Source organism: Cavia porcellus, unplaced genomic scaffold, assembly GCF_034190915.1.
Source record: "Cavia porcellus strain 051 isolate PalLab524CR breed Dunkin Hartley unplaced genomic scaffold, mCavPor4.1 scaffold_17, whole genome shotgun sequence".
Lineage (NCBI taxonomy): Eukaryota > Metazoa > Chordata > Mammalia > Rodentia > Caviidae > Cavia > Cavia porcellus.
In genome coordinates, this window is record NW_026947500.1 from 50,414,681 (window position 1) to 50,475,628 (window position 60,948).

Below are 60,948 nucleotides of genomic sequence, written 5' to 3' on the forward strand. Positions count from 1 at the left end.
TTTCTGCTGGAACACACGCCATTTTTATCACATCTCATACCAATGGAAGGCATAAATTTGAACCAGATACAGACCCTGCCTTTGAACCTTTTATAAACTGATACAGGAAATCCTTGGACTCATCTGTTTTAATCACTGGTCAGAAATTCTGATTAGAAACCAGGTTATTTCACATTGGGAAAGGACTGAACAGAGGAAAATCACAAGATTTGGAGCCAGTGTCTTCCTGAAATAAGACACTGTATCTTCTACAATTCTCTGATCCACAAAAGTAGCATTGACCTAGGGAGCCTTTTCCCCCACACCAGGTAGACAACAGCTGTTAACCCAGACAAGGGTTGACACTGCCAGGTAGGTTAAAGTAGGTTAAGCACTGAAATGAGTGTCTGCATAGCATCACTCCTTCCCCCACTCCAGACTCACAGCTTGGAGATCTCATTATGCTCTAATGTACAAGGAAGAATCTGTAAAGCCTCCCACCATGATGCTGGTAACACTACAGAAATCTCCCCTGTCATTGACTTCATTCATTCTACCTATGCACATCTCTTGAAAAATAGAAGTAATCAACCCAATAATGAACATCTCAACATTTGCAACTGAGAAACCTGGAATTAGCTGAAGAAACTGCTGACATTAGGCAAAATAGCTGGAGAGTAGTTGCCCACTCTGTCTGATTTTGTTGGTATCATACAGACACACGTATAGATGGACACATAATTTTAAATATTATAACCTACTTTAACCTACCTGAAAAGTTAACTTGCACCCCTACATGAATGGTACAGTGAAGGGTCTAATTCCCTTATGGCATGCTAAATATTTATATCTGTAAAACCATAAAAAGAGTTTTCAGAAATCCATTTGTACAAAATATCTTGAAGACCTGTGTGACTGTGTCTTCTCTTCTGCTTCCACTCCCAAGGTGAAGTCAAATTCAAAGATACATATCACCTTTCTTAAGAAAAGAAAAAGCAAACAGAGGCACAGCTTTCTCTCCTGGGATTTGGCAAAAGGAGAGATAATTAAGCTTCTTCTGGCTGATAAGATATGCAAATAATTAGGAAATTGTCAGATGTCAGGCACACCTCTGCAGGTTGCTTTAGCTCACACCTTGAGAAGAAAATAATCCTTGGATTTCTGCCTGTTAGAGAAGGAAATCAGCCTGAGAATGTAGTGAGAGTGCAGGAACAAAGGTCAAATTAAATATCAAAGCTACCTCCTCCAGGGAGCCAGAATGGAAGGCTTGCTTGGAGAAAGTCTTTTCCATTTCCTTAACTCTTAAATCAAATGCTGCCCATCTGGGTCTTGTGGTTAACAGTAAACAATGACCAAAGAAAATCCATGAATTTTTACAAAGCTGGATAACCAGAGGGGAAGTAAGGCTCAGTGCAACCTGATTCTGACACCTCCTCATCAATAAGGAACAGCTGATGTTGCCCAAGTCTGCTTGTGCACTCGCATGGGGCACAGTCACCCACGCATCAATAATCTATGTCTCAGGCCACAGGCATCCTTCCGGGTTCTTGGACTTAGCCATGACAAAGCAGTTAATGCCATTCTGGCATGGGGTCTGTGAAGAGAAAGACACAAAACGTCAAAACAATGAAAAAAGAGGGAAATTTCCCTAACAATCAAAGTTATGAAGCCAAAATAGAGACAGGTCAGAGATTAATGAGTGAAGAGGAATTCTACTGCACAGCCATCAGAGAAGGCTCCTCTGGGAGTAGGTTGTCTCAGGGCCCAGTGTGGAATAATCACATGCAGGAGGTCCCCAGAGCACCACTTTTAGGACAGCTTCACAGGGATGCAGACAGGGAGAGACCTGGCTGGCATTTGTGTGAATGACTGAAAGGAGGCTCCACAGCTGTCATTCCCCCATTTAATACATGGGAAAGTCAAAGCTCCGGAAGTTTAAGCAGCTTGCCCAAAGTTACTTTATACATGTGTGTCCCTTCTAGGAGTTAACTTTCTTTTTACTTTTGGAATAGGCAAATTGGGTATGCATTCATTAACCATGTGAACCAGGTGCTCTCTGGGAAGTTTCCTGGCTTCCTGTCCCTATCATTCCATGCTTTATTCCCATCCTCTTATTAATTAAATATAGTTTGCATTTGCTTTCTGGGCATTATTCAAGTGTTTATGGACATGCAAGTACAGTGGTTGCAACCAGAATGGGGAAAAGAATTAGTTCCTGAACCACTGCAAATACAATTTCATGTTCTTCTCTTCCTTCATTACCCAACTACAATATATTATGCAAATGATCCTGCATGTTCCTTGTTTCAGTACAAATATACATCAGAGAGCTCTCCACAGCAGCACCTGATTTCTCATTTTGCCACCTACTATCCTCAAGCAGAAGTGAACAACATGTTCTCAATCTTATATTGGTGGAAACAGGGGTTGTTTCTTGGCTGTTGCTAATATAAAATGAATACCTTTGTGCAGATTTCAGTTTGCATAAATGAGACCAAGAGCTCAGAGTCTTTGAAAAAGTTGCTTTGTTGCCTTGTGCTGGGATAGGAAATCCTTAGTCCTGTTAGTACTGCCTGGCATCTTCCCCAGAGCACACTGGGAAACTGAAAGGATTTTGGCCCAGATGGGACACTGTAGCTGTAGGGAGGCTGGCAGATGGAACCAAGGGGCTCTATCTTGAGGTCACCTTTCCTGCCCCTAGGCAATTTACCTGTGGCACGAAATGAATACCAATGGGCTACCTGTGCATCACTAATGCCCCTTAAACACCACCACAAACCTAAGCTACGCGTATGCCCCCACACCACGTGTCTGGCGGAAAGAATGCCAAACCCAGAGGGTCATGGAGTCTCTCTCCACATTCTTAAAATAAAGGCCACTTTTATTTCATACTTATCTTTTTAGTCGTGCCAAAAATTCTATCAGATGGTTCCCTTCCACGCAGAAAATTCTATCAAAAATGACTTCGCAGACTTTTGGATTGTTATCCATCTAAATGCTACCTCTGAATGGATCTTAATTTGTGCCATCTCCTATATGGCAAAACGAGCGTGTTTTTTTTTTTTTTTTTTTTTCCCTCAGATTGATTTTGTTAATGAGTTGGGTGTTTCCCTGAGTTTGATTTTGTTAATGATATGTGTAGGTTTTTAATTGTTTGGGGAAAGGGATGCACTTGTTTTTTTTCCATATGGAAGATCTAATTTGTGTTATTTATGCATTTGCTCTTAAAGGTTATCAGGTGTATCACACCTTCTTTTCTGGAATAGAGATGGTTGTGACACAGTGGCAAGGCTGTCTACCTTTCACCCAAGTATTCTTTGTAATATTTTGCTTTTGCTCTTCATTTTCTTCATTTCTGCAGTACTGGGGATTGAACCCAGGGCCTTTGCACTGAACCTCATGTAACTCTTTTTAATTTTTTAATTTTTTTTCTTTTTTTTTTTTTTTTTTTTTTTTAGACAGAGTCTGAGTAAATTTTCCAGGCTGGGATCAGGACTCCCAGAATATGAGTTTATTTTTAACAGAGACCATCCTGCCCTCTGGAGTTGATCCTTGTGGTTGATAATGAGACAGTGATATAACTTCCAACAAGTGGTGCCCAAATTCAGATCAGCTTATGCTTTATGATGCTACTCTAAAAGGAACCAGTAGCCACTAAATGAAATTACCCAAATTCTAACTTCCTGACTTATGCAAAATCATCTTGATGGTAGTGAGAGACACAAGCTCCTGTGGGGCTATTGGCAGGCTATTTTGTGACACCCCCATTCTTCCTCAGCTGATCCTAAGCAGTTGGAGCTACAGGCCTGGGTGTGTGTGAGCTGTCAGTAAAGGACAAATTCTCCAACTGGCTTCTTCCTTCCGTGTGATGATGGAATTTCTGCTGCAGACCTGGGCCTCAGTCTTATCTACACCCTTCTTACCTGTGAGATTTGGACAAGTGATTTCATTTTCTGGGCTTTCACTGCATCAATTTGAAGGGGAGGAGTTTAGACCTGGGATTTTTTGATATTGTTAGTGTTCATGAGTTACTTATGACACCCAGTGGTTTGAAATGGCAAGCAGAAACACTGAAACAACACCCAGGATTTGGGGTCAGATTTATTTCCATCAATGGGGACTAATTTGGATCATTCTCCAAATATCAGGCCCTCACCTCTGGTGGTCTAGGGCTTGCGTGGGCTAAGCAAGCAGCAGTAGAGAGGCAGAATAGCTTGGCAGTTGGGAATTGGTCCTAATAACATGAATCCATGAGTTTTTTTGGTATCTCAATGAAAGAGTTAAGGAATGAAAGCCAGGATAGGAATGGAATGGCTAGGAAGGCTCCTTCCTCTTCTGTTCCTGTGGCTCCATAATTTCCAGGGTCTCATTTATCTCTCACCTTAATCTCTTATGTAAACTTCCTCAATGTTCTCTGAGTTCTTCCCAGTCTTGCCCAAGTCATCATCTTTCAATAAACCTCCGGTTAAAATCTCTCCTTTTGACAGTCTAAGGCTCGTGCAATCAAAGCAAACAGCCTCTACCAATGTTAAGGTCCAGTTACGTAAGCTTACCATCAAAAGCCACTATTACAAATCTAATTTTGCTTTCAAAATCATGTTTCAGTTTCTGCTATGACCCAGAAAATGTGAGCATTCCTCATTCACACTCCATTATCTACATTTTCACACATAGAGGCCCGGATCACCTTCTCTCTTTACTGCCACTGTTGGAAATTCTTCTGTCTTTCAAGGTCAAATTCATCGTCATCTCCTTGGAAAGTCAGGCAAGTGAGAATTCTAACTCCAGCCCTCAATTTCAGATCAGTTATACAAACTCATGGCTGTTTCCAGGTGCTGCTTGAGTCACCATCTTCTGTGACATTCATTTTTCTCCTGTAGATTGTGAGCTGCCTGAGGACAAAGCTAACCTTTACATCTTTATATGTCTTAAAGGGCTGCATCCACTCTTGGGCACAGTGAGTGTTCAGTATCATATCTGATAATAGAAAGAGCTGAAAGACTCTTAGTGTTCAGTTCCTCTGGTTCAGAGCCAGCCCACTGAGAACTGGCCATAAGTTCTAGAGAGTCCATTAGCAAATAGCAGAAGACCCAGACAGAGAGGGAAGTAGAGGCTCATTTGGATACAGCTTGACAGTAACTACACACTCAAAAAAACTCATCCTAGCTGAACAGAGCTTAACTGAGACAGAAAAGGTTTCAACTGTGAAGCAAGCATCAAATATGTCAGCATCCCAGTCACTCTCCAGCAGTCCTAACTCTGAACTGGTTTCTGTCTATTCTGAATCACATGCATGGAATGAGCCTGCAGGCCCAAGGTCAGCTAGAAAGACTGCTTCAGTAATTGCCACAAACATTTTGGAACATTGCACTTGTACTATAAGTTTTAAATAGCTACAAGAATCAGAAAATTCATTCACCATAGAACTGAATATGTTATTACTGAAAAACAAAAGCATGTAACTGCCACTTAGAGTAAATGCTCCTTGGAAGATGAAGCTTGGGTATTTATCTTGTCACCGAAAGGATTCATTAGCCTTTCCTCTCTGGTTGGGAATTTGTTTTTCAGGCTCTGCAATTATCACCAGGTGTAAAGACGTTGATATAAATGACATGAGAGGGTAAATAGCACATCCAAACAAACTGCATGCACCTGGAATATAGAATAAAGACCTGAATACACTTCCAATAAGGAAGACAGAGTAAATCAAAGCTGATTCTGAAAGGAGGCATAATGCTTGATATTATAGAGATGCGAAGGGAACTTAGGTTAAATTTATCTTAAATTTGAATCTATCCAATCTGTCACCTCCATCTCAGCACATATATGATGGATGAGCAAATATCTTGGGTCTTAACCACTGATGCATTTATTCTATAATTGAGCACTGTAATCAGTCAGTGTCAAGTCTGAGAAATGCAGAATTAAAGGAGACTTGGCCTTTGCCAAGTGTTTATTGGGAGAGGAAAGATACAACAGCACAAAAGAACGTGACATATGTCCTGGGATAATCACACCATGGGCCCAGGCACAGCCAGAACGGAAAGAGCACTAGTCCTACCAAGAATGATGGTGTTTGATATCACTTCTAGGTGGGATCCAGAGAAGCTGAACTGAGAAATAGAATTTGAGGAAATAGGAATTGAGGGTAGGGTGGTGGGTACCAGAGGTGGAAAATAGAATGGGAAAAAAAGAGGAAAAGTAAATCTGTAAGTATAAGGACTGTGTTTTTATGGACCACTGTATACAGGGGTGGCTATAAACAACCAGGATGGACTCTATCCTTTATAAGGTGAGAGTAAAGGATTTATTATAAATAAATGGTAAATGTTGTAGGAAACACACATGTTTAGCTTGATTTAACCATTACATAATGTATATGTATATTAAAATACTAAGTGGTACATTTCATTCCCATGTATGATTTTATGATTTTAGAGATCAGTTTAAAATAAATTTAATTTAAAGTAAGAAATAAACAAAAAGGAAACTAAAACAAAATGAATAATGATCACAATAGAATAAAAATGTTTCCTAAATCAGTGTTATGGTTTGGGTCTGAATATCCCCCCAAAGCCTCATGTGGTCATAGGGGCAGACTTACAGAATTTGTGATTGATTCATGATTCAATGGTGGGTTTAGGAGTGTGAGGGCTAAACCCACCTTGGTTGTGGCCTACATACAATATAAGGGACAAAGGCTTTTGCTATCTTCCACCGTAATGAACTGGTGCCCCTCTGCCACATGCCTGCCTCAGAGCCAACCAATTATAGACTGAAATGTCTATTTCAATATACAAATTTTGAGTTAAATAAACTTTTCTTTTCTTAATTTTTGGTGTCAGGTATTTATTCTCAATCATGAAAGAAAAGTAACCAAAACATGTGTCTTCCAAGAATTCCTCATAGGATGTTTGTACCTAAATATTTTGAAAATGGGTGTTTGTTATTTAATATCATATTATGCATAAATGATATGTATACCTGGTAGGGTGGATCCAAAAGTAAATTTTCTCTAGAGCTAGGAGGAAAAGAATGAAGATGATCTAATGTCAGTCATGTAATTTCAGTACTCCAGTTTTGTGTTTGTGTTTGACACCAAATCACCAACTAAAGTGACAACTTTTAACAGCTAATTCAGTATTCTTCAAGGTTCCCAATTCCTCAGTTTGGAGCATCACTGTATCTGATGCAGTCTCTCAATGTGAAAGAAGGATGTGGAGATCCAGACAGAGGGAGTACTTAACTAATGTGTCCAGGTGCTCACTAACGGTGACTAGAACCCCAGGTGCCTGGATCAACATTTACAGAATGACAGTTTAGTAACCTCCCCTCTGAACAGGAAGTCACCAGCACCATGACTTTCTGTATCTCTAACCATAGACTTAAATTTCAAACTCGCCTTATACTTCACAATGGTATAATTTACTTTCCTGATAGTTTCACTTTCCAGTTTACCTTGGATGAGTTCTGTACCCCACCCCTAAGAGAAAGAGCCAGAGCAGGTCAGAATAAATGATTCCAACTTAGGGTAATAAAAATGACTTTTTAAAAAAGACCACATGCTTCTTATAGCATGGGATTTGTGACTTCACACATAATAAAGAGATTTTGGCTTACACTGTGTAGAGCCATGAAACTTCTTACTCTAAAGGAAGTACTGTTTTGTGGGGTGTTTGTTCATTGAAAGGAAGTAGTAACTGATTTCTTATTAGGAAATTTTAAAAGTAATGCAAGCAATTTGTGCCATGCCTTACATATATTTGATAGTAAGTATCCCCTGAAAAAACAACAAATTGATGCTACCTAAATATTCACTTAATGTGATAAATAATTGACAACCAGGAGACAGTGAGCCATGGGTGATGGAGTCTGTGGGGCTCTGAAAACCTGGCTGCTCAGCAGAGTCACCTGGAGAACATTCTCAGACATGCAGACTCTATAACTCCACTCAGACTAACTGCATCAGAATTTCCACAGGCTGGAGTCCAGAACTTGGCATCCATAGAAACCTCCCAGGAAACCCTAGTAATCACCTGGATATCCAAAGGAACTCCTGTCACAGTCTTTGGAGCAAATTTTCTGAGTGAAAATGAAATACAAAACTCTCCAGTTCAAGATAATCAGGACCACCTCTGCCTTCCCTTCATCTAGCTATTTTCTCTTCTTGAGTTCCTATTCACTCATTGAGTATAATGTTGACTGGGCTATAATAGAGATATTTTTCTCCTGGAGTCTTTGGTCTCAGTCGCTAGAGTACTAAGTTCTACCCAAGAAGTTTATTTGAATTTATAAACTTGACTTTTTCCCCCTAGTACCAACTCACTTTTCACACTTGCCACAAACAAGCTTCCTGGCTCATATGGTTCCAACATTCTTGGGCTGACACCTCTTCCATTCCTCATAGTAACCACTTCCAACTTGCATCTTAGGCTCAATTCGGGTTGGGAGCTTTCCTGGATCATGGTCAGTTGGAGGAAAGAGGTTACATTACATGAAGGTGTTGCTCCAGTGGAACCATTTCCTTGGAGAGGGGTTGAGGTAGCTCTATTAGAAAAATAAAGAAGTGGTTCAGTGCCTTGGAACTAGGATTCTCCATGGATCTATATCCACTTCAGAGCATGTTCCGTATATCATCTGCTCAGGCTTCTCTGACGTTTGTTCTGCTGACTCTGTTCAGATAACTGGAGTAGTTTTATTTATTCTTTCTTTATTCATTCACAAGACATTTCTATAGGCATTGATCTGGTTCAGATCCTAGGAATATGAAGCCTGGTGTTATCCTTCTTGGAGCTCAGGGGTTAGTGATCTAGGCAAACGTGTAAATGCACAATGAAATTTACTGTAATGGCAGCACACACTAGGGATCACCAGGGAAACTTAGGAGGACTCACAGATTTTCCAAATCAGTTCTTAACAATTCAAAGAAGCATTTAGGTTATACTCTCATGATATATTATGAAAAGTAATGTTAGGAGAAGTGGAGCAGACAGAAGGAACATGAAAAAAGCACAAGGTCACTACACAAGTCACCTACCAGCCCTATTACTTCCACACTACATCTGTTTGGGAACATTGCTAACACTCTGTGCTTAGTTCATGGGACTATTGTGAAGATTAACTTTCTAACACATATGAGGTATTCAGAATAGTGCTGACACATTTCGAGTGCTTGACAAATTTTTAGTATTGCTTTTATGGTCAACATCATCATCATCATCATCATCATCATCACTGCAGACAGATGTAGCACTCCTGAGTGTTTATCAAATTTTACTTGAGAGAGGAGAGCCCATGTTGCTTATCCTTACACTACAGGGAAGGTGATTTGGACTTAGCCCAGAGAACACAGTGGTGAGTTCAGATATTACAAGCTTTAGATTGCTGGCAAGGTCAGTGGATCTCATAGGCTTAGTAAAGGAAATTGTAGTATAAACTCACTTCCCACAAAAGCCCACAGAGCAGCAGGCCCAGATGAGAACACATAAGACACCAACCTCACTGTGTTTGGTTAAGGACTCTGAGTACCCTGGTCATTCTGTCTGGTCTGCCCAACAGAGACTCATAACCCGACTATTTCCACCCAAAGAATGTTCCAAAACACGAGCCAGTCTCGCAAAATCCAGCATCACAACATGGGAAGCTTCACCCTCAGAACTAGTTCCCAGATATTCTTCGTACCTTGGCTCACAGGATATGATGAGTGCCTCCTCGGGTTCTGGGAGGAGTTACAGGATTCTTTCCTTTCCTTCCTCTCCTTTCTCTATCTCTTTAATCAACAATGAGGGTAATCACAGGTAGTTGAGAATACAGCTACAGAAGTCATAATCTCTGCTTCTAATTGGGGAGTGGATTTCTATGTGGTAACAAAGCCAGATCATTAAAGAGACGCCCAACATATTAGACTGTACACAAAGACAGAATTTAACAGACACTCAACACATATGCATTCAGCCAATGTAAGTCTATCTACTACACTAAGCCAAAAAGTACTTGGGCTGAGATGCTCCTTATTTAAAATTCAACCCTTTTTTTCCTCGTTAAAAACACCCATGTATCAGAGAGAACACTTAAAAGATGACTTCAGTTGTACAATTTCTCCGTGTTCACCATGATGCTCCGGATCTAATCTGTCATCACTTCTTGCCCAGACTGCTTCCTGAGCATCCTCACTGGCCTCTCTGCCTACATTCCCCTTCTATCCTTTTTCCTACAGCACCATAGAAGGTGGTTTGGGAAACCTCAGACCACCTCCCCTCCCTCAGCTATGTGTAACCCCTCGAGAATGACCAGTTCTACCCCATCAAGTCACTGGCATGGATTTGGCATCTGTCATCTCTCTGTCTTCCTCAACCTTGTGCTTGCTCTTGCTCCCAGGATGCACGTCCCACAGGCTTTCCCCTCCCCCTCAATTCCTCCCACAAGCATTTTTATATCTGTGGCTCAGGCTTTTATTCAGATTTTAGAATAATTAAACAATCATAAATTTCAGCTCCATGCCAAAATCATATTACATGTAAATTGTTATCAATATGCAGTACCAACATAAAGCAATGAAATATGTGGATTGTACTAATCATACTGTCAAAGTGTATCTCTCATGTGTTCTTCTCTTTGCCCCACTGAATTTTGACATTTTCTTTCATTGCTAGGAATTCACACAGGTGTTTCAAAGAGCCTCACTGAGAACTGGCCCAGTGATCTTCTGTAGTCCTACTCTATCTGCTAGACCTCTGCTCCAAGTAAATCGGGGCTCTGTTTCTGACTTCATACAGTTCTTTCTGTAATGAGCTTCTCAGACATCTGAGTTCACATCCTACCTCCTTAGTTACTGTAACTTCATCCATGAGCATTTTGAAAAAAAAAACTGTGGTTTCCACTCCAAACCATTAGATACCCACGATGAAGATGTGACCTCTAATAGTTGAGTTTAACTGTGTTGGTGGGAGAGGGAAATGAACATACAGGAAACAGTAGAAGAGTTGCCCCTAGCAAATATTTACCCAAGTGTATGTATGACGTGCAAAACTGTGGGATGGCCTTCAAGGACAGAAGACTTAACTGAGAGGCACCAGCCTTGGAGAAGCATGAGGCTAGGTGTCAGATGACAGGCTTGTGCTTTGTAGCTGACAGGAAATGTGGATTTAGACAAATGTCCTCACCCTCTGAACCTGTTTCTTCACCTATGAAAATGTCACTAACACCTGCTCCCAAAAGCTACCTGTGGGTTGAGAAGATTAAATGTATGTGAAAGAGCTTTTCAAACTCCAAAACACTTGATTTGACGAGGGTGAAGACAGTGAAGATGGTGAAGTAGCTGCTGTTGGGTGAACCTGTCCTGGACATTTTAAATACATCATTTCTCTGAATCATCACCAAAATTATATGGACTGAATTCTATCATCTCTATTTTACAGGTAAGTTTAGAAGTGTGACCAGTATTGCAACATCACTTTGGCAGTTTAATCGTGAAACTAGAATTTGAACCCACCTCCATGTGGCTGCATATTTAATAATCTTGGCTACCATACTACATGGTTTATAGAACACCCTTTTTAGTTACTTTTTCTCTCATTGTTGAGACAAAATATCTGATGCCCAAAGTTAGGGAAGGGAAAGTATTTCTTACAGGTTGGAGGTTTCTGTCCATACTCAGTTGGCTCCAAGACAAAATGACATGGTGGAGGGCCAGCGGCTCATGGTGGCCACAAACAGCAACCACAAACAGCAAATGAGAGAGACACCTTTTCCCCCTCCATTACACTGTATGCTGGCTCCACCCCTGGGCGGGTGTAGCACTCACACCACCAATTTGAGGCTAAACAATGAACCAATCACCAACGCTAGATTCAGCCATATCCATGATTGCATGAGAGTTGATGGGGGGAGGGCTCATCTGGCATAAACCATAACAACTCTTACCTTCAGAAAGTACTTGCATTAACAGGTCACTGCCCCTGGGTGAGAAACCTGGGTACATCCTGTTTCTGTAGGCTTACAGCATCTGGAAGACAAGACCTCTGTGTGCCTCACCTGTTAATAAAGGGATCAGACTCTGAGTTGTTTTCTATTCCATCTCTTTGTATTTTCACCTGATAGTCTATGGTGTTGGTGGTTGTCAGACTGTTGAATATTATTTATTAGGTGATTAATCCAAATCACTTTGGCTATGCACCCAGGGAATGAACGAATGACAGCAGACTCTAAAAACTTAGGAAGTTGAAGGGGGAGATCTTCATGAAGTGTGGTGGGTGGAAAAGATTTTTGGAACAGACAGGCCTGAACTAATTTGGCATTACAGTTATTATTTCTCTCCATAGTCACTATATTCACAAAATTTTTAAACTTAATGTTATACTTGCAACCTCTTCATTACACAAGAAGAAGCCTATACATCCCACACTGACTCAGACAGGAGACAAAACTGACTGCCCTGTGTGTACTGCCAATCAGTAGAGGACAGAGACAACACTTTGTCACCAATTGTGAGCCAGCTGAAAGTTGGAGCCAAGGATTTAACTGTTCTTTGGACTTGAGCGTTCATTCCTCATGGAGACCAGCAGGAGCCTGCCCATTCTCACCTTGCCATCATGGGCATTGAGTGTGGGCCCAAAGACAAAATTACAATGAATTTAGTTTAATGATAGTAGTTATTTTTGTTTGCAATTCTAGAATTGAGTAATACTTCATTTTTGTAAAACACAATCAGTGTTTGATGATCTGAGTATCAGCGATTGGTTTTGTAGACAGAAAGGGGCTGAAAAGAAACAGAAAATAAAATACAGATTGGTCATCACAAGTTATTCTGAAGGTCAAGGCAGAGGAGAGTTTTTCATCATGTCAGATAAAATTGGTTTTTTTGAGGTTGTGGCTGCTATGTCTCACTCTCCTAATTTCTCAGAATTTCAAATAAACAACTTAGTTTGGTCTGTAGGACTTGATGCAGAGGCTCAGCCAGACCAATGGCCTCTGACACATTTTAACAGATAACAGACATAAGGCAGATTCTTAATCAGGAATCATGTTATCTGCCAGTGAACAACTGGACATATCTACAGACAGCTGGGAAGTAGCTACTGTCATCTAGTAAGTAGAGACCAGGATCACTATTCTACTATATGGTCTGCAATTCTCAGGACAACTTTACTATAGCCAACTCCCTGTTATGAGAAAGCAGCAAGTGCAACAAAGAAACAGGCAACTGGCTCACCAAGAGCAGGCCATGAAAAGAAACACTGCATCTTCTCTTCCAAAGGCAGAAGAAATAGTAAGCAAGCCCTGGAGTTCCCGGACCAACTCTTTTAAGACTTTTAAGTGCTTGGAAGGAGCTTTAAACTCACTGCTAAGCTAAATTGGAAAACAAGATTTCATTTAAAATAACTTAAGACTCACAAGAACTACAAATATTTTAGTTTAAAATCTTTATAGAATCATCACTCAAAACTAGAATGCTGCATAAAGGCCATATATACTCGAAATCCAGAAAGTCACCACAGTGCAGTTCTGCTAATCCAGGTACACCAGTATTGGCATGCACTGGTTTCCATACCTCTCTGTGTTTGGTGTATGGCCTTGTGATAACATCTAACTCATAAGTAGACTCAATTAATAGTCACTCTTAGCAAAACAAAAAAAAAAATCCCTAATCCTCAAAAAAAAAAAAAAAATCTCCCCTGTCACTCCAATCTCTAATAACCTCTGATGTGTTTTCTGTCACTGTAACTCTGTCATTTTAATTCCCACAAATTGAAGCACCTAGTATGGAGCCCTTTGGGATTTTGTATGTGTTTGTTAATTTTTTTAGTCAGTGTAACTTAGGTGCGCCATCCAAACCACTGCTCATATTAACGGTTTATTATATCTTAGTGGTAAACAGTTCCATATATGTGAGTGTATGTGTTTGTTTAACCATTTCCTTGATGAAGGACATCTGAGTTATTTCCAGTTCTTGGCTTTTATAAATAAAGCTGCTATGAATATTTGTGTACAGGTTTTGTGGGACTCTTTCCATTTCCCTAGACATATACTCAACTGCCCAATGTTTGGGTCATTTATAGTTAAGTATATATTTACCTTATTTGAAACAGCATGACTAGTTTCCCTGTGGGTCTCTGTCCTTACACCTTCCCATCAGCAGTGACTGAGAGGTCGATTTAAGAGACTGATGTTTTAAAAAAATGAAACTGCCATTTCTGAACAATACAAATGATACAGTCTTGAAAATTGCAATGACTGCTAAGAAATCTCACTACAGTTATATTAATACATACCACCGCCAACCAAGAAAGGGCATCCAAAGAGTATGAGAAACAGTGGTTATTTCAAAAAATAAAGAAGGGAAAGATTATAGATGGATAGATGGATACAAGATATATAATTATACTACTAATCTCTGTTAATTCATCAAAAGTAATAGTTTGTGCTTTTGTTTTGTGATTTTTCTCATGCCTATATCTCATAATCTGAGCAACCAATTTGAAGATAACAATTAATCCCCTTTTATCTTTGTTATGAAATTCTATATCCCCTTTTTTCATTTTAAAATAAAAATGAAAAGAAAATAGATCCATTTATTATTCTACATTAATACACAGAAACTCCTCAACCAAATGTATCATATCTTTAAATGTCGTTTTGTTTGAAATAAAAATTTCTAAAGGGCTAGGGATTTAACTCAGCAGCATAAGCACCTACCTAACAAGTGAAATCCAGGTATGAGTTCAATATGTGATACAAAAGAAATTACTAGTGAAATGCAAATTTCTATTTCCAGTTTTTATTTCTAAAAAACATAGGTTGCTGCCGTTGGAGCCTGTAATCACCACTTTGTAGCTCATGGCATAACCCTGAGATGCTCTAAATCCAGCCAAGTGCGAAGAAACTGACCTTTGCAGTAAATCTAGATAATCACATGGGAAAAATTAGGGCTGATGGTGTAATTCAGTGTGGAGCGCTTGATTAGTGTGCATGAGGTCTTGTACTCAAGACCCAGTGCTAAAAGAAAAAAGGTAATTTTATGAAAACCGGTAGCAATTGACTCTTGTCAATTAATGATATATATGACTTCAGGGAAGCAAATTAATTTCTCCAACACAAATTATAGCAAACAACAATTCTCATAGTCTTTTACCTCATACATTTTTATTTAATTTGATAATATATGCAAGGCTAGATCTAATAGTTTAGCCCAGAAGGGACCCTGATACGGGGAGTGGTGGCAGACCAGTTGATGCTGTAGCTGATTATTCCTGCATTTCCTTGATATCTTTGCATTCTTTGCCCCTTCCACACATTGAAGATCTTAGAAAGGCTGATTGGCACTCTCTCCCAGTACTTCATGCTGTGAGAGTTTACTCACATTAATTACTATGATGATGATAAAACTAACATTCATTAAGTGTACTTTTCAAATGGTGAACAAGAGCAAGAACTGGAGAGTAAAAGGGATACCCATTAATACTCAACACCCACTTACAGTTTTGTACACACTTTTAAAATTATGACACATTTCTTTCATTACTGTTGGATTAATACACTGTCAGAACTGTGGCACAGCAGGTATTCTCCTACATAACAAACATATAAGCCTTCTTCCTTCAGTTCTTTAAGATCTGCTTGGCAATTTATGCAATATCAACAGAAACAAATCCACAAGAATCTCATGAGTACATCTCAAAGACTCAGCACCACCCCAGACTCTGGGGAAAGGTGTGGCAGTGAGATTCTGGAAGCCAACCTAGGAGCAGATGCATAATAATCTGAACCAACCCTCATAAAGGTGCACTTCTTTGACTTTGTAATTGCTTGATGTTTAGTAAGATGAAAGACAGTGTAAATTCTCAAATGTAATTTGATAATGGGTGCCAATCACTTCAAAAACAATCAAACTCTTTCACCTACATTTTTCCATACATAAACAATACAGATATTTAGAAGTATTATTTACTGGATTATTAATAGTGAAAACAGCTTGAGAATCACCTGAACAATTCTAAGTGTGTTTTTAAATAAAATATAGCACATCTTCAGTGTGAAATATTAGTCATTCAAAGTTGTGACACTTTTCAAAGAAAATCTTATATAAAGAAAACATTAAGCAAAGATACAGGTGGGTTAAAAACAAGCACAAATGATTTAATTTTTGCAATATTACTTAATATATAAACATGCATGTGTAAATACTTGTATATACAGCACCTATATATGTGTGTGTATGCATCTGCATGACTAACAAGCTTGTGTGATAGAATTGCAAGTCATTTGAATTTTTTTCTTGATATTGTCTATAGTGTTAGAGGAATAGGTAAAGATGATTAAAAGGTTTCTCCCTGAAGAAGAGTTAGCTCAGCAGTGAGGTACAATTTATGCCATGAAATATTCTTGCCCTAGGAAAAATTACTGTACAACTCTGGCGGTGGTCTAACATGGCAGAAGGCCAAAGCGGGAACACTTTCCACTTCCTGCTTCTTCTTCAGCTTTCACTGCTACTTCCCTCCCTGTTTAAGTGCAAAGAAAATTCCAATCAGTTCCTCAAATATCATCAACATCTGCCCCATGTGCCACTTCTGATCAGAGGTGACATAACCCTCTGCCTCTCTGTGTCGGGTCAAAGGAGACAGCCCAACCGCCATGGGTTGTGTGCTCCTACCCATGATCTTAATAAACCCATTCTTTTCTTTTTTTTTCTTTTTACTTTTCACCTCTCTATTGCACCAGAAAACTCTAACACACCAGATATGAAACTATTAAACAGAATGTCAGCACTAGACCTTTGCTGCGCCCTTCTCCATTTTCCATATGGTTTTCCTCCAGGAGTCGTTCCTCTCTGATCTCGAGGATATGGCTCTGGGACTTAGTTCTTGATGGGGGTTCCTGATTCAGGTCATCTCACTCTGCCTCCCTCTGCTGGGCCACAGAAAGTGAGTGAATTTGGGTTTCTGGTTTTCACTCCTGAAACAGAGCATCACGTGATGTGAATTCTTAAATGCAAGTTTGCAACGTTCCCATAGGGAGTAATATGTCAAGGAAAGAAAGGAATGTGGAGAATAATGGAGGCGTAAGCTCTGCTAGACGAGGACCAAAGATTGGAAACATATTTGTATCTCAGGGGTCCAGCCATGCTAGAAGACAAGCACAGTCCTAGACTTTACTATTTGGTCAGCTGATAAATTCTCTTTTTAAACTTAAATTTGTGAGGCAATCAATTCCATTTTCTTTCAACCATTCCAATCGTGTGTCACCTTCCAATCCATGAAGTCATTCCTGATAGCATACGGTAGCTTTCAAAGCAGAGACATTGAATGAAGAAGGAAAGAGATTGCCTCCAGCTCAGTGCTGCACCCCAGTGTTGCAGGCAGCTGAGTTAGTTGGAAATATAGGCAGGCAGGGCTGGGCCTTGGAGGGAGCCAGGGCAGAGTAGCAGATACCTTACAACCTTTGTGGAGACAGACACTTCTGCTGAGGGCCTGATCTCAAAACAAATGCAACCACATTCTTAGTACAAACATCACGGACTGGTATTTTAAATAGGTATAGATCACCCTGAGGAAGCCAGGAGTCACCATCCCAACCCCCTAAGTGAATCACTTGCCCATTTGTTCCCAATTTGGTCAATTTTACCTGAACAATGAATCTTATTGGTTGATCATATTTCTGACCCACCTCATGCCTGACTGCCCTTACTAGTTCCCATGTTTTTCTCATCTTGGACCTGTCTCACCTTGTGGTTTTGCTCTATAAAAATACCTAGAAAAGACAGGGCCTTGGGCAACCCACTAAAGACCCCTTCTGTCTCTCTCTCAGACAGAGGCTTTATTTTTCACAATAAATATATTCTGTTCTTAACCTGTGTTGTTTCTAAAATTCATTCTTTGATTTCAGAGCATACAAACTTCTACCAGATATCTAGTAGGTTTGGAGTTCCATTTCCCCTGTATCAGGAGCTGGGCCTCAGAGCTCTGAGAAGCAGGAATAATCCCCGGAGTAGGAAAGGAGACTATTTTGGTTTTAAAGCAAGACCTGCTTCCCTGTGAGCTGAAAGTTTTATTACCAGGTTAATGGGTTATAAATTAGCCCAGCAGTGAAAGATGTCTTAAAGTTTTTAATAAAGTGTGCCCCACTGAAAATCATCTTGCCAGAAAAATAAATGAGTATGAAAATCACATCTGATGAGCTTTCCTCTTTGATACTCTCTTTTACATTTCTCTTCTTCCTACAATGTCTTCCATGGAAATTCCCTGGCAAATCCCGTGGCCTGCAGTTTTCTAAACTGATTTACCTTCCACACATTTTTTTTTAGGTTGTAAATTTTAAAAAATATGTTTCACTGCAGCATTCAAAGAACAGGCCTTTTCTTCATGTCCCCATTGCAACATTGATGAGTTTCAAACAAATATGGTGACTGAAAGACAGATCAAAAAAGTCTGGTTCCCAAGATAAGATTGTAGAAGAGTAACCAAAAGCCCAGGGAATGGACCAGGGCCACTGAGGAGATCAATTAGAATGCAGACACAAGGGACAATGAAAGCAAGTGAATATTCACTGTCTGAATGGAGCCGATGGCTTCCGTGGTGTGTTCAGATGTCAAAACCCAGCAACCTGCACATTTAAATTCTGTCATTGCACTGTGCATCACATTGCTATACAAGTATAACCCAAAAATAATGAGAGTTTTTTTCAAGGGAAAGAAAGCATAAATTAAGCATATGGCTCAGCCTTAAAGCATAAACAAATAAACAAAGGAATATACAATTAACAATTGTCAACATAGCTTGTTTTTTTGGTTTGTTTGTTTGTTTTTTTTAGTTATTTGAAGTCAACAGCAATAAATGTTTCCTTGAGCAGGCAATTGAACCCAGGGCCTTCATACTGAACCTCATTGCCAACATTTTTCAAAAAATATTGAGACAGTGTCTCCCTAAGTCCCTAAATTGCCCATGCTGGGCTTAAGTTTATGATTCCCTGCCTCAGCCTTGCAGGGCACTGGATCAGAAGCTCTTTAAAACACCTCTGTACTTTCTTAGCCCAGCCCCTTCCAGCTCCCTTCACTGCCCCCACTCCACTAGCTTCTAAATTCCCCAACAGCTCCACTTTGCCCTGGGACCTCACTGTAAAACCTCTGTTTTTCTAATGCTGTGAGATCCAGAACCAGGCCCCAAACACTGGTGAGAATGCCACAAATCAGGCATTTCTCACCCATCCCTGGCCCTTGTGTGGGTTCAGAAGCCCAGGCCCCAGGGAGGAAAGACAGAAAGTGCTTTGTCTTCGTTCTGTGCAGGACACCTGATTCCTGTGGGTCACTCTGCAGTACAAAACCATTTTTAGCAGTTTGTGTTCATTGTTCATTCAGTGGTTGAGCCATTTGACTAAATGCACACTTCTTTTCTCTTTATAGGAAGGTTCTGAATATCTCTATTTCCCACTCGTCTGCCATGTGACATAGGATACTCCTTCACCCTTTGCTGTCACCAGCTTTCCTTTGTGGGGCAAGGTGAAAAAACCCAGTGGCTCTTTCTACTCCTATATTTGTTTGCCTGTTTTCTTTACCTTATGTAAAAATGCCAAACGTGGGGCTATAAACAGGAAAAAAAAAAAAAAAAAAAAAGGACTCACATCCTAGAAACTGGGCCCGTTGTTATGGCCCAGCTCTCAGACCGGGCTGAAGTAAGTTGTTCACTCACTCAATGCAGTCAGGGTGGACTGGGAGTAGAAGAAACTGTCTGTACCCAGAGACGCCTCCAAAGTCCCTACGGACCTCCTGGAGGAGACCCAGTTTGCTGTAAGTGCCAGGCACTCACTCTGTCAAGACATGGGGTGGCCCCGGGCAAGGACACAGCTGGGATTGAACACTGGGTGTTGTCATCCTGAGGGAAGGATGGTTTATGGCCCAGGCCTGAGCGATATTAGTCTTGGGCAACAGACTTCAGCCACCGTGTTGCGGCCCTCACCCTCTTGCACCCTGACTGCTGAATCCATAATCTTCCCCAATGCCAGGCATCAGCCCCTGAGCCCACCCAGTGCACCTCAGTCCACAGTGATAGTGCTGAGTCCTCCCTCACAGGATGCTTTTCACCAGTGTTCACTGTGCCGTCTGCACTTTCTGTGACTGGGAAAGGATTTTGATATGATTTAAGTATACAGTGCACACTATCTTAACCCTGCTGAAAACAAGGTTTTAAAAAGGGCTAAATTTCTAAACAGCCAATAAGTAGACTTTAATATGTATTTTGAAAAAAACTTAAATATTTCCCTACTCTCACGCCATATGAATCAGCATGGTGGATTCCTCTCATCGCAATGAGTATCTGCCTAGATTTCACCAAAGCAGCAGCTCACCGCGTCCAATTTTATGGTCCTTGGTCTCCTAGGATATGCATTTGTTTTTCTGCATTATAAAGGGACTTTGGGAAGAAAAGGTTGCAAAGCTACTCCCATATTCACCGCTTTTCAGCTACCTGACCCCTGGCACCATATCTTTGAATCTGCTCTGTCCTCTAGAAGAAATAGTACTAACACTTCTAGCAACACACTTGTGAAAACTGAGTAAAGTGACATATGTAAACAGGAGAGATGAAAGGCAAATCTTTGACTAACGTCTCTCTGTTTTTCTTTTCTTTCTCTAAATTGTATGTTTGATACAAAAACTGAAGTTCTCTCCTGAACCTGAAATTAGGTCCCCTCTTCCTGGTCACTGATTCCTACATCCACTCACTTAATTAACATTTGCCAAAGGCTGAATCTTCAGGTCAGACTTCACAAACAACGGAACAACATGGCAAAGTCCCCTGGCCTCCAGATGTCTGGATCCAGCCTCTTCTGGCCCTCTTGTCTCTTCTTGGACTGATTCAGGCCAGTCTTGACATCTGGGGGAAGAGACCTTCATCCCTCCATCCTTCCGGCAAGATCAGACAGCAGGGGAGCCTGCAAGAGGAAAGGGTAGTGTTGAGTGTGTCAGAAAACCAGGCCTCAATGCCTTATTCTAATCCTGCCCCACACAGGCCGGCAGGGCACCAGCTAAAGCAGACCTTCCAGAATGTCTGCCTCAGACAATGAGGCTCTTTCAACCTCAGAAACCAGCAGCTACCAATTGTAGTGCTTTTCAAACAAATTTAAATAGTGCTTCAGAGCAATTGCCCTGGAGGATATGGGTGTGCAGTTTGTACAGTGGCTCACACACACAGAGCCAGGGTGTGCCCTGTGTTAGAAGAAGGTCTCTGGAAAGCAGATTGGCCAGTTGCACAGCTACCCTTGCATGCACACGTAGATGATGGCAGATCTCAGGAGCTCCCAGCACTTTATAAACAGGCAGGCAGGTAGGCAGTGAGTCAACACCAAATTTGAATTCCCTTTATACTTGGGCCAATTTTCTCCATGGTGCTGTATGTTAAAAGAATGATAATTCTCTCTTTGCGACACAGGCTAAGCAGTTAAAATAGCTCCTGTGGGGAACCTGGGGAATCTTGCACTCATGATAAAATCAGAATCATCATCACAAGAATAGATTTCTACGTTAAAACCACATTTCCATCACTTTTCCCTCACAATAACCCATTAGAGGTAGAAGAAATAGGTTCCCAGACCACTGACAGAAAAGCAAATGAAGATTCAGGAACATGCATGCCATAGGAAGGCAGTATGCTTTTCAGAATAGAGGCTGGAAGAGTCCTGCAGACACCATGGCCAGAGCATTCTTACTCCTAAAGATCTTTCTTCACTGGTTAGAGTTTGACCTTGAAGACCTAAAAGCAGCAATGCCTAGCGTCTGAGCTTGCTTTAGTACACGATTTCAAATAATGACTTTGATTTTAACCCAAAGGAGCAATGCACTGGTTTGAGTGCGTGCTATGAGACTGGGAGTAAGTATGACCTTCAGGGTTGGTTCATGACACTGCAGAGCTGGAAACCAGTCCCTTAGCAGACAGGGAACCTGGAAAAGAGAGAGCAAAAGTGATTCCACTGAGGTGCCGAAAACTAAGCCTTGTTAATGGGAGGGAAAAAAACCAATCTGCCTCTAATGTCTGTGGTTCCTACTGAATAATTTTTCTCTGCTTCATTCACTGAGACATGTTTGCCCCATTTTCCTGTCACTGGACCTGTCTGTCTTGCTGCTTGCTTTAGGAAAACCAGATTGTCGTAAAAGCTCTGTAGCTGAGACCTGGTACTGCTTGGTCCATAGTTGGTGGCTCAGAGGTACACTCTGGTGAGGCGTTGGAGGAAGAGGGTCGGCCTACAATGCTGGTGGCCGCTGTGGACAGCGGAGATCTGATCACTGTGTACGCATGGAAGGAAATAAAATCTGTGTCCAAAGGACACCTGTACTCCTGTGCTCATTGCAGCAACACTGCCAAAAGACCAGAAATGGAGCCAATCCAGGTGTGGACAAAGACAATCTATATAAATACACAGCGACCGTGTGATTCAGCCATTGAAAGAACTGATGGTGTTATATGTGCTGTTTGAGGCTGCACAGACGAGCCAAAGGACACCTTGCTAGTCAAACACACACGACAAAGAAAGGGAAACACTGCAAGTTCTCACTGAGAAACAGAAGCCAAAAGAGCGGATCTCACAGAGATCAAGAGTTGAATGGTGGAAAGGGAGGGTGAGGTGAGGATGGTGCCAGAATGCAGTTGGAATGGAAGAATAGTTTCTAATGTTCTGTCGCACAGTAGGAAAAAACACAGTTGCCAACAATTAATTGTATATTTTAACCCAGCCAGCAGAAAGAATATTGAAGGCGCTCAAGACAAAAGAAGAAGTACAGAGAATGAACGTTGTCAGTTACCCAGCCTGAGCATCACACATTTACACATGTATTAAAATAACCTTCTACTTCCCATAAATATGTGTGATTACCGAGTCAGTTAAAATGAGGTTTAAATGAATAGTGCCAACACATAACACATACAGAGAACTTGAAGGTAGTATCTTAAGCACTGTAAATAAGGTAACGTATTTGTTTGTGTTGAGAGAAAATCTTTAGAGTGTTAGTGTTTCTAGCTTCACCCATATTTTTAAAATGAGACACAGGAGGATTAAGTCACTTTTGCAAGTTTATGGCAGCAGAAATGCCAGTTCTTGATTCTGAATCCCCCATCTAGCTCTCTGCTAAGATACTGAATACACAGCGATGGGGGATGTGTTTCCTTTAAACTGTTTTCCATATAGAGAAAAGAACATTCTATGTATCCTTCATCTCGAGGTCTTCCAGCACTGCAATCAGGAGATAAACTCCCAGAAAACCTTCAATCTAGTACGTAAAGTAGGAGCAAGAAGATCCTGGGTGGCAGACCTGCCGGGGTCTGGCTGGTCCCCAGCTGACAGTTGTGCTATCAACAGTCGGAGAGTCACTCTCGTCTGGCCCAGGAATATAGCCTAGCTTCTCCTGCGTAAATGACAGAGAAGTGAGCCCTCCTCAGATGGCCTGGTTTGTGATGAAGCCGTAAGACTGAGTTGTTTATAAAAATGGGGAGCAGGGCCAGAGACACAGCTGCCAATGACTGAGTGATGCTTCCTTTACCTAGCTTTTCTGAAAGCTCCTCATGGGGTTAAAAAGCTCAGAATTTTATCCTTTAAAGAAACTCTGGGTGAAACACATCTTTTCATGATCCTTGTAATCCTGAGGATTGCATCTGAGATGAGGCATGGACTTAATTTTCCCCAAGAAGGAGTTGAAATATTGTGAGGAAGCCAGAAGGAATCGGCATTCTGAGTCTGAGACCGATCCTCTGTGTTTCAGGAAGATCTGCACACAGCCAACTCACCGCCTGTGCGCCTGTGCCCACTCTGAAAAGGAGTGCTGAAGGGGCACACTGGATCAAGGGCTTTTTCTAAGAAAACCCTGTTATCAGTGCTTGTGAGTCTTCCATATACCCTGCCCATCAACAGGAACAAAGACCTGAGGGAAGTGAAGGTCTCTGCCTATCCCTGCCCCACCGCACACCCCACACCCTTCCCACCAGTGGATGGGATCAGATGGGTGTAATGTGACACAAGGACCTCTCAAACTCACCAGAAGAGCCAGACCCTTCCCCTAAACAGCCCCTTCCCTGGGTGAACCCCTTACCTTCCCTCAGCAATCTCTGTAGGGCCATTATCAAACCTCTTAGCTAGTGAAAGCCTGGAGAGGTCCCAATCTGATACCTGAGGGTAGCAAATGAATGTGAAAATTATGAAATCACAATTCAGAAATCATCAAAAGTACAGAGAGTTCTTGTACATACTATTGCACTTACGTTGAATGACCTTTCTGCTTAATTATTCTTTGTGAAGGTGGCAAAATAAGCCAGATGAAGTAATATAGCTAACAAATTATTGAGCTGGGAGATATAGACCATGGACTTGTCACACTTTATCTTTCCTTTGTTAGTTCCCTTCAAAAAACAAAAACTTTGCTAAGCTGTATAAATAGCATATATTAATTTATAGAAGACATGAGAAATGTACAAAACATTTTTTAAAAGATATAATTTTAAATAATATAATCCAGTAAGAACAAATGCCAACAATTTGGCACTAAACAAATATCACTGAACAAATATAATTTATTGACTAATTCTTCCTTTGTTATACTGAAATCATGAGTTTATGTCATCAAAAATTCTAGAACTTATTTTTATTGTCTATATCATACTCGACCTATTTATAATTAATGTAATGCTGCCTTCTTATCACTGAACATTTAAGTCACATCTGATTTTTAACATTTATAAGTGGTACAGGAATGCATCCATTTTGTATCAATCTGTGGTTCAATTATTAAAAATTTATTTCAGATACATTCTGCAAGAAATGTGCTTTTATTATTATTCAATGTTACATTTTTAAAAAAAAAATTTTAAATTAAGACCTTTGCTCGCCATCTCCACCACCATGCTGCAACCTCTTCTGCCTCATCTTTAGACCACCATATCCATTACTGTCAATCAACTCCTGCACCCCAGGTCTGGGAGAGGATGGGAAGACCTTGGCATCAGGGTGCCAGCAAAAGCTTTCTTCAGTGCCAGCTGACTCGAGGGCAGTTACTTGAGGTTTCCACCCTGTTTTCATACCTGGAAAATGGGGCACTAACAGTACCTCCCTCAAAAGATTGATGGGATGATTAAAGAGATAAGCATGTGGCATGAGAGCCCTCATATGTTGAGTAAATGTCAGCTACTCTCACCTTCAGGTGTCCTGATGGATTTAGAAGGACAAACAAATGAAAAGAAAGTCTGAGTGCTTTATGTTGATTATTTTTTATTTTGGTTTCATTTTTGCTTATTTTTTTTTTCTTCCTTGGTTTCTGGCTTTTTTGTAAAACAAATCTTTATTTCTAAACAAAGTTTGAAAGTATTTAAAATATCTTAGTGAGGACAGCTGCCAACATGACATTTGCCAATCCAGCAAGCATACCTTTCACCATGGAGGTTTTGAAAGTTTTTGCTCATCCATGGAATTGACAAATCTGAAGGTTTCCACTCCCAGCCATATCCCAGGGCAAGCAAACCTGAGCCACCTGCACAGGGCGGGTCCCTCCTACCTTGGGGCAGGCCCTGACACCCAGCCCCAGCATGATTGGCCCCAGCTCCTTACTCGGGGACATTTAACCATGAAGGAGGATGCTGCTCAGAGGCAGAGAGGGAAGAAGGGAAGGGACAGACGTGGTCTAGCCTCTCCGAGGGTGGCACAGACCCATGAAGGACAAGGGTAGCAGGTTCCAGGAGGGGTAGCTGGGACTCAGAAGTTTCCCACTGCATGTGTCCTGCTGTGGTGGAAAGCAAGGGAACTGAGGCCTCCTTTTCAGGGTCTAGTCAGAAGATTAGACAGCTCAGAAACCAACACAGCTCACCCCAACGACCCAGTGACCATGACGCTTGAGGAGAAGCCTGGGGTAAATGGGTGTGTTGGAGGAAGGAGGGAGTCCTGCCCCAGTGAGATGTCCCAGGCCAACGGAAAGCCGAGAGCAAATGGGAATGCCAAGGGCTCCCCAAAGCAGGAGGCGAATGGCAAAAGCAATGCACCCAGGGGATGTCTCAACACCTACACCTGGCAGGAGATCCAGAAACACAACCAGGACGGCGACCAGTGGCTGGTGATCAGCCGCAAGGTCTATGATGTCACCGAGTGGGCCCACAGGCATCCAGGAGGGCCTCGAGTTCTCAACCACTACGCTGGGGAAGATGCCACGGTAAGGATCCTCTCCCCCCCTCCCACACCTACTCTCTCTCTTCTCTGGTGCAGGGTGACCGAGATCTTGGCTATCTTCCCAAAAGCTCTTAAGTACATTTTCAGGTTCCACGATCACTCATCTCCTCCCAAACCAAGTTTTCAGGATTCCTATCTAGCAAGACTCGGGAAGCAACTGAGGCTTCCAGATCTAGCTCTGACTTGCACCCAGTTTTGGATGCACCCACATGCTGACTGTGACCCTGTTTTTGTATCTTCTGGGATTTGTTTTGGTTTGGCGTGCAGTGGGGTCTCTATCTGATAAGAGGAAAGTTGACGGCAGTTGAATAAAATCCAGAGGGGAAAACTCTGCAACCCAAGCAAAAAAATTCCAAGACTTTTATCATCAGAGTGTCTCAGAGAAAGAAAGCAGTTCACCAGGGGCCATCCACGTGTTGTTAAAGATGATGGAAAGTGACAATGACCATGACTTTTCCGTTTGGCCGAGAGCTTCTGATCTCTCCTTCATGACAGTCATGATGTAGCCACTTTTAGGGAGGCGTTTAAATGCACCAACTCATTTAACTCTTCCCACGAAGAAGTAAAAGTTACTCCTGCAACACAGATGGGAATGCTGATTACAGAGATGATAGATAATGTGTCACCTAGCTGGCTATCGCTAGTGCCAAACTTGAGAATCAGGTTGGTTTTGTCACAAACCCCTATACCTACAGATTCCTCAAAAACACAGTTTCCATTTACTATTAATAAGGTGGACTTTCACACACTTAAGTGCATTTTAGAGCCCTTTTAAAATATTCCATCAGGGTATTCTAAATATTCTAAAGTATTCGTTGTCTCCTACCTGGGAATTTTGTTTTCCATATTCTAGGGATGAAAATACAGAAGGTTAGGGGATTAAATGACTAACTCAAAGGCAGGAAACTGCTATACCGCACCCCAGAAATTTAAGCCTGGGCTTTAAAAAATATTTCTTGCATTTGTTGATTTTATAAATTGACATAGAGCTCTAGCCACTGGTTTTGAGGCGTAAGAGCAGAGAGGTCCTTTTGCTAAACACCAGTCTGCAAATGGTACGTGCTAGTAATTAAAGAATTCACAGATAATAGACAAGTTTTTAAAATACAGATTTTTTTGACCCCATCACCATCTTCTCCCCTGATTCTCAGTTTTTCCCCAATTTGTTATGCTTCTCCTCTGCCTCAGATCTGTTTTCATGCCATCTTCTGGTCTTGATTCTGCGCTCCAATGAAGTCTTTCTGAAAATGTCTTGTCACACTCTCACTCCTTCTGTCAAATCTGAGTTAAAAATAGCAAAGCCAAACATTTCCTTAGGAAAATGAGCCTGAGCCAGAAGCCAAGGGAGAGAGCATCGCGTGTGTCAGGAAGATACACACTGTGCAGGAGCCCAGGCTCCACAGGGAAGAAAGAGCAAGGTGTGGAATATTTCTGTAGGAAACACAGGAAAGTAAGTGACAAATACAAAATGGAGAAAAGACTACAGACTCCCATTCAGTCTTTCTGCTAATTCCCACAACTCAGACAATACATGGACAAGGGTTCTCTAAGTCAAAGAGTGCATTGGAAGGGATGTGGGCCTTATGCCATGATGAAGATAACTGACAGCCTCACTCCCTTTGAAGCAGCCTAGATGGTAAATATTTAAATTTCCAATAACTTTTATTCCCAAGAAGTCAAGGAAAGACTATGTATATGTGTCCAGCTGTAGCCAAGGAGGAAGAATTGGTTAATACCAATGAAACTGTTATAGGCAGCAGTTGCAAGGAGAACAATTACATAAAGAACACAAAATTTGTATTATTTTATGATGGTCACCAAGAGTAAATTACAAGACAGTGCAGGAAATCTGTGTATAACTCTAAAGACCTAGAAAATCCAGCCAAGGTCCTGGATCCCACAGTAATGTTCTGCATGATTCTAGCTGAAGACCTAGAGCCCACGACAATGCTCCCATGAATCCAGCTGGAGGCCTGGACCCCAGGACAATGACTCATGCAGGTCTGTTTCATGCATCTGCACTGGGAAGGCCCAAAGGTCCCTGGTGGAAGCTAGAAAGTCTACGCCAGTGGGGTGAAGGAGCTGTGCCCTTAGGGTTGAGGGTTCTGCAGTGGAGCCAAGAAGCAATGCTCAAAACAAGGACCAGGGCTGCCCTATAAAGTACCAGAGCCACCCTCAGTGACGATGAGGTCCAGAGCTCCTGTGACAATAAGAACAATCAAGTATGTATCAAGAAGCCAGTATGACAAGCTTTTCCTGGAGAATGAAAGGCATACATCTTCCCCTCCAGAGCCAGGAAGTGATGCTCAAAGTAAGGACCAGAGCTCCCCTAAAGTGAAGCACATCCATTCTCAGCAACAAGGTCCCAGGCTCCTCCAAAAAGAATGGCCAAATTCATACTAGGGAAACCAGCATGACAGGCTCTTCCAGGAGAACCAACCGCTTCAAATAACAACACTTAGGAGAACCCACAACGCCACGCTCTCTTCCTCTCTGTGTCTCCTTCTATGCTGGCAACTTTCCTCAGGTGGACCATCTACACTCAGCACCATGCTATTTTTAATTGCTATTTTAATTCGCTATTTTTAATTCAGCTGGTGTTAAATTGACAACCAGTATTTAATCCATAACAGAAACTATCAGAACCTTAGGATATATAGCCATTCTATCTAGGATTCGTGTATATCCAGTAGGAAAATCATAACCTTGGTAAGTCAAGTATGAAAGTAAGACTAAAAAAGTTCATTGAAAAGATTTGCTAAGAAGAGATAAGTTAACACCAGTACTTGGGAGGCTGAGGCAGGAGACTTATTGCATGTTTGAGGCTAGTCTGGGTTACAAAGTGAGCTCAAGCCCAGCCTGAACCACATAGTGAGACCCTGTCTCAAAAAAATAAGGAAAAAAAAAAAGAAAGAGATGAGTCAAGAGGAGCAAGATGAGCACCAGGAGAGTCCTGACCGCTAGCGCACTCCGGGAATAGTCGGAGAAAGAGGAGCCTGAACTTGGGCTCACTTATGTAAATTGCAACACGTTACAGGCACGTTCTCAGCCTCAGTGCCCTGGTCTGCAGAGTAGGAAGCGCACCCATGTGTGCCTGTAGATGGTAACTGGACAGAATGCCTGAACAGTCCTGGCATCACAGCAGGTGTGGGCAAAGTTCCTTAGATGGTAGCTGGCTCTGGCTCACATCACCAGAAGCACCATCACTCCCTGTTTGCTCACCATCAGCTTTCTGTCTCCATGATATGTGGTGTCATTCACTTGGGAAAAGGTCTGTGATGCAGATGCCGGAATCTCTAGGGTGGCATAAGGCAGAACATCAAGTCAGAGGACCTGAGGTCAAGTGCTTGCTCTTGGTTTCAAGAGATGTTTCCAGGTTGTGCACAGACTAGAATGTGGGGATCAAAGTACAGTCTCGGGGCCAGCACTGGGCCACGGCTGCAGTGGACCTCATACAAGGTGAATGGTGACCAAGTGGTCTCCCCGTGCGTCCTTAGTCCACTCCTTCATGCAGTCAGTTGTTCCAAAGCCTTTGTTAGGTAGGGGCCCAATGTAATGGTTAAAAGCACAGGGGCTGGGCACAGACAGTTATCATTTGTGTCTGGGCTCTACGTGTACTGGGAAGGTCCTATAGAATCTTGCTCTTGGATTCTCAGAGGAGTTTTACTCTAGAAAATGAGTGCAGCAATACCTTCACCTTAGTTCCGTTCTCAAAGTTATTGGGAATAAAATAGTGCACTCATTACAGTGTGTGGTACTGATTAAATCCTCGGGCAGTGGTAGTTCTTATTTTTCATTATTATTCCATTTTTCTGGGATACAGTTTAGTGCTCTTCAGGGAACTTACTAAGAAAAATAAATCTAAACTGTGCATACTGGTACATGCTTGTAATTCACCCCCTGGGTGACTGAACCAGAAGGATCACAAGTTCAAGCCCAGCCTGAGAAGTTTAATAACTTGGTGAAAGCCTGTCTCAAAAAATAAAAATGAAGAGAGAGAGAAAGAGCTGGGTATATAGTTCAGTGGAACGTTCCTGAGTTCAAAAATAAAATATAACAATGAAATTAAAAGGGCTGTGGTGGTAGTTTAGTGCAAAGGCCTTGAGTTCATTTCAAGGAAGGAAGGAAAAAAAAGAAGGAAGGATGGAAGAGTGGAAGGAAGGAAGGAGGGAAGGAAGGAAGGAAGGAAGGAAGGAAGGAAGGATGGAAAAAGGGAGAGGGGTGGGAGAAAAAAGAATCTATAAAACAAAAACACATATGTAATTCTTTTTGTTATGTGTTGTCATGTTACTGGATATCTGAGTTTCCTGGTTACTTAAAGCTGCATACTTATAAACTAATGTTATACTGCTAATAACTAGTCTGGCGCCAGGTCTCTTCACTGGTATGAGCTCACCCATGAAAAGTCAGAAAGCCTGCATGGTCCAACAAAAAGAATGGATTTTAAAGATTAACACACCTACTTTGCAATCGTGAAAATAAAGATGACAAGCATTTTAATTTTTTTTTTACTTTAAAGATAGTAAAATCTAACAAAACAGACAAAACCAATCAAAACAATGCAGCAAAATTGGTACAGAACTTCAAAGCAGGATACTAGAAAAACAACAGTAGCTACCATGGTACATCTTATTATCTTCACAATAGCTGTCCATTCAAACAGGTGTAGCAACATCCAACCAAAAATAAAACCAATCAAAAGAGAATATCAAATAAAGTAAAACAGTGTGAACAGTATTGGCCATCAAAGACAAGATAGAAGGAAATCCCCATATTTGCCATATACATACTGTTATCCTACCAAGAGATGCTCAGACTGCTGGCTCCAGGCCTGAAAAATCAACCAAACGTTACAACCATTTAGTTGCTTTATGAACCTTAGTTGTTATCAACTCAGCCTGTGCTCTGAAGCAGCTGGTTACTGGGGAGAGGCCACGCAACCTGATTCTCAGCCCATGGGCTGGGAGGCTCCTGGGGGCTGCTATCTGACTTCTCTCTCCCTGGAACCCATGCGGCTTGCACGGCTTACCAGAAAAGCTGGCTAGTTGATGTCTTGGTGGCTTCTCCCAGCCTCAGCATGGGACAGAGCACTTTGTGACTGCACACTGTGTCTGTGTACACAGAGCTCATCATAGGCTCCTTAAGGTAAGAGTGAGCTCCAGGTTTCCAGAGAAGTGTAAGCACGGCTGCAGGATGGATGCACAAAGGCATGTGCTCAGGAGGAAGGGGAGGTTTGCTGTCCCTCATGCCTGTGGGCTGCTCTTCACCTCTGCTCTTTACTCCTGGGGGGACACAGAGAAGCATGAGCACTTTCTCATGACTGTCCAGAGTGACAGAAGCTTAGGAAAAATGAGACAGAGAGTGTTTCAGCTGTCTGGGAAAGACCTGCACAGCAGAGACAGAGCTGGGTGCAAGTCCCAAAGAGGAGGAAACAGGGGAGGCTGAGACAGGAGACCTCAGAGGAGGCTAGAGAGGGTGTTAGATGAGACTCAAGTCATCAGCCAGCGTCCAAACAGCGCAGGCATCTAGGCCTGGCTACTTCCTTAGCTTTGCACAGTATGGTTCAGAAATACGTGCTCTGTGAATGGGGGCTAAGGTCGCATGATGAGAAGGTGAATGGAGACGGCAGGGAAAGAAGAAGCTAGGAAGGAGGAGAAAAGACCTGCGGTGCTGAGCTGAGGAGTGTGCCTTTTACCCCTGAGACATGGCAGCCTCCCATCCCCGATACAGAAGAGAGAGCACGATTTTGAGTTCCAACAGACAGCAATGGGTCATGAAGAGGACTGCTTCTTTAAAGGGAAGCTTGGGAACCCAGTGAAGAATGACATCAGGACAAGCAGGTGGCCATGAAGAAGGAAGCCCAGTTCGGGGTCCAGCGATCAACCAGGTGGTGAAATCCATGATAAGATAAGACTAGGAGGGTAAGTAGGGGAGGCCTGGAGGAAGCAGGAAGGGAGGGACTGGGGCTCAGCTAACAGATCACGGTGTTTCATCCAAGGGAAACTTCACAGTAATGAAAGATCTCAGCATAATGCCCTGCAGCACAAAGCAAGCATGTGCTATTCCTGCAGGAGAAAGGAGATCTAAATCTTAGACAATCTAAATATTAAAACAGAAGCACTGGGGCTGGAGGTTTAGCTCAGCGGGATAAGCACCTGCCTTGCAAGCAGGCAGTCGTGAGTTCGATCCCCGGTACCGATAAAAAGGAAAAAGACAAAAAAAAAAATGATATATAAAACAGAAGCACTAAATCTCTTGTAAGAGAGGACATATAGAATTCTTCAAGACATAGACAAAGACTACAAACAAACCTCCAGCTGCACGGGGATATCACAGGGAATCAACAACAGGGATCCCATCCTGTTGAAAAGCTTTTGCACAGCAGAAGAAATCATCAATAGAGTGAAAAGTCAACCCATGGAGTGGTAATAGTGTTTTTCTATCTGTTCCTCTGACAAAAGACTAATATCCAGAAAGTTGATAAATCAGACCCTCCAAACTGAAAGACCCAACCCAAACATGGCATCTAAAATGACACTTCTTGGAGAAAGAAGTAGAAATGGCCTTGCTGTGAATTTGAACTGGTCCATTCTGGGGTGCTTGTGGCCCTGAAGGCACAGGGTTTCCCCACAGAATGTCTGCCAGAAGCCCAGCCACTCTTGTCCTCCTGGCTGTCTCTGCAGTGCTCGACCTGTCTACAGCACTTAAGTTACAAAAGCGGGACCTTTCCCAGGCCCTCTGGCTTCTCATGCTTACCTCTCAGTGGGGATTCTACCATCCAGCAGTGAGGCCCATCACTTTATCTCCCACTAAATAACCACAAAAAGAGCAACATTTCCAAGGCATTGGGGAAATCAACATAATCATCACCTCTTTCCCGTGTTGATTGCTATTGTGGAAAAAATCAGCTTCTAGATGAACTCTAAGACACCTTTATGGATAAATTAAGGCACGAGCAGGATGATTTCGAAGGGAGTCCAGGGCTGATGCATGAACATGGGAGCTGCCAAAGTAGCAAAGAGCACAGAGATGCTGGAGATGGAGAAAGACAACGGCACTTATGCACGCACCTTCTGATTGAGCGCTGGGGTCACCCAGCTCCTGTCGAAAACTTTCTGGCTCTGCATGCTCCCTGCCACTTGTCCTCACTTCCCAGGCAGGCCATAGTCCAAACACTGTGACAGCCAGTCTGAGTCTTCACTAGCTCTTCAACACAGTCTGAGTCTTCACTAGCTCTCAGCCCTCTAAAAAGACAAGGTCATGACAGCATGATTTTTAAAACTCTGGCAATGAAGCGTCCTGGGGACCAGGTGCCAATCATGAACAGCTTTCCTCAGTGAGTTAGGAGGAGGCTGCACTCAGCATGGTCTTGAGGATCAGGGCAGACTTTTATGTGCAGAAAGTGGAAAAACACAGTCAAGGCAAACGGAGCTGCCCATGGAGAGGTTTGGATCCGTAAAGAGGCAGCAAATGTGTACTGAATGATGAAGTTCCCATGCAGGAGGCTGGGGGAAAAGATGTTGAGAGATCAGAGCCAGAGGTGAAGCACTTCCCATGATTTAAACCTAAGGTGGGAGACACTGTAACCATCTTCCCAGAACATACTGGTTTTAGCTTCATCTCCAAACAACCTACCATCATGCCTTTCAGAACAAGAAAACATGCCAAAGTTACAGTGGACTTCCAGTTTCCTTCATGTGACTTTAGAATCTCATAGCCCTGAGTTCAAATCCTGGCTGCACTACTGACTGTGGCATTTTGAAGCAAAACGTGTCTTCCCTCTAAGACTTGATAGCTGTACAATGAAGTGATGGAACCTTGCAGAATTCAGGCAATAGCTAGGAGTTGGCCCACAGAGAGCCTGGCACGTAGGATCTGCTCTGTAAATGCTGGCTTTTCCCTCTTCTCTTTGTTTTTACCACCCCTTTCTCCCAACAAGAATGTACTTGCTCAAGAATGTTGGTAACAGAACCTGTTTTGTGGACTTTCAAAAAGGGATTTCACAACTCGCTTTCTGGGTTCTACTAGAAAATCTTGACTATATAAGGCTCACTAAACTCCCTTATTATTATGTTCTATTAATGCAATGACGAATTTCCACACTGTTTTGGGGGACTCTATAGCTCTTCAGCATCTTTGGTCGCAGCACTGACCTGTGAATGTTCCTGGGGTGGAACAAAAGCCATGATCTTGGAAGGCTGTTATTACCAGCACGCTTGGGGGTGAAATTCCACTAGAGCACAGTGCTCTGCACCCTGTCCTTGATGCATCAGGATATTTTCTACCCTAAACTGCTCTGAAAAAGCAAGCACAGCGTGACACCTCTAGTACAGGTCATCGTGAGACACAGTGATCTCTTTTCTATTCACTGAATCATTCTTTTCCTGTTAAGGGGAACTAAGATTTAGGATCTATGTATAGAAAACATCTTTGGCACTTCTGTGGCCTTAACTTCCCACAGGTGTGGGAAGCAGTGTGCAGGAACAGAATGGTCAGTAAATCCAGAGAGTTTATAGCAGATTAAAGCTCTTTTTATACCATGGCATCTCCAAACCCTCAGGTGAAGTAAGTCCAGGGTTGCGACAAGGCTCTCTGGCTCCCTTGTTCACTAAATAAGCACCTTCCACCAAGACTCATATAGAGTTCTTGGATATATCCAAAGTTGCTCAGGATGCGACAGTGTAGATTTCACTATATTCCCTTGTATAATCCAGTGGTCACCCTGCATCAGACATTAGAAAGTAGGAAGAAAATCTCTGAATTGCTGTGTGAAAGAGAAAATAGATAGGCAGCCCTCATCATGAGAGGTATGCAGATAAATAAGAAACACAGAAAATAAGTATTTTTTGTAAATTTTATATTACAACAACTATGACGATCATCACTGTAATTAATTCATTTAATCCTCACAATAGCTCTATAAATAGACTAGTAATCCTGAGCCCCGTTTAATCTTCTCGTGACAGGAACACTGGCTTCCAGGTCTGCTTTCTGAATCTGGGCTGAGTGGTGTTACAGCTCCAGAACACTTTGGAAGCTTCCATGTACTCAGATTGCAACTGCATCTCTTCATTTTTAACCACTCCCACCCCAAGGTCATAATAACAGAAGCCCAGAATGTCTCTCTTGTAGAGACATCTTCCCAAAACCTGTGTAAATACTGAAGAGGGAAGTAACCATAACCAGATACATGAAGCCCACCACGTCTCATAGCTGTATGACACAGCTGCTTGACAGTGGCATCTTGACAGCGTGATGAGAATTCTTTAGGGACAAGCTTAGCCAAGGGTGTAGTACAAAACCCAGGCCTCTGATACTGCCCTCCCATGATTCCTCATATATTTTCTTCAGCCATTGTCACCAAAGTTATCCAGCTTCCTCTGGAAATAACTAATTCATGAGGTCTAATTCTTCTGAACTTTGGCCAAAAACTCAAAGGAAAATGTGATTTGCATAGCCAGTCTTGGTGGCTGCATACTTTAGGGGGTGTAAGCAGCTGCCAAACAAAACCATGCTGGCCACTAAACCAAAACAAATACCTCTTTCGATGCTCAGTAAGTTAAACAGTGATGTCAGTGTCTCACGTAGCCTGGTTGCATTGGTCAAGTCTAGAGAGACAGAACATTGGGAATTAGAAGCATCCACCTGCACTCAGCAAGTCCTCTGTAGGAGAGGCTGTGCTGGCTCCCCGGGTGAGTGCAGGAAGAGGTATGAAAGCCCATCTGTGCGTAATCTGTCTCCCCTGAACTTCTAACAGAGTGCTCTCATCAACAGGATGTATTCAGAGCCATGCACCCGAATCTGGACGTTGTGAAGCTGTACCTGAAGCCTCTGCTCATTGGAGAGCTCGCCCCGGGAGAGCCCAGCCAGGAGAGAAACAAAAATGTAAGTGAGGTCTCAGGCCCCAGCGTGTGGAAGCCTGGACACAAGGCACAGTGAGGGACAAGCTTATCACTTTTTATGGACACAACCACCGTCTTACTTGTGTGAGCTACAGAAGAGTACAGGACTTCGCTTCTCCTTGCAAGCAGTGTATTCCAAGACTCTCGGTAGACAGGTGGAATGGTGGGCAGCACTGAAGCCTACATGCGAACAATGTGATGCTGCACTGTGGTAGAGTCCAGTCACTTAGTATAGTTCTCATTTATCCACAGTTTTGTTTCCATAGTTTCAGTTCTGGAATAACAGCAGAGCAGTGTGCAGAGCAGGGATGCATGGACACAAGGATGATTCCTGCCCTGGGCAGGGCAAAATGAGATGGTGGGGGGAGAAATCCTTACCTTACCCAGCACGGTCCCCAATTCCCAGCTGATCCGATGATTCTTTCTGAAAATTTTCTATTTAGTATTTTTGGACCACAATTAACTGAGGGTAACTGAAACTGTGGCAAGTGAAACCCTGGGCCCAGGGACCTACGTCTCTGTAAATGAGTGGATTCTGCACCTTTGAGTGCCATTTTTAGATCTTCAGGAGTCTCTGTGAAACAAAGGCCTGGAATTTCTGGTACCAGGTCCCACAGGAAATCTACATCTCTGAACTCCCACTCCATGCCGGGCAGCATGCAAACAATTTTTTTCAGTGATTTCCAGCAATTACATGTTTGTCACCAATCCCTACGTTCCCCATAACTAAGCTTCATGAGAGCGGGGGACACGTCTGTCTTGCTTTCCTTGCAGGCCAGTATGAGATGCACAAAAGGAAACCCATGAATCTTTGCAGAGTGAAAAATGTAATTATATCCTAACTAGGATTCTTCTTAAACTTGGAGACGCTATCATCCCTGGAGAATAAATTACTCTCTGAAGCTCTGGTAAACCAGAGCTGGTTTCCAAAGAATCGCAGTTCTCTATTACCTCTCTCTGCCCCCAAGTTCTTCAGTGTTCCTGAGGACGGGTGACAATCTTCCTTTACTCTGTGACTGCATGAAATGCTGCCTTCCCCAGGACAGGGTCTCAGTCAGACCGAAAATTCCCTCGGCTTGTTGTATATAAACCTTAAAGCGCTTTTACTACATGGTGAACAATCCCATTTTTACGATTTACTTTTATAAGAACTTGTGTTTGTCTACTTCTTAGCTTCTCTGAAGCAATTTGTACAAAGTGCTAACCCACATATCACTGTGAAATAGAGCAAGGACTTTCTTCACCCTGTAGAATTGAGGAGTCGGATTCCCCGAGGCAGTGGAAGGAGCAGGACTAACCTGGAGACACAGAGCAACTCTGTCCAGGTCTAAGGCTAACATGCTTGCTTGCTCTGTAGCCCTGGGGTCGCCCATGCAGCTGTGGATGGGCACATTTCTCTGTCTAGGAACCTGAATCCCAAGAGTGGATGACCAGAAATCGTCCTGCAGCCTTTCAGCACTAATACTGCACAGTGTAGACCAGTTCCTTCACCTCTCTGTGCCTCAGTTTCTCTCCATGGAAAGAGCAACAATAGCACAAATCTGTAAGAGTTACTGAGAGGGTGATAAGAAAGAAACAAGCAATAAAATCATTTTGAGTATTTAGAACATACTAAGTGCTCAATAAAATTTATACATTATCATGAAATTATTGGTGATGGTAGTAATTTAAAGCCTACAGCTATGTCCCCGTCATTTGGGGGAAGGTGGCCATAGGCTAAAGAAAAACTGCTGCAAAGGTCAATCAATTTTTCTAAACGCATTCTGCAGGAAACTCCTACTAAAGCTGGAGCACTGTGTGAACACTGTTACTTAACACAGTGTCAGTCTCCAAGGATAAACATCTACAGCTAGTTTTCTTTCATGCCTAGAAAATTCAGGGTACTGTCCAGGGAAACTAGGGTGTGAGTGTGAAGCGGTGTGAGGAGGCGTGGGCATCAGTCTGGCATCCGTCACTGCCCCACCGATTATTCAAGCCAGTCTCCCTGCTGGACCCCAGTGATCTTTCACTCCTGTGCATTCAGTGGGTTGGAAAAAATCACCAGGCTGAGAGCAACTCCAGAGATGACTGATTAACATCACACAGCTATTTAAATCACCTCTGGCCACCAGAATTCCCAGGTCAACCAGGACTGGAGAAAGCAGCCAATTCAAACTCTTGGTGACCAGTGGCTTCTTTTGAAATTGCATTAATTGTGAAATTTGGCTCCTAGTGTTTCTTTCATAACTTTTTATTTCCAGTTTTTCTCTTTTCTTCCAGCTGTTCAACCCTCATGTTTTATTTTGTTTGGATTGTTTTGTTTTTTTCACAGCCTGATCAGTGTTAATGCCAGCTGTGTTCGTTTTTTGCAGTCCACTGAGAAGCTCTCAATGAAGCCGATCCTTAGAGCTATTCAAAGGGGACTATGTTGCTTTCTGCTCTCCTGTCTCTGACATGGTCCCCTGGACACGTTCAATAGTGAAGGGCCAGCAACGCATGGTGTACCAGTGACTATGATGACACAGATCCTTTTAGACCACGAAGCCCCCCACGCCTGCATAACCAGAGCTCAGCCTGTGTGCCAGGATCATACTGATGATCTGAAAGGCAGCTGTTGAGCTTAGGCATCTCTCAAATCATCCTTCTCCCCACAAAAGCACTGCTCCTGTGAGAGCTTTTGAGCAGTTAGAGAAGAGTTCACAACTACCTACTCATCTTTCTCAACAAAACGAAACAATCACCACATTTTTTCAAAGACTTCGTTTGTTTTCTTAGTTGTTTTTGTTTTAAATTCTGGACAGTTAAATCTGCTTGTGCTCATGAAATGATATTGATTAAATTTTATTACTGGCTTCACCATGTCCCCTGTCTCCTACCTGCCCGGCACTGTTTCCTTTGCAGCCACAGCTGGTAGAAGACTTTCAAGAGCTTCGCAGGACACTGGAGGCTATGAACATGTTTGACGGCCGCCTGCAGTTCTTCTTCCTCCACCTCGCGCAGATCTTGATTTTAGAAGTCCTGGCCTGGCTCCTCTTGTATCACTTTGGCAATGGCTGGACTGTTACCATCTTGGTTTCTTTTCTTCTCACAGTTGCTCAGGTAAACAACTACCCTAAACCAGGTTATGGCCCCAGGGAAAGGCTGGGTGATGTTTCTTCTCTCTTTAGATAGGAGTTAGCAGCAGCAGGATGCCTGGGAATAGACATGGCCAGGCCCTTATCAGCAGCCCTTATCTGAGCTCTAGGTCTTTCATCTCTGAATTAAAGATACCCGTGAATATGGAATTATTCTGAAGAAGACTACACTTACTATACCTAGCACTGTGCCTGACATGGCTGCAGGGTTTCACTAATGGCAGTTGCTTCCCTTTACCCTGGTTTATTCCTGCAATTTCATGAAGTAACACTCTGTCCTCAGCTGCATACTATCCATTTTTTTTAACCTTCCAAGATTTACTGAGGAATTAAATTGTAAGTTCTTCAAGGACAGGGAAGGCTGCATCTCAGTACAGGAGAATAGAAACACACGTGTCCCTTTGTAAATGACAGATGGTAACTGACACTTAGCAGGGCACTGGAAGGATCCTTACTGGATGCAGTAGGGGTCTCAATGCAGCTGCCTACAAGCACAAGGCTGCACGATGGATCTGAGGGAGCTTCACATGCACCCGGGGAGCCGCCCAGAAAGAGAGACCGTCACTCAGCTGAGCACCCTGTGAGGCAGAAAAGGGCAACTGTGACAGGCTGGAAAAGCATATACTGTTGTTGGAACAGAAAGGGACATTTCGTTCTCATCACAACAACTGGGGAAGGTTTTGTAGAGAATTCAAACAAATATGTTTCTACATTCCAGAGTTTTTATGTTTTTTTTTTTCTTGACAAACCAATTTGCTTTATTCTTTGGGAGGCAACTTTTATAAATTGGAAAGGGGGAAAAAAAACCATGCATTTGATGCTCAGCATGGGTTGTGCACCTTGCACTGTAAACTGCATGACAGCCCGAGGAGTCAGTGCTATTCCCCGCATCAATCAAGTAAGTAACTCAGGGTTTGGGCTGCTGAGCATTCGTCAGAATTGTGCAGTTAGAATTGCTGGAGACGCTAAAGCTGCCTGACTCCAAAGTCTGTGGATTTGCAGTTCACACTGGAAGATTTAGGCAGAGGCCAGGAGCACATTGCGGGTTGGGAGAGCCACCTGTCCAGAGGGAGGGAGACAGGAGGGATGGGACACGCCTTGGGGAGCTCTCCTTCTGGCTCAGATCCGTCGGAGAGCTAGGGAGTGTTTCCCTGACTTACTATTTCTCAGCACCTTTGTCTCTCCTAGGCTCAGTCTGGATTTTTGCAGCATGACATAGGACACCTTTCCATGTTTAAGAAGCCCAAGTGGAACCATCTGATGCAGAAGTTTGTCATGTGCCACATGAAGGTACGGGAGTTCAGGGACGGGGACACGTTAATCATCACTTACTGAGGCAGGGGTGTCCAATCAGTAAACCATGTGTACAGCACCCCACAGATAAATGCAAACGCCGTAAGGATGGGGAGTGTGTGTCCCAATATGTCAAAGGATATCACAAAGTATTCAGTGAATCAGAATTTTAAATTTTAATGAGGAAAATGTTTATTCTTATTTAAAAGCCCTTCCATTTTTCATTGCTCTGATAGACTATCTGTGAAATTCCTGGTACCCCCGGTTCCCTAAGGTACCACCTCATGTGAAAAAATGTGTCTTATTTTAAGCATGAAGAGGTGCACTATAAAATCCCAAGTGGGAACATTGGAGAGAGATGTGCTTTCTGGCTGGGAAGTCCAGTTAGCAAAATTAGGTTTGGAATGATAAGGCCAAAGAAATAAAGGAACAGATGCAGGAGAACAGATAAAAATCAGGAGACGCAACAGTCACGGGAGGCCAGAGGCATCTAAGTAAGAGGCAGCCTCAAGCCCCAGACTTCTGGAAGAAGCAGGTAACGATGGTGGCAGCTGGTCCGAACCTCTTCTCGTGAGCCCTGAGAGGCAGGCAACCATCTGTGTAGCTCCCAGAAGGGTTCCTGGCAGGTGCTAGCCCCTCATGCAGCGTGTGCTGATTGCATGTCTGGGTGGAGGAAGGAATGAGCCAGGTGAGGTACAGGGTGTCAAGAACAGCTTTGAGGCCTGGTTCCTGTGTGGTCTTAGGCAAACTGTGCTTTACTGCTGCCTGTCAGTGTTATCATCAGTGACAGTGGGAATCCAGCAAAGTGTCTACCTTTCTATGGTATTCTAAGATGCATGATTGGGCACTTAAGCAAATCCTTCCGTTCAAGGTTCACAGATGGCACTGTACTGTCTCAGAGTTCCTTCCTTCTTCCTTAATGCAGAGGGCCTGTCTATTACTAAGAACAGACACAGAGAATAACTGGTTATTTGGTTCCCAAGTCTAGACCAGCTCAGAAGTGGCTCCCTAATGAGAGGGCGAAAAGACGGCAGGAGCCTGGATAGCAGCTAGGTCAGCCAAAACCACAGGTGACAAATGACAGACAGGGAGGATGGCCTGGACCTGCCATTAGCCCAGAGCCTGCTAAGTGCCACTTTGGGAACATACCTTCAGGCTCGTGAGATTTCACAGGGAGGGCGGCACAGCATGCCTCTGTTTCAGCAGCAATGGATCTTTAAAGGGGTTAACTACTGAGGCTGCTGCCTGCAAACTGCTGAGCAGAGAGCCCACAGCTCCGCATCGAACAGTTTAGGCTCCATTCCAGCTATGACTGGGAGCACCTGAAATGTTCAAACAAACACCAAACCCCAGCTCCATCTCCGATGTTCTCATTCAGTCCCTCTCTGGTGAAATCTGGGCGTCAGCCTGTGAGAAACAAAGCTGGAGGGCAAAGCTAACCGCAGCCAGGGCTGAGTCTGCAGCTCTGAAGACACAGCTGCCTTCTGTGGGAACCCAGCCACTCACCAGCTGGGCCACTTTGAGCAGGCTCCTCCGAGTGTTTGAACTCCAGCTTCTTCAGCTGTCTGATGCAGGTTGATGAGCTGCGGCTGCTGCCTGTGAGGTTTGGTGCTAAGGGTACCTGTAAGCAACTCTACGCGCCGTGTGTCACACGGTGCCTGGAAACACTTAGCAGTTGTCAGCCACACTGAATATTGTGCACAGCCTTTCCCTCATTAAAAAGAGGGTCAAGAATCATTAGGAAAATTGTTCAACTGTGCTGGTCTTAAGGAGATGGTATCAGACCATAAATCGCAGCATCGCTGACTTGGGAGACATAATCAGTCACCTACTCTTGCTGTCGTCTTTTCCATTGAGCAGACAGAGGTGAAATTAGATTAAATGGCACAGCAGTGGCTCTAGATTCCTGTTGGAGATAGTTCTGCCCCTCAAAACGGTTGAATAATAACAAACTGGAACTTCATGTGACAAGTTCCTCCTAATCAAACCTTCCATGTGGACACACTTGCCCACCTCTCTGCCCACCCATGCTGGACAGATGAGAGGGTTCTGGGCTCTGGAGTATTCCACAGGGAAAGCAGAGGCTGTCTCCTGTGCTGAGGAGTCACAAGGAAGGAGTCATCCGCCCTACATGTCGCTGGCTGTCCATCTGGCACCAGTGTGTGGCATATTTCCAGTGAGCCCCACCTCAGCGCTTTGTTTCCCCTGAGCCTAAATCTCAACAGGACTCTTATCTCTCTAGAGTGCCCAGAAACAGTTTTGCTCTAGCTGAAATCAGTCTAAATAACTGCGTGACTTCTTAACAAAATGAGAAAGTGTGAGATGGCTCTGAAAGCAAAGCCGGAGTCCTCTGACATTTAGCAGTTGGAGTCCATGACTCAAGAGCAAAAGGAATATGGGCTTGGGCTGTGTGCAGAGGAGAAAATCACCTGTGGCAGGGAGGGAGCAGGGCAGGAGGGGCTGACAAAGACAGAAGCCACAGCATGGAGACTTTCACAGGCAGCACAACATAAAATTTCAAACCCTGACTTAGTACCAACCTTCCCCTCCCCCAGGAAAGGCACAGATACTAGTGAGTGAGCATCTTTGAGATTTTCAGTCGCTAGCTAATAAGTAAATTCTAGTCGTTGCAGTGCAGGTATGATGAAAAAGCCTGGCTGAAACAAAACATTTTGGACTTTTGAAAATCCAAAATCCTGATTGTTCCAAAATCCTCCAGGTTTTGAGAATCAATACAAATCCACAAGTGGAAAATTCCACACTGTGAGACTTTGTTTCATGTAAAAGAATTATTTAAAATACATAAAATTAACTTCCGCTGTGTGGATAGGGTGCACATGAAACATAAATCAATTCCATATTTAGACTCAGGGTTTAACTCCATGATATCTCATTTTGTTATGCAAATATTTTAAAATCCAAAGATGCTCAAAATTCAAAACTGTTGCAGTCCTTAGCCTCAACTAAGAGATACTTGAACTAAACTCAAAATAAATTCCCTGTGGCATATTTTTCAACTGCCATCCCTGTCCTCCAATTTTGAAATTTTGAAAACAATACAAATTAAGTGGTGCTATCAGGATAATGGAGCAGAGTATCTGAGATTAAGGCCTCTTTGAAACATTTGGTGGCAGAGGACAGGCAGCGGGGAGTCTGTGGCTTCCTGCCATCTCGGTAGCCTCACAGGTGAGGAACCACACACATCACACTCCTCGGGTGTGGATGGCCTGGCCCAGAGGGATAAAAGTTCAGCTTGACTTTAGTCTAAAATCTGTGCTCTTCCTTCTGCACCAAGAAGGGAGCTGACTGGCCTGAGAACAGCTGATGGTCATTGCTGCACAGAGCGTGAGTGGTCAGCCAGCATGTAAATGATGACCTTCGTTTGGCTATGAAGTATCCTCTCCCTCCTCCTTATCTTAGCCCAGCTGAAGCTGGGTCCAGTTGTTTAGAGCACACCGGTCCTCACTTTGACAATGGAGTGTTGTATCTCCAATTATCCAGATACACATTTGCTAAAAGTATAGTCACCTGGTAGAAGAGACCAAAATGTCAGTTCTTAATTTAAAAGTATACCCACTTATTACACAGTTCTTGTTTAATTCTCCACTGTTCCCATTAGATTGTATGTTCCCAAGTGTGGGAACCCCACTTCATGTCTGTCTTGACAGCACAAATGCTTAGCTCAGTATTTGACACAGGGATGTACTTCAAATGTGTAAACAAGTAAGTTAATGTACAGTGCTAAGGGAGAAGAGTCAGATGCAACGTGGTGGGAGAGGTACAGGGACAATGGGCGCCAAGGGAGGAAAGGAAATTGATGAGTCCAATTTGAGGATTGAGATATTTTGAGGCATCCAAGAGGGAGTTATTTGGAAAGTGGCTTCCCATTCAAGCATGTGACTGCGAGAGAGATTAGAACTGATGGAAGAGAGTCTACTGTAAGAATGTTCAGTCATCTTAGAGGTGAGAGGAGAATTCTGTCCTATGTGATCAGGGAGGGGTGGAGGATGGATGACTTCAATATTCATTGAAGTAGGATATCTGGGGCTATGAAAAGGCAGTGCTAACATGTCAACCTTAGAACATACTTATTCCCTCCCACCACAGATACATGGCACCCAGAGCAGCATCCTTCGGCAGAAGTAAAACACTAGCCACGTTAGTATGCTGGATCATTTTGTTTTCTACCAATCATATTTAAAAGCTACCACTATTATCCTCCACACATTCAAAGTATTATTATTTCAAGATGCATTTGGTTTAAAATTAATAACATCATGTTTTAATTTCCCTTTTCATTCTGAATTTTCAACATCTAGGATGCAGTTCACATTTACAGCCTATTCCACTAGTCACCTGCAGCTAGTGGCTACTGCCTTAGCCAGTGCAGGTCTAGGACATGCATAGATAGTTATTAAAGGGTGGCAAATATGCAATAAAGAAACAACTGTGTCTGCTTACTTTTCTGTAAATGATTAACATATGTGAGGGTAAAGCAGATCTCAGTGGACTGACATCTTACATACAGTTGTCACATCTCCCCGAGCCACCCGTGAAGATAAATGTAACAGTGCACTTCCTAGAGATGGCACTGACCTTCAAGGAAATGGGTGAGTTGCTTAAACCACACTGCAGCAATGCTACATGTAGCATATGAAGTAAGTTGATACACTCCACACCACTTCCTCCATTGAAACCTTCAGACTTTCAGTGAGAGAGACAAACAAACAAACAAGCACACACACACAAACTAATCAGAGGTGATCCAAGCTTAGCATCAGCTAAAATAGTTTATGCTCTTATTTTATATGAGAACACTGACGCTGGGACTTGCAATGATCTTAGCTAAGCTCTCCCCCACCAGGAGATCACTCCACATTCAGATTCATGATTCTTTGAAATATTCATTGAAGTAGGATACCTGGGGCTGTTTTCCCCAGAACTAATTAAAATCTTGGAGCTGAAGTGTCTTTCTATGCAAAACAGAAATAATATCATCTGATCCCCCTACCTCCAAAATGCTTTAAAATGATGATCAAATAAGAGAAGAGTGGAAAAACAGTTCTTTCCAGCCAGTTTTCATATTTTCATTATCAGAAGTTGCTTTAGTCTGAAGCTCTGTTGCTATATCCAAGGATTGTTTCTACATAAACTATGAGAACTCCTGTCCAATGAGACACTGACAGGGCCAGCAAAGGGACAGGGTCAAGAAACTCAAACATCCTGACTTTTGAGGAGGCATACAGAAAGCTCTGACAGCAATGAGTATTTTGGGCGTGAATTTGTTTAGCTAATCATCCTTTCTTTGGTTTAGGGTCTGTCTGCATACTGGTGGAATCACCGTCACTTCCAACATCATGTAAAAACAAACATCTACCCCAAAGACCCAGATATCGACGTAGGTCCACTGTTTGTGATTGGAGAATCCCAACCTGTCAAGGTACGCTTAATCACCTGACACCTGATGCAAGTTGCTGGGGGTGATGCCTGGAACGGCTTCCTTTCGTGCCTGGAAAGATAACGATGAGAGTTCTGGCTTCACACAGTGTGAGAGCACTGCCTTTTCTCTTTGTGTTCAGGATACAGACTCTGAATCATGACTCTATGACCCCTGGAGCAAGTGTAGCTCTCGTTGAGCAGCCCCAATGACAGCTGAATCCCTGCTCAATGCTTACAACCATCCCTGAAGCAACATAAGTAAATGTTAGAAAACAGAACCGGGTTACCAAAGGTGGCGTGATTCTCCCAAATCTAGCAAGGTTATGATGGATAGATGCTCACAAAGACAAGGTAATTAGTACATTCAGTAAGCACAAGGCCCTAAACATCTAAATATGTAGCTATCTCAACTAATGCTAAGCCCATTAGGGAAGATAGTGCCATTATTTTTAGTTTATATTCATATAACACAAAGAGAAGAAAAAAGGAAAGATGGGACAGTTCTAATATCTTTCCTCCAGGGAACATGCAGATCTCAAGGGTCAGATATGTAGGGAAATGATGGTGTCTTCTAGAAAAATTTGATTGTTAAGAAATAGTTTTGTCATTTGTTCCTTAAATCTATTTTGTACATCATCAAAAATCTGTGTGACTGTGAGGAAATAAGTTTTCCCAACTTTGGGAGACTTGTCCTCTGCCCCATGTGAAATAGGAAACAGTATCTTCTGCTTACATAGTATTCAAGTTGTTGGCTGTGATTCCAAAACAATTGCTTTTGACAAGGGCTGCATAAACATGTTGGCCTTTCCTGATGTTTGTGGACTTGTGTGTCCACCCCAGAATTGTCAGATGTCCATGTCACTATCCTCCAGCTTCTGCAGCTGCCCTGGGGACACATCGCTAAGACCTTGGAGTCTTACCTGCCGTAGTTCTAAACCATGCTGCAAGATATCACTGAAACTTCTTCAAGCTCTAAAAGTCAGTGGATTCACTTCAAAAGCATTTTTGCCTTTTGTCCTGCACTTTTCTTTTCTGTTCACTTTCCTGACAACCTTTCTAGTGCTTTCCTCAAACACTGATTTCTTAAAAAGCACTGATTTTTAATACATTCTGTGCTCGTACCCAGCAAGATTTCAAACGCTCCATCGGAGTTACACTCAATCAGCCCGTCCAGGTTTGTTAATTCCCAAGCTCTTTCCAGAAGTCCATTTTCCTGGTTTCTTACTGCTGATGTACTTGGAGTTTAAGGAGCAGCTGAAAATGGCTACTTTTACTTCATCACCTTATGCCTTTTTGTTTGTGACATTAAGAGAAATAAGAGCCACCTGCATGGTCCACATAGAGGAAAAGCATCTGCACATAGGAAGATACTGAACAGGGAAAACAGGAGCCCAACACTCCCAATAGTGTAGAACAGAGTAAATACAGGAAAATATAGATTGGGTATGAATGACCATGTATCCCTGTGTTGGATAAGCACTTACCATCACTATGAGGTAGAGATGTAGTCATCATTTCTATGTCCCCTCTCGAAGAATCTACTGTCTGTGTGCCCTGAGCACTGGCCGTAATAAACAAGTGAAATCCTAGGAAGTGAGCCCTCCTCAGTAGTAAGGAGAACATGATTATATTACTATGCAATCAAAGCCTCTATGTAATATGTGTAAGTGTTCTGTGATGCTAACACTACATGTTAGTCACTGTTTCAGAGCTGTGAAGGGAGAAAAAGAGGAAAGATGGGACAGGATGGAGAGGCCCTGTCATTATTTTACTTCACATGACCACTCCTAAGTAATTACTTTCTGGTAGCTGGAACTAAATACCCTACATGCACAACTAAAAGCAGAGGGGCTTGTTTCATTCACAGTTTGAGTAGATTTAGTCTATGGTTGGGGCTCCAAGGCAGAAACGTATGGTGGGAAATTCAAGCTGGAAAAGCTGCTCACTTCAGAGCAGCGAGGAAACAGAGAAGGAAGAAGCAGGGATAACACGCCTTCCGGGTCACTTCCGTGACCACCACAACCCGTCCTCACCTCTTAACAGCACACCAGCTACAGACTGGTCAGTGGATCAGTCTACTCATGAGCATAGTGCCCCCAGGATCCGTGAATCCCCAAGAGTTCCACCTCCAAACGTGAGACTTTGGGGGCACATTTTAAATCCAATCCAGAGCAGCTTGAAGTGGATGAAACAGGCTGTGCTTCAGGTGGAATCCTGCTCCTACCACGGAAGCAGAGCTAGGAAACCTGTCAGTTTTTCTGCTCAGTTTCCTTCCACTGCAGATAAGGAGGACAGACTGCAAACTGATTCCCATAAGAGCTTTTAAAAAGCACTGAAAATCCTCATAGTAAAATGGTAAAACCCATTTGTGCCAGTATGGATTATATTTAATTAAAACAAGCGAAAGATGCCAAAATATTTACTCCCATTTCAGTTCTGGTTCTTCTGGTTCCTCAGGTTTGACAACCAAGGGACACTAATCAGATGGTTGTGTCTGTAGAGATTCTCTCTCTCTCTCTCTCTCTCACACACACACACACACACACACACACACACACAGTGATGACCAGAGGTATTGTCTCTTACTTTATTTTTTATTCTTGTTCCATTTAGTATGGCAAGAAGAAAATCAAATACATTGACTATGACAAGCAGCACCTGTACTTCTACCTAGGTGAGTCTCCCAGGTCACTTTCCCTATCGTTTAATTTCCTAATGCATGCACTTGTCAAGCCAGGAGGCACGGTTAGACTCCTCCTGCAGAGAACAGCTCATCTTCACTGTTGCTGACAAAGCCAGCATGTCTTTGCTCAGACTCTCCTGTGTGAAATTCCGAATGGGAGAAGTGGAAAAGCAGACAGACATTTTTAACAGGCATCTCCTCCCTCCAGGCTTCAGATGGAGAAGAAAGGAAGGAAGGAAGGAAGGAAGGAAGGAAGGAAGGAAGGAAGGAAGGAAGGAAGGAAGGAGGGAGGGAGGGAGGGAGGCAGGGAGGGAGGGAGGGAGGAAGGAGGTAGCCATGCCGGTGGGGAGGCAAAATGCCAGTCGAGAAGACCTATATCTGAGACTCACATCTTGAAAATGCTAAACAGGATCGAAAGAAAAGAAGACTGCAATTGTGCAGAGAGGAAAAAGAGGTGGGAAATAACACTGAAGCATTTATAGCATGCTGCAGTAGCAACCAGAGCTGAAAGTCACTCTTCAAGCTTCTATGTGGAGGAAAGCTTGCTGTTCCCACAACCTGCACGCAGATCTACAGTACATGAGACCTGGATGTAAATATGTACTGCTATATGTGCATATATCGGGCCATATTAGAAGCAAAGAAACTTCACTGAGCAACTCTGACACCAATGAAAGAATATCATAATTAATTTGGCCCTCCTGCACCAAAATCAAATTTATAATAGCTCACAAAGAAATGTTCAAGGCACTCTTAAATCTAAAGCCCATCTAAAGCACACTTTCCCATTTGGGAAATGAGCCAAAATCAGAGAAGGAACCAAACAGTGTGTGTAGACCAGTGATTCTCAGCTGGTAACAGTTTTCTCCACCGAAGACGTTTGACAATGTCTAGCGATGCATTGGCAAAGGGTGGTCCTCACGTCCTTTGGTTAGAATGGGGAGATGCTGCTGTGTGCTGTATGATGTGCAGGAGAGCCCATGACAAGAAACTGTCTGCCTCAAGTCCCAGCAGGGCTGAGGCTGGGAACCCCTGCAGGTGATGTGAATTGCCCACGCGTGGGCCATTGGCAACCACCTGTGTCACACTGAGGAGCATGGCCACTGTGTGGTTTGAGATGCACCACCGCTCACTCTGCCTCTTCCACAGCTGGATTCATTTTTCCCATCCTACTCACTCATCTTCTGATCCTTCTCTTGCAAAACCCAACAGAGGAGTGGGAACATGCTTTGTTTTGAAAGGAAGCAAAGTGTACCCTACCTGGATATGCAGTTGCACAACAAAACATTTATTGTTCTGAACTTTTGTGAAAAATGTGTCTTTGCCTCCTCTCTCTGTTGTGACACAGTCTGCCCATAGTGTGTGAGCAATGAGCAGGGGCGTGGATTGCCTGCAGAATGGCCACCTCATAGGGCCACTGCTCCAAGAGCTGTTTCACCATATCCTTTCACTGTGAGTGCCAGTGTAACACCTTGGGGACAAATAAGGTATAATTCACATAGTCCCAGAGAAACAGAGCTGGCAAACTGTTAAAGGCATAAAGCTAGATTTTATTCAGACTTCTGCAGCAGGCGAGAGATACTTCAGTATGAACTGAGTTTAGCTGTCTGAAACAAAAGTGGGAGACAGGCTTTGACATGCTTGGGCCTGCTAAAGAATAAAACTGAAAGACACAAAAATATGGGGTTGGGGTGGGGCATTGGCCAGTGTGATTAGTCTGGGCCAGTATCTGCTGATTATCCCATATGGATGGCAGGCTCAGATGGGGCTTATCCTTCTTGAGGATAGCATTTCAAAGGAAGGACTCCTAGGATCCTGGCTGGTGGAAGATAAATCTCAAAGGGAGACAGAAAGACTTTACAACTGTGTATTTTTTAAACGAATGAGCTAAGTGAAGGGGCATCAGCCACCTATACTCGTTAAGGCTGGAACAAATGATAAATTCTTTGAGAAGCATAGACCATGAAAGGTAACTTGAAAGTGATTCGTGTCATCCCAGAGACATGACCTTGAACATGGAATCTGTGCTAGCGTTGCTTCAAGTTTCTAAATGATGTGTTGGGAGTCTGCAGTCTTCATAGGCCAAGGTCAAGGCCCAGTCAAGAAGAGAGCTCAGAAGACCCCAGCTAGAGCTAAGTTAAAGTGATGGTCTCAGTCCAAAGCCAAAGGACCTTTGTGTTCTCTTTGTGTGCCTGATGACATTAAAAATGACACAGATCTTCAGTTGGTTTCCCTAGCTGTTGTGAAGGAACTTGAACCTGGAGCTGCTGATCAAGTGCCTCGTTCAGCCTCTTGGATGTGGAAAACCTGGTGCAATCAGGGTGTCATCAGTGATCTTCACTCCCTTCTTTGCTCGTGATGTGGGGCGGGTGTGTGAAAGAGACAGACAGTTGCCGACTGGCATTAGGCTCCCTTCTGCTCATTTCTTTACCTGCTGTTGTTATTCTTTTTCAGTTGGGCTTCCCTTGCTCATGCCTGTGTATTTCAATGGGAAGTCCCTGCAAATAATGTACCTTCATAAGGTCTGGGTGGTGAGTATTGACTCATGGTAGAAACTAGACAGGGTGGAGGAGGGGGTGTAAACACATTGGTGCTCACCAGAGGTGGCTTCCTGGACTAACAGGACCTAAGACTGAGACCACACATGAAGGGACTCCAGCCCAGTGAAGAGGAAATGAAATGCTCAGGGCATCTAACTTTCACGTGCTTTATCTTGCAGGACATTGCACTCGTCAGTAGCTTTTACATTCGACATTTCATCACTTTTGGACCTTTCTATGGAATTTTTGGAACCATGTTGCTCATATACATGGTCAAGTAAGAAAATGATTTTACTTTCATTACCCAGATGGTCCTCTTAGCTTCCTTATCAGGACTGTGTGTGATGAGCCAAGGGTTATGACACCATGGCCAGTGCCTGGAGCTGAGGTAGTAAAGAAATGCAAATAATAATAATAATAATAATAATAATAATAATAGCTGAAGCAGTTGAACGACAAGCTAATTGCAAAAAGAATTTACCCAACCTCATTTTTAAACTTGCTTTATTCCCAGAAGCAGCCTTTGAATTTGTCTCTATGTTTTTATTTAGTTAGACACTGTAACCCCCACCAATAGTCATGATAGAACAGTTTTGAAAGGTTACATTACAACTAGAGATTGTTTTGGTCCCCAGATCAAAATGACTTTAAGCCATCATTTTGCCTAAATGGCCCTCTTCACCTTTCCAAAATTTTATTCCTTGTTTTGTTGATCAGTGTTCTAAACACCCAGTAATTATAAGGATAATGACAATTACTCTACATCAGACTCTGTTAAAGCCTTTACAGGTATTATCTCACTTGATATAATCCAGTCTAACAGTCCAACAATAGAGATAGTATCAACTTCAGGTTGCTGCTAAGGGAATTGCAGCTTAGAGACATGTAATCACCCAGCTAGCATGATAGAACAATAAGAATTAAGGCAGGTGCTAAGATAGAACTTGAACCCAGCTCTACCTGATGGCACGACATAGACCGTCAACCACTTTGCATGTGTCCTTGGAGAACCTGATGGGGTTTGTTTCCCTTGCATTAGAGCTACAGAAATCTTCACAGGTTCTGCTGCCATGAGTTAGGAAACAAGACAAAGCCAGTGGCTGTGTGTCAACTCTAGACCAAAAGACATTCGGAGAAGTACAGGAAAGACCTCCTAGTCACTGAAATCTTGGAACTTCTTTCGTTACCTTCAATTTTTGGCTGGTTCTGCCCGAGGTTATATGCAAGCCCAGCAAACGCAACTGTAACTCCTTCCAGAATAACTGTTCCTGGCTTTTGTTCCCCAAAAGGTTTCTTGAAAGTCCATGGATTGCATATGTTACCCAGATGAGCCACATACCAATGAAGATAAGCAGAGAGGAGAACCGAGATTGGCTGAGCACCCAGGTAAGGGTAGAAATCCTCAGGGGGAGCCCTTCACACCAGGCTGACTTAGCAACTGGTCACCTCACACAAGAATAGCTCAGCTTTGTAGAACACTCTCCAGGCCACATAAATACTGTTCGATATGAACACTTTGTCTGTGTAAACTGTGCACATTCTCACTTTACAAAATGAAAAATTTGAGGTGTGGAAAGTCCAGTAACTTATACAAGGTCACACAACTAACCAGTGACATAAGCAGGCTTATACCCAGGTGGTTTGGTTATAGAGACTATCTTCTAAACTAAGAGCCAGTTATCTACAATCCAGGAGCCAAGTCTGGCCCACTGCTTGTTTGTGTAAGTAAACTTTTATTGGGACACAGCCAATTACATTCATTTACAGCCATTACATTCATATTATCTGTGTGCTTATGTACTACAGTAGGAAAACAGAACACTTCTAAGTTAAAATATTAAAATATTCACTACCTGGCACATCACAGAAAAGAGTTGATCCCTCTTCTGATCTCTCATGCTACAGAGCCTTTTGAGGGAATATGAGATCTTAAATTTTAGAATGAATTTTTTGCCTGTAAGGATCTCCTTTCATTACATAGGCAGTGCATTGCAGTGAGGGACCACGCCCACCAACCACGCCATGATTGCTTAACAAAGCTATGATCTATGCACACACCCCTCCTCCTGAGGCTCAGTTTCATCCTGCTCCTTCTCCAAGCTGGTACCAAAGCCCAAAGACTCCCTGTAGGACACAGAGGGATGCTTTGCTCACATATTCACCACAAACCGCTTCTTTTATCATTTAGTTTTCATTTATCATTAACTTAATCTTTGTTAGGATGGTTTCTTTTCAAATATTTGTTGACTTTTTCTATTTCTTTTTCTATGATTTGCTTGTTAGTGCCCTGACTGTTCTGTGTATTTACACTTTTTTTTAGTTTCATTAATTCTTTGCACAGTAAAGATTGAACACATTGTCCACAAATGTATGTTATAAACACTTTCCTAGTTAGTTCTTTGCCCCGTAATTTTATTATTTGCCTTGTATTTTGTTAAGGGATTTATTAATATTTTACCTTGTCTTGTTTGCAAAATTCCTGAAATGTCTATGATAGTGAATCATTTAGTGTTCTTCTGCCATTTACCTTACCTTGTAATGATGCTAGCATGAAGTTATATTAAGAAATTTAATTAAAATTAATATAATGCCACATTGTGTTTGCAGCTAGTCTAGAAAGTTAGAAAAATCCCTCCATCTACCTGCCAGAGTCCTAGTCATTCAAATAACTTCCATGTCATTTATAATGACTAAAAGCAATAAAAAGTCTTTAGACTTTTAAAAGTTATAGAAAACTCAGAAAGCTTTTGTTTATATAAATTATATAGGTTTGCAAGCTATATATGAAGTTTAAAATGATAAATTTTTAAATATTGATAGATTAATTATTATTATTTTTAAATAATAAGAACAAAACTAATACATATTAACTTCAGAGAGACAAAACCATCTCATGTTTAGTCTCTTGAAAATTGTGCCATTTAAGCATGAAAACATAAGACAAAAGAAGGAAACTATTGTGTTAGAAATCTAATGAATCATTTTGACCCTCTAGATCTCATTAAATATCTTGGGCTATATCAAAATTTTCTGAACTACACTTTAAGTAACACTAACAGAACAACAATGGATTGACATTCAAAATGGCAGCCATTCCCAGCAAAAATTAAATCATAAAAAGATAATGAATGAAATGTCATTTGTATGGATTCTTAGTCTTTGAGTCTGGTGAAACCTATGTACCTCCTCTCAGGATAATGTTTTCTAAATGCATAAAATGTAAGAACTGAGATTACTAAGGACACTATTTGTACTGGAATGTGCTTCTCTGCACAGAACCCTTGGTTAGGACCCTTGATTACCTTATTCCTCATTCTGAAGTTATTCAGACCACTTTGGAAATGGTATTCAACCCCTACAACCTGCACCATGGCTCTCTGATCTCATCATCTTCCACCAATGTCTTTATCCAGGACACCACCGTCGTTTGTATTGAAGAGACAAAAATGAATTCCTCCCTCAAATTCTGCACCCTCTATTGTAGCTATTGTTTGTACATACCTCTTAGCAAAATTTTGTATATACCTCTTGCCACATATTTAAGTGTTAAACTTACTGAGACCTGAGACTGTTTACAATATTCCTGGTAGCATCTCAATAAACATGCTGATGGCTACTCAATAAACATGCTGATAATTGACTCAACGAGAAGATAAATAAGCATTTCCTTTGTCTGACACTGGAATTCACTGATATCTGATGCAAGCTTTTTCTTTGCAGGTCTTGGCCACCTGTAATATTGAGCAGTCTTTTTTCAATGACTGGTTCTCTGGGCACCTGAACTTCCAAATCGAGCACCAGTGAGTCATACAAATGGGCTGTAATGGGGAGGGGCTCTCATGGTTGACAGCTCCAAATACAGTCCAAAGTAGAGTACTTTGGCTCGGAATCTCAGAGGGAAAAAGCAATGAGGGATCTTTAACAGCTACTACTTTTCTATTAGCACCAATTACAAAGGAGGGAACGGGGAAATATAACAATTCTCAGAAAATGAAGTGAAATCCTAGAAAAAGTACCAGTAACTTAGTTTCAGATACAAGAAACCTTACAATTTGTTAACTTTTTTTCCCTGTGCACTTAGTTTGTTGGTAAAACCCAAGAAAAGTCACTTTATTGGGTAACCAAGATGTGTTAAAATTTAATTACAATTTAAGCTAAATCTATACCATTGTATATCCAATGTTACAAAATAATCCACAATGATATCTGCTCTCTTATATAATTTTCCAGTGGTATCTGGCAGTACATTAATCACTGAGTCAGTTAAGTAGACAAGCCATAAAAGAGAGAAAGCAGTATTACTCAAAGAACCACTCAGGGGAAGCACTTTCCACATTTTCTTCATTTAAGCCATACTTGGTAGACTCACAGAAAGAAAATGGTCTCATACTTATTCATAGGATTTTGTCACCTATTCTCTTAAATTACTCTTTAAACTCTCAGCAAAATGAAAAAGAATTATCATTCAATTTTTGTCAAAGAATTGTTTTTCATCCTGGGAAGTCAACTGGCTGATTAGCGGAAAACTTAAGATAAGACTGATATCTTTTCACTTCTTATTGCTCACTTAGAACTTTACCCCACATACACCAGGCCTAGAGCGCACACTCACCTATTCATGAGGCAGGAGCTAGACTAATTAAAAAAAAGAGAAACTGTAGAAACAGACAGAGTCAGAGGGAAGCAGAAAGTTATCTCTAGCTCTGCTGGGCAATGCAAAATGATGGACAATCCATACTTTCATTTGAAATTGGCAAAAACACAACAAAACAAAAATATACAAATGAGATAATATTTGTCCTATTAGCATTTCTTAAGTTTTCTCCTCCCATGTGAATTCCAGAGGTGACACGATGTGACATGAGAGTGTTCTGAGGAGAGTTTGAGCTTCCCAGAAGGACTGGGCAGGTGAAGGTTGGATAAGCATTGTTAATACCCTAGTAGTTGGTAATTCAGGGAAGAAATCCCCTTTGGCTTTCCTCTAGGTCTAACCCCTCATCCCCCCTCTTTTTCCTTAGTCTTTTCCCCACAATGCCGCGCCATAATTACCACAAAGTGGCTCCGCTGGTCAGGTCCCTGTGTGCCAAGCACGGGCTGCAGTACGTGAATAAGCCCCTGCTGACAGGGTTTGGAGATATCGTCAGGTAAGGGCCCAGCTTCTCCTGGCTCACACCTCCTGCATCCTCTCACATCGAGGCCCTGGACTGCCACTGGTCAGCCAATCATTCTTCAAACACCTATTTAATAAAGGAGCACCCACAAGCCCAGCATACAGGGCAAACAGCACTCACCTCCTGCATTCCAGGCGCTCCAAGTGAAAATGCCCACTATCCTGTGTATGTCAAGCTTTTTGAGGCCAAAGCTATGTTCCTTTTGGCTTTGTACACCCTGTCCCATATAGTTTCCCCCTTGCTTGAGAATGAACATGGCAAAAGAGGTTCTCAAACTTTCTGGCACATTGCTATAGACACAGACGCTCTCAGGCTCCAGAGGCACCTCTGTGCACCAAGCTGGTGCCTGGCTGTGGAGGTGAGGGCAGCAGACACTGAAAACCCACACTCACCCTCAGCCACTCACATCCAGTCCCCCAGAGGACACTGTGCTCAACAGATGAACAGCCAGTGGCCTGGGTATACTAACTTTCTTTTAAAATTGAGTTACAAGGTGCCTTAAAGAAGACCATCCAGGCTAAGCCTCCTCTCACCTGCTTGCTGTCTAGTGCCCCAGCTTCAGGCCCTCTCCATGCCCTCTTCCCGCTCTGTGCTCAGGCAGCTGGCTGGCTTTTGGTTGCTGCAAATCTCCCCACCTTGGCACTTCTTCTGAGGAGAGCATTCTTTCACATTGCCAGCTGCCCTTCTTTCCCTGTGTCAATGCCCAGTCATTCCACAAGGCTCGCCTCTAACTCCTGCCTTTCGCTGGTGTCCAAGACTAAATCCATCCCTAAATCCTGCTGTGTGCTTGGTTCGAGCCTACTGGGGGTGGAGGGAGTGACTTACCTAATACATGGCTACCAAGCCAGTTCAGGAATTCCACATGGACAGAACCACATCTGTCCTCTTTGCTGCTGAGTCTACAAAACTATCTTCCTAATTAGAAAGGAAAATAAGGACAAGATATAAGATGGGCTGGCATAGAGGTACGCAGTACACAGGCTTAGAACAGACCAAAACAAGGGCAAAACTAAAATATTATCCATAAAGAAAAAGTGAACCCACTTCCTAAAAACAATTCAGTGTGTTTATATTCTCCACTAGCCAGCAGATAAGGGTATGTATTATGTATGTCCAGAGATAGCATGCCCTGAGCCAGGCAGGGGAGCAATGGGCCATGGAGAAGCAACTTCTTCAGACAGGCTCATCTCTTGATTCTTGTTCTTACTTCTCCCCCAGGTCCTTAAAGAAATCTGCAGCCCTTTGGATTGACTCTTACTATGAGTGAGGTGGCACCATGCATGCCATTGTCTCTGAAGGGGGTTGGTGGATGTGCAAGAGCTCTTCGTCATTTAGCTGGGAATTAAGTAGCACCCCTGGCATACCTGTTTGTCCCGGGATTGAGGACCTGAGGATGCATGACAAGGCCTTCCCTGAAGGTCTTTAAAAACAAGAAGCAGTGGAAGCACAAGAGGATTTTGGCCAGGTTGGCAAAAGGGAAATGGGACCTCTTTGCTTTAATCGTTCCACTCTGATCTTGAACTTAGTCTACCAATGGATCTTAAATCACCTAATCCAAAGAGCATGAGTGCAGGAAGCAGGGAAACCTTCCCAGGAAGAAGGGTATAATCAGAAGTAAACATGGAGAATCATCTGATGGAGGATTCTGGAAAACAGTGCAATTGCTCTTAGAAGAGAATAATTTATCTAAGTGATTCCTGTTGAAACACAAATTTTCTGTTTCTCCTCAAATATTAAAGTTTTTTTTCTTTAAAAGTTGATTGACATTAAAATATATTCACACATTTCAATATTGACTTTAGATTTTCATTACTGTGTCTACTTCTATATGAATAGCATACAAACATTTTTTTCCACATGGAGAAATTAAAATGTCTATCAAACCTCTTAAAAGAATGTCCTCCACCCAGTCCCAACAGCAACTGATCAAGCAGTTTTATATGTAAGTGTCTTACATTTGGCTAAAGGCTATCCCCTAACCACTGCAGCAAAAACCCCCAAATCCTAGTGTCACCTCTGGGAAGCCAAGAGCTTCTTTTGCACAATGGAGATGGCAAGCCAGTACAGCATTTTCTAGCAGGCATCCATTAGGCATGTTTAAGAGAGCTCAGACTCTCACCAAGGAGTTTCAATAGAGGACAAAGGATGGGGGCGGGGCTCTCAGAACCATGCTGATCTCTACACTTTTCATTTGGCACAGAGTGCATGCTATTGCTGACCTCAACTACTGGGGAGAGGTACAAAACACAAGCTTCCTTCCCCAGCCCCAAGCGAATCAGCATTACTGATTTATCTGTTGCCTGTGGTTCTAGCAGTAAACCTTCATGCCTTCCAATCTCAGCAAAATACCCTTTTCATTTGTTTGTTTTTCTTAATCAAATCCCAAGTGAAGGGCAGCACATTAAACCACTCACCACAGCTGGGGAATGAAGCGTGCATGCTAAAGTTAAGGAAACACAAACAGATTGTCTAGTGGCTGGAGAACTGAAAATGGGAACAGTGACAAGTAGGAAAGTTGGACAGCTGATAAAAAGGGTGAAAATCTTGTGGATTTAAAATTCTTCCTAGTGGTTGTGTCAAGGCAGGAGCACTTATTTCCCCTGCTAGCAGACCTAAAGACAATTCCTTCTGCCCAAATCTAGGGTGGTAGGTGGGGGTGGGTTGAGTGGTGGACTTCCTCGGACACCAGGTCCAGCTCAAACACTGTTTGTTCAGGTGGGCCCTGGAAATAGCAACCAGATTTCTCCCTGGCCAAATCTAATCGCCTTAAAAGAATTCCTCATTAAGTGTTGAAACTAGCCTGTTTTGTAGTTCCCCAAACAAAAGTGATTACTGTGTAATTTTGATGAAATCTGGGAAATGTTGATAGTATTGAGAAATTACTCAATTAAAAAAAAAGGTGCTAGGCCATCTGATCTTGAAGTTTTCCTTGTGTAAATGTTTCTATTTATTTGCTTCTATGTTCATATTCTTCACTGGTCTGTTTAGATTCTCTACTTCTTCAGAATTTGGTAGATTGCATATTACTAGGAATTTATCCATATCTTACAGGTTATTCAACGCATTGATGTGTAATTGTTTGTAATGGCTTTTTATCATCCTTTGCATTTCTGTGGTTTACAAAAAATGTAAACTAGGCCTGGGATACAGCTGAGCAGCCTGTGCCTGCCTGGCAAGCATAAGGTCATGAGTTCGCGTCCCAGTACCCCCCTCCAAAAGGCAAACTAAACGGTGTGCTAAGGATTTATGAACATGTGGTAATAAGCACAAATTGGGGTCACACGGTGGGGGTTGCCAGTGAAATGTGCAGAAACAGAATGCCGGGGAGTAGCAGGGTGAGTAAGGTGGGTGTTAGGAGCCAAGACCTCATGGCAAAAGGAAGCATGAAGACTTAAAAGAAGTCAGGAGCTGAAGCAAAAGAAGAAGGAAATCAAGCAGTATACGGTAGGGCATAGTGGGTGACTCAGGGTTTGATCCTCACTCCAAGAGCCTGGGTACCCACTGAAGAATTTCAAGAGGAGCTACAATATGATCTTCAGGAATCATTTAATTCAAAGACTCAGGAGCCTGGACGATGAAGCCATCCCTATTTATACCCGAAGATCAGATCCTTACAGTAGGGAAAGTGGAAATACAATGACCTTTAGAACCAGTCACCTAAACTCTAATTTACCACTTTGTGGTCTGGGAAGTTCTGAAAGCAACATATTTTGGTTATTTACTTTTGTGGAGCATATTGAACAAGCAGTAAAAATAAAGTCAATACCTCACTAAGTGAAAATTCCAAGCACTACAGGATGAGAGAGAAAAAATAGTCAAGATTGGTAATTCAGGAAAACAGTAAACTTTACTGGTTATAAAGGTACTAAGCAAATTAAAATTTTACTCCATATTTATACCACCTCTTAAAGATGTCTTTTTGCAAGATTTTTCTGATTACAAAAATATGTTAAAGAAATATCTTCCAACCAGTTAGAAATAAATCATATCAAATTTACTGGAATCACTTCCAGTATTATTTCTTTTAGTATAATGTCTTTAAGGGTGAGTCAAGTTGTTGCTTGTTGGGGGATTTCATGCTTTCCTGAGGCTGACTGTGATTCCGTCTTGCATACATACCACATTCCTTAACCACTTATCTCCTGATGAACACTGAGGCTGCTTCTACATCTTACCTACTGTGAACACTGCTGTGATAAGGATATGAGGCTCCTATTTCTTTGAGGCCCTAATTTCAATGGGATGAATATTCAGAAATGGATTTTTTTGTATGTAATTCCTTGCAGTACTTAGGAGCACATACAAAGCAACAAGATTGATCCACATTCTCAATGGACATGGTTTCATGTGATCTTTATAATAGGTCCATGGAGCTAGTGCTATCTTAGTGTACAGATGAGAAAGCAGAAGCTCACAGACACTGAGAAACATGTTTGACTTCACAAGTGGGAACTGTGGAGTAGACTCTCAGACCTAGGGATATCTGACTCCATAGTCACCACTCATAAATTCCCATACCAGGAAATTCAAAGCAAAAGGGAATTAAGTGACATAAAAAGACATGGGCAGATGGCATTTGGGAAATACCTCTAAGAGCTTCAGGGAGAGAGGACAATGACAGTTAACCCTCCACACAGTGTGTTC

General features: G+C 42.5%; 1 protein-coding gene across 1 annotated transcript; it reads left to right on the forward strand.

The window, feature by feature from the left end:
• Positions 1 to 25,572: 25,572 nt before the first annotated feature.
• Positions 25,573 to 58,094, forward strand: LOC100717898 (fatty acid desaturase 2-like protein FADS2B). Its single transcript, XM_003464331.2, has 12 exons — positions 25,573 to 26,146; positions 35,938 to 36,048; positions 38,946 to 39,143; positions 40,367 to 40,468; positions 45,786 to 45,911; positions 48,524 to 48,584; positions 51,048 to 51,124; positions 51,313 to 51,410; positions 52,423 to 52,519; positions 54,854 to 54,933; positions 56,152 to 56,277; positions 57,523 to 58,094. The coding sequence occupies exons 1-12, from the start codon at positions 25,826 to 25,828 to the stop codon at positions 57,569 to 57,571; spliced, it is 1,446 nt and encodes a 481-aa protein (XP_003464379.1). The 5' UTR covers positions 25,573 to 25,825; the 3' UTR covers positions 57,572 to 58,094.
• Positions 58,095 to 60,948: the final 2,854 nt, after the last annotated feature.

What these genes read in the sequence shown, in the direction of transcription:
- LOC100717898 (XM_003464331.2), top strand. Translation starts at nt 25,826, where the DNA reads ATGACGCTTGAGGAGAAGCCTGGGGTAAATGGGTGTGTTGGAGGAAGG. An exon ending in GCACCTGTACTTCTACCTAG is followed by an intron (nt 48,585 to 51,047) that starts GTGAGTCTCCCA and finishes ATTCTTTTTCAG; the next exon opens with TTGGGCTTCCCTTGCTCATG. An exon ending in GGGTTTGGAGATATCGTCAG is followed by an intron (nt 56,278 to 57,522) that starts GTAAGGGCCCAG and finishes CTTCTCCCCCAG; the next exon opens with GTCCTTAAAGAAATCTGCAG.